Source organism: Oncorhynchus mykiss, chromosome 16 (assembly GCF_013265735.2).
Source record: "Oncorhynchus mykiss isolate Arlee chromosome 16, USDA_OmykA_1.1, whole genome shotgun sequence".
Lineage (NCBI taxonomy): Eukaryota > Metazoa > Chordata > Actinopteri > Salmoniformes > Salmonidae > Oncorhynchus > Oncorhynchus mykiss.
In genome coordinates, this window is record NC_048580.1 from 66,303,865 (window position 1) to 66,364,812 (window position 60,948).

The 60,948-nt window shown below is 44.1% G+C and overlaps 2 protein-coding genes across 3 annotated transcripts in view; both read right to left on the bottom strand.

The window, feature by feature from the left end:
• The window catches only part of b4galt3 (UDP-Gal:betaGlcNAc beta 1,4- galactosyltransferase, polypeptide 3), a 4,479-nt gene extending 276 nt beyond the window's left edge, over positions 1–4,203 (bottom strand). Inside the window, exons 1-8 of the mRNA XM_021566970.2 lie at positions 3,624–4,203; positions 2,919–3,016; positions 2,143–2,697; positions 1,777–2,012; positions 1,503–1,693; positions 1,293–1,415; positions 687–791; positions 1–594 (exon numbers count right to left, since the gene is read on the bottom strand). The exon at positions 1–594 is cut by the window's left edge and continues 276 nt beyond it. Of these exons, the coding sequence (XP_021422645.1) occupies positions 189–594; positions 687–791; positions 1,293–1,415; positions 1,503–1,693; positions 1,777–2,012; positions 2,143–2,419 (1,338 nt within the window). The 5' untranslated portion in view covers positions 2,420–2,697; positions 2,919–3,016; positions 3,624–4,203 and the 3' untranslated portion in view covers positions 1–188. The remainder of the gene's footprint in view (positions 595–686; positions 792–1,292; positions 1,416–1,502; positions 1,694–1,776; positions 2,013–2,142; positions 2,698–2,918; positions 3,017–3,623) is intronic.
• A 12,354-nt stretch (positions 4,204–16,557) lies between these two features.
• Positions 16,558–41,779, bottom strand: bgnb (biglycan b). Of its 2 annotated transcripts, none has more exons than XM_036947570.1 (8): positions 41,476–41,779; positions 28,076–28,343; positions 21,838–21,950; positions 20,612–20,825; positions 20,374–20,484; positions 19,369–19,462; positions 18,885–19,023; positions 16,558–18,641 (listed from the first exon to the last, which is right to left on the bottom strand). In XM_036947570.1, exons 2-8 carry the CDS (start codon positions 28,320–28,322, stop codon positions 18,444–18,446), a joined length of 1,116 nt encoding a protein of 371 aa, XP_036803465.1. In that variant the 5' UTR covers positions 28,323–28,343; positions 41,476–41,779; the 3' UTR covers positions 16,558–18,443. The 2 variants fall into 2 exon arrangements, with proteins under 2 accessions (XP_036803465.1, XP_036803464.1); XM_036947569.1 differs by lacking the exon at positions 41,476–41,779 and adding an exon at positions 28,879–28,899.
• Between the last annotated feature and the right edge of the window lie 19,169 nt (positions 41,780–60,948).

The following is a 60,948-nucleotide window of genomic DNA, read 5'->3' on the forward strand; positions in this document are numbered from 1 at the left end:
CTCAGTGCATCTCTGGCTTCCTCTCATCATGTCCTTTCCTTCATCTGCATTGATGTGGTAGAACTGGACAGGACAGTAACATCCTCCACATTGCTAACACCCATCCTGTGTTTTCAGATGCAGGAGAGAAGAGGAGAGGGGGCAGCTTTAGACCAATGAGATGCACCCCATATCTCCAGCCCTTCTTCCTACTTTACCACACTCGCCCTCTCATCTACAGTCTGATGCACTGTCTTTGACTGGGCGTGGTCTACCTTGTCAGCTTTAGGTTTAGCCGTAGTCACAGCTGTAACCACACCCACTTTAACGGCTTGCCCCTCCCCCTTTATGTCATGTTTGGCTGCAAGGGGTGTGTCTCCCCTCCTCTTTGATCCATGTTTGCTCCATGGTACAAGGGGAGGTAATTCATCCCCCTTCACCTCACGTTTGGGCATAGGAGGCGTGGCCTTTCTCTGGGGCAGACGAGGGTCGTCCCCGATGTCGACCGTCAGGTTGGTGTAGAGAGGCTGCAGCTCTTTGGATAACAGTTCGTAGGTCAGAGAGTTCAGACCATCAGAATGCCAGTTGAGCCTGGTCCGTTTCAGAAGGTCAAACCTGTGGAGGGACAGGGGGAGGAGAGAGATGAGTCAATAAGGTGTGTGTGTGTGTGTGTGTGTGTGTGCGTGTGCGTGCGTGCGTGCGTGTACCTGCGTGGATTCTGCTCATTGCCCCTGTCTCCTTTATGCTTGATCATCTTGTAATGTCCGATGGCCACTGGAGGGCGCACTATCTTCATCCCAGACAGACGCACTCTGAGACAGACCGCAACACAGGAAGAATTCATATGTTGATTTGAGTGAAATAACTGAAAGACAGCACAGGACTAGATCAGGTACCGTCTCAAGTTTTTCCTGACCAATTGACCACAGTAGGAAAAACTCTGGGGCCTACTAATGAGGTGTGTAATCAACTATCATACTGGTCCATTGGCCCTCTATGGGACAGAGTATGGGTTTTCACACATCCACCTGAACTAAACAAACCAACTAATGTGGAGGAAATCTACCAAGCAAACTGCCCAACAAGCTGACATGGATACTTACTGAGCTCCAAACATGAACTGTGGGGAGAGACACAGCACAGCAATGGCAGTGAGAATGGAGATGAACAGGATATTATGACAGAGGTAGAAATTAAACACGTGAAGACAAATAGCTAATGAAGAGAGAGAGAGATACAGGCGAGACATCTTTCAAGGAATTCACTGGTATAGTCACATGTGGTTGTCCCTCCCAGCCCCTCGTCTTACTCACCTGGCAGCGATGTCATCGTCCTCCCCACCCCAGCCCCAATAGCTGTTGGGGAATCCGTTCATCTTCATGTACTGCTCAGGTGTGACCGCAGATACCCCTCCAAAATACTGGGGGTACGGCAACCTGGGTGGGACAAATACCAGAAGATGCCAGAACCTCAGATGACACTTGACATACAGACACTGATACTCTTCATAAACACACACATACCTGTATCTGAACTTGTCCATGGCAACAGAGAGGTGTGTGGGGAACTGATTGTGACAGGTGTAGGTGTTATGGTCATTTTCAGGCAGCAGATCTACATCGTGTAGGAAGATACACCCCCAGTCCTCGTCTCTCAGCGCCTCACGGACCCCAACATTCAACAGCTTAGCCCGGTTAAATGTAGAGTTACCCCACTGCAAAGGAAAATACAGCGATCAGAGAGAGAGAAAGAAAGTAAGCGAGAGAGAAAGAGAGAGCGCGCGAGAGAGAGAGAGACCTGTTGGACTATGTAGATACTGTAGTGAATCTGTTGTCTCTGTAGGAAGGGGTGGAGGTGGTAGAGTAGGGCTCGGAGGTGAGTCTGGCGGTTACGGTACGGCACCACGATGGCCGTGTGGTGGCGCGGCTGGCAGTCTGGGGGGCTGTACCGGCCTCCCGGTAACACCAACGGGTTCCTCTCCCTGATCTCCTCCAGAGAGAGAGGCGAGGACAGACGCACAGACACAGGACCGACTAGCGAAGACATAGAGAGGTAGAGGAGGGGAGATGTATCGTATTATGTAGGAAACCTTGATTATTCATACAGTACATAATGCCTTACAGCATGGTGGAGTGGTTCTCCCCCTCACACATGTATATTTACCCAGTAGTGGTGAGGGCATCTTGCAGTCCTTCAGCTGAGCCCCTGTCCCTGGTGGCCCCGTGCCTATGTGGGGGGCTGGTGGCACCCCCAGGTGGCTGAGGTTGGTGTACACGTCGTGGGGGCGGGAGTAGTCAAACTCAGGCTGCTCAGAGTGGACCAGTACGGACACCAGCCCCCTGAAGCCCCCCAGGGAGAAGTAGACCACAAAGGCAAACTGGAAGCCCACCAATAGGGCCAGGGTACAGGGGGAGTCAAGAGAGCGACCACAACACGCCATGATGGAGGGAGGGAGAGAGAGAGGGGGGGTGATGGAGAGAAAAAGAGAGATGCAGAGAAAAGGAGAGAAGAAGACAGTGAGAGACAATTAGATCTGAAAGAGGCTGGGATCAGAGGGGGTAGAGGGATGACAGAGGAAGGAGAGATGGAGGAGAGACAGAGGGAGGGTGGGGAGGCTGTAGGGGTCTCGGGGGGTTAGGAGGGGGGCATCTATGTGTATGAATGTTGCAGCGCTATAGCTCAGTCCACACGGCCATCGCTTCAACATCTGATGAGTCACTGTAAAAGACAGGGAACAACACTCAACATTGTATACAGTTACGCAAAAACAATGACATAGCTACTACAGTGTGTGTGTGTGTGTAATGATCATAATAATTTTGTGGGTGCTTACATTTGTCCCATTTCCCATGTGTACTAATGTGTGAATTAGAAATGTGTTTTTTAAATATCCCATCTCTCCCTGAGAAACCATCAACGAGTGGTGTGTGTGAGTGTACCTGTGTTCTGCTGTGGTCCCAACTGGATGATATCAGAACCTGGCCTCCAGCAGAGAGTCTGTTCTCCCTCTCTCCTTCTCCTCCTCCCCTCATAGTTCCTTATGAAGAAGAGAAAGCACCAGGTAGTAGCCTACCATGACTGCAGTACTGACTGACTGACTGATTTCATATCTGAATAGGAAGCCTGTAGACTCAAGTGTTCTTCTTAAATTAGGCTACAGTATGACTCCAACGGTTCAGTTGCATTCCTAGCAACAGTAGGCTACAACAAGTCGCAACTAGTTTGTAGGCTATGACGTTCTGGTCCTCTGCCTATTTCAGTTAGATTTTCTATATGAGACAAATATAAGATCCAATGATACCATAAACAATGACTTTCAAAACAGATTGAAATGTGTAAATTGATGCGTCCATATTAGGTGAAACATAATGTCCGTATCAAATCCATGTCCATTTTATCTCCAGAATAATAATAACAAGCTGTCAACATGACTAATAATAATTGTTGTATTAATAATAATAATAATTATTATTGAAGTCTAGGCCTAATATTTTTCGTGATAATCTGTTCGCCTAGCTAAACATCATTCTATATCTCTAGATCATTGCATTCCTTCTTAATTCTAGGCCATTCTCGCGTTAGATCGGTATGTCTGCAACATTAATTTCTAGGGCAGAACTCCCTTGTCACACCCATCGTCTCACCTCCATGTTCCTGCGACGTTCCAAATCTAGCCCCCGGCTTCGATTTAGGACAACTGGGCCGCCCTGTGATCAACACATTCGATGGTATGGGTGGATGGAGCTGTTTCTGGGTGAGTCCGCTTCCTAATCTATTTTATCCAGGTCGAAATCCTCTATTAGCCGTTTAGAAAGCACTCTTCCGCATGGACTAAACACGGAAGGCCGTCGCTGCAGCAGCATCCAACAGATATCAACATATAAACTGCGGTTCATCTATCATCCCCGTTCTCAGTAGGCTACAGCGCTGCCGCTACGACAGGCAGGCATGTTGAGGGGCAAAGCGAACATGACGTATTTTGCCGGGCAAATTGAACATGTTCGAGTGCAGAAACCCTCTCCGTGTTATCTCTCACACACGCACGCACAAAACACACACACTTGTTGAGATTGTATTGTGAAACACACAAGTGATTATATAGCAGTGGAGGAAGGGAAGGACTTAATTAAAATAGTCAAACATGATAAAGTTTGATTTTTTTGATAATATATTAAATATTTTCACATCACGAAATAACTGAAACACTGTTTTGCAATGGTCTTCAGAAGCCTCAACAGCACCCTCTAGGGTATCACTATGGTGTAGCCAGAGCACAGCTATTTTCAGTCCTTTAATAAAATAAAAAACTGTCATAGGCTGACTACACCGCTCGTGTCGCGTGTTGCAAAATAAATTTAGAAATCTATGTTATTCAATTATTGTGCCAACGAGCGTCTGCATTGCCAAGAGCTAAAATAGAATCAGTTCTATTTCTGACGCAGCTTGCGCTTCAAGTCCTGCCTCTCCCATCTCCTCATTGGTTTATAGAAGCAGGTACCCATGTGCCATCTCCTCATTGGTTATACCCACGTGAGTGACTGAAAGACGAACGAGGTCAGTGGCGGTAATGCACCTAATTTATGAAAGTTGCCAATCACAATATAAAGTCAAGAGAAGAAAAAGCCTGGAAGGAAGAGAGATGACTAGAAACGATTCGGTTGACTGTTTTATGTGTGGATTAATTGGCGGAGTAGAGGACCTTGTGCATTTCAGGTAAAATAACAACTCAATGTTTATATCACAGGACAAATTAGCTAGCGACAGCAAGCTAGCTAAATAGGACAAATTAGCTAACTAACTAGCTACAGTGCCTTGCGAAAATATTCGGCCCCCTTGAACTTTGCGACCTTTTGCCACATTTCAGGCTTCAAACATAAAGATATAAAACTGTATTTTTTGTGAAGAATCAACAACAAGTGGGACACAATCATGAAGTGGAACGACATTTATAGGATATTTCAAACTTTTTTAACAAATAAAAAACTGAAAAATTGGGCGTGCAAAATTATTCAGCCCCTTTACTTTCAGTGCAGCAAACTCTCTCCAGAAGTTCAGTGAGGATCTCTGAATGATCCAATGTTGACCTAAATGACTAATGATGATAAATACAATCCACCTGTGTGTAATCAAGTCTCCGTATAAATGCACCTGCACTGTGATAGTCTCAGAGGTCCGTTAAAAGCGCAGAGAGCATCATGAAGAACAAGGAACACACCAGGCAGGTCCGGGATACTATTGTGAAGAAGTTTAAAGCCGGATTTGGATACAAAAAGATTTCCCAAGCTTTAAACATCCCAAGGAGCACTGTGCAAGCGATAATATTGAAATGGAAGGAGTATCAGACCACTGCAAATCTACCAAGACCTGGCCGTCCCTCTAAACTTTCAGCTCATACAAGGAGAAGACTGATCAGAGATGCAGCCAAGAGGCCCAAGATCACTCTGGATGAACTGCAGAGATCTACAGCTGAGGTGGGAGACTCTGTCCATAGGACAACAATCAGTCGTATATTGCACAAATCTGGCCTTTATGGAAGAGTGGCAAGAAGAAAGCCATTTCTTAAAGATATCCATAAAAAGTGTTGTTTAAAGTTTGCCACAAGCCACCTGGGAGACACACCAAACATGTGGAAGAAGGTGCTCTGGTCAGATGAAACCAAATTTGAACTTTTTGGCAACAATGCAAAACGTTATGTTTGGCGTAAAAGCAACACAGCTGAACACACCATCCCCACTGTCAAACATGGTGGTGGCAGCATCATGGTTTGGGCCTGCTTTTCTTCAGCAGGGACAGGGAAGATGGTTAAAATTAATGGGAAGATGGATGGAGCCAAATACAGGACCATTCTGGAAGAAAACCTGATGGAGTCTGCAAAAGACCTGAGACTGGGACGGAGATTTGTCTTCCAACAAGACAACGATCCAAAACATAAAGCAAAATCTACAATTGAATGGTTCAAAAATAAACAGGTGTTAGAATGGCCAAGTCAAAGTCCAGACCTGAATCCAATCGAGAATCTGTGGAAAGAACTGAAAACTGCTGTTCACAAATGCTCTCCATCCAACCTCACTGAGCTCGAGCTGTTTTGCAAGGAGGAATGGGAAAAAATTTCAGTTTCTCGATGTGCAAAACTGATAGAGACATACCCCAAGCGACTTACAGCTGTAATCGCAGCAAAAGGTGGCGCTACAAAGTATTAACTTAAGGGGGCTGAATAATTTTGCACGCCCAATTTTTCAGTTTTTGATTTGTTAAAAAAGTTTGAAATTTCCTATAAATGTCGTTCCACTTCATGATTGTGTCCCACTTGTTGTTGATTCTTCACAAAAAAATAGTTTTATATCTTTATGTTTGAAGCCTGAAATGTGGCAAAAGGTCGCAAAGTTCAAGGGGGCCGAATACTTTCGCAAGGCACTGTATACATACAGTTGAAGTCGGAAGTTTACATAGACCTTAGCCAAATACATTTAAACTCTGTTTTTCACAATTCCTGACATTTAATCCAAGTAAAAATTCCCTGTCTTTGGTCAATTAGGATCACCACTTTATTTTAAGAATGTGAAATGTCAGAATAATAGTAGAAATAATGATTTATTTCAGTTTTTATTTCTTTCATCACATTTCCAGTGGGTCAGAAGTTTACATACACTCAATTAGTATTTGTTAGCATTGCCTTTACATTGTTTCACTTGGGTCAAATGTTTCGGGTAGCCTTCCACAAGCTTCCCACAATAACTTGGGTGAATTTTGGCCATAATTTGCAAATAAATTAATTAAAAATCCTACAATGTTATTTTCTGGATTTTTTTTTCTCATTTTGTCTGTCATAGTTGAAGTGTACCTATGAGGAAAATTACAGGCCTCTCTCATCTTTTTAAGTGGGAGAACTTGCACAATTGGTGGCTGACTAAATACTTTTTTTGCCCCACTGTATATATAAGCGAAATAATCTGTCTGTAAACAATTGTTGGAAAAATGACTTGTGTCATGCACAAAGTAGATGTCCTAACCGACTATAATTTGTTAACAAGAAATTTGTGGAGTGGTTGAAAAACAAGTTTTTATGACTCCAACCTAAGTGTATGTAAACTTCCGACTTCAAATGTATATTAGGGATGCACAATATATCGGTGAACATATCGGAATCGGCAGATGTCTAGTTTAACACAGATGTCAAAGCTGACGTGCATACCTATATAACGTACATGGTACATGACGTAATGACGCCAGGTAAAATGTTGTGCTACACGTGCAACACAGCATTCCTAACTTAGCCCACAATGTCTGGTGTGTGGATCAAGCAGTCGTTTTGACAGAGTAAGAACATTTCAGCGAGACAACTCAAAGGCGAAATCCATTAAAGCCAAGATAATGGAATTCATTGCCTTGACTATCAACCGTTCTCTGTCGTGGGTGGTTTGCTTTCGCCGACTGGTCGAGCACCGGTACACACTACCAAGTGCTCTATTGTCAGATGTTGCCCTATACAGTAAATAAATAGGTAGCCAGCTACTTAACCCTGTTGCCCAAAGCTAACGTTACAAGCAGCCAGCTAGCTACATCTGGCTAGTGACGCTCGACCGGACCGGCAGTGTTGCCAACTAATTTTCAGGGTAAGTTGCTAGAGGCAGGTTGATTTGTTGCTAAATTACATTGTGATGTCATTGCGTGATAACGTCAAACTGCGTCATTACGTTGAATACACAATAACGTTACTCAAATTGACTGGCCAGCTCGGCATAAAATATGATTTGACATTTGTTCAGGTACAGACTCCCACTCTTCTGTACTTCTGGCTGTACAATTTTGATTGAGACATGTTGATTGATGTTGTAAGTTCTGTTCAAGATCAAACATTCTTGAGCAACTATGTTCATTGGGTTTGGTGCGTCGAACCTGTACTACTGCTGCTGGAGTCAGCCAACAATGATTTGCAATTTGCTGAAATTGCTGCTGCCTGTGCACGAGCTGAACGCCTGCTGCTGACGTCACTCACAAAGCACTTTTGCAGCCAGGCACGTGTGTTGTGACTGTGTGTGTGACAGAGAACATCGTTTTTGTGTCATTTAGAGGGAAATTGCATGCATTTTAGCGTTTGAGCCACTTTTCAAAAGTTGCTAAAAGTTCCAAATACATTTTTTAAAGTAGCTAAATGTGTTGCTATGTGCTGTTTGCTGAAAAAAGTTGACAGGGTAGTCTGTTAAAGTTTCTAAATCTAGCAACAAAATTGCTGCGGACCGGGTTATATGTTGTGACGCTCGCCACTATAAGCATTATGCACAACAGTGGAATTTGCAGTTTGCCTTAAAAATAAAAGTATTGTAGCGACCCGCACAGACATCTGTGTGTTATGTGTTAGGCTATTAGTTGGTTGTGTTGTACTTACCAGTACCCAGTGTTCGCGGGGTCCGACATTCCAAACAACCTGCTATCTGCGAATCACTGGAATGCCTGGAATGTTCTGATGCTGGGCATCCCTGGTGGTTGGCTGGGGGATGTAGCATTGGAAGTTAAAACCAGGTTTAGCCATTGTTCTTTCTCTTACGTCTGGGCTTCACAAGAGAAGGTCACGGTTGGTTTGTAGGGTATCTTTCATTTATTTGGCGTGGGCTACGGCCAAACGGTAGCCTGTGTAAAGTTGGGGTAATAAACCATCAATCTGTTAACTCAATCCTCTGTCTGGACAATTGTTCCTTTATGATCTAGTACAGTCATTACAGTATGTTATTGACAGTGATGCAAATGAATACAAAGAGTAGAATTATGCCATACTTTTATTTTGAAGGCTTAACGCAAAGTCCACTGTTGTGGCTAATCCTTATTGTGGCTAGCTTCACATAGATGGTCCGACCACCATTAATCAAATAAGAACTGTCTTATGAGGGTTATTTTAGAAGATGACACCTGGCTATATAGTTAGCTAGGTAACTATAACCATTGAAACAGATTATGTCGTTTTGCTATGTTTTTGGGGAAGAACATTGTTTGAATCCATGAGCTAACTAGCTTTTTGTAAAGTTGGTAAAGTTTTTGAGACAACTTTACCAACATCATAGCATACGTATCGATGAATCGTTGTGACATATGAAATATGAATTATAGTGTAATCAATGTGTAATAACTACTTAAAAAATGTATGAACGCGTTAAATTATGTGACGTGGAGTCATATTCAGGTCCTGATTGGTCAACAAGCTTAATTGACATGTCAAAGTGTTAAATCGTATATTTTTTAACACGCAAAGACCCAAACGGCGTTCCCATAACAAAGACCCAAACGGCGTTCCCATAACAAAGACCCAAACGGCGTTCCCATAACAAAGACCCAAACGGCGTTCCCATAACAAAGACCCAAACGGCGTTCCCATAACAAAGACCCAAATGGCATTCCCATAACAAAGACCAAACGGCGTTCCCATAACAAAGACCCAAACAGCGTTCCCATAACAAAGACCAAACGGCGTTCCATAGAAATCCTAGTTGAGAATGAAACGACTGAACAAATGAACAACGAAACAGCACAGCAAGTGAAAGAAATAGGTTTAGATTATGTTTTACTGGGAATGGGGACATACGTAAATGCCAACAAAATAACTTTTTGGTCAGTGTGATGTGTGTGTATGTGTGTGTAACCTTTATTTAACTAGGCAAGTCAGTTAAGAACACATTCTTATTTACTGTGACGGCCTAACCCGGCCAAACCCGGATGACGCTGGGCCATTTGTGTGTCGCCCTATGGGACTCCCAATCACGGACGGATATGATACAGCCTGGATTCGAACCAGGGACTATAGTGACGCCTCTTACACTGAGATGCAGTACCTTAGACCGCTGTGTCCATATGTGTGTGTGTTAACTATTTAACTGTACTAGAATGTTTAAGGCCTACAAAAGCCTATTCCTGCTCTTTTCCTGCAATCCATCAAACACATTTTGTGTGTCATCATAGTGGTCTCTGACATCAAAGTGGTCTCTGACATCATAGTGGTCTCTGACATCATAGTGGTCTCTGACATCATAATGGTCTCTGACTCTTGGTCAGACTCACTCAGGAGGAACAAATTTAAACTTGCACCTTTTTTCAATGCTGATTTGAATGTCATTGGGAAAACAGAGGTGTCAATGCTTTTTTTCCACAAACATCCTTTCTGAATTTTAAAGTAATCCTCGAAGTAATCATCTAGTTTTTCAAAAGTATGTGTAATCTGATTACAATATTTTTGATGGTAACAGATTACAGTTACTGTTTTTTGTAATCCCTTACATGTAATCTGTTACTCCCCAACCCTGTCTAGCGGTTAGCGGTTATGTTATTAAAGTTTGCCTGAGAGAGGTTTTTTGGCTTGGACAGCTGTTGTGTTGTGCACTGAAGTCCACAACTGAAGGGAAAAGGTGAGAGGAGAGCGCATAGAGGCAAGAATGAATGTGTTCATGGGGTGTATTCATTCCGCCGATTCTGTTGTAAAACCTTTCTTAAAACGGAAGCAAACGGAATGAAACGGGGATGAATTTGTCCAAAATAAACTCTTGTTTTAGTTGCAAAAATGGTAACGTTAGGCTCATAAAAAAAATCGTCCTCTCTAATCTTATATGGCACTGACCTCCACTGGTGTATCCGTGCCATAATGTGAACTATGGTTTCTTGCTTAGTGAATCATTTAAACCTAAACTGGAACATGCTTAACACCCCAGCCATCCTACAATCTAAGCTTTATGCCCTCAATCTCACACAAATGATCAATGAACCTACCAGGTACCACCCCAAAGCCGTAAACACGGGCACCCTCATAGATATCATCCTAAACAACTTGCCCTCTAAATACACCTCTGCTGTTTTCAACCAAAATCTCAGCAATCACTGCCTCATTGCCTGCATCCGTAATGGGTCAGCGGTCAAACAACCTCCACTCATCACTGTCAAACGCTCCCTGAAATACAGTGCCTTGCGAAAGTATTCGGCCCCCTTGAACTTTGCGACCTTTTGCCACATTTCAGGCTTCAAACATAAAGATATAAAACTGTATTTTTTTGTGAAGAATCAACAACAAGTGGGACACAATCATGAAGTGGAACGACATTTATTGGATATTTCAAACAAATTAACAAATTAACAAATCAAAAACTGAAAAATTGGGCGTGCAAAATTATTCAGCCCCCTTAAGTTAATACTTTGTAGCGCCACCTTTTGCTGCGATTACAGCTGTAAGTCACTTGGGGTATGTCTCTATCAGTTTTGCACATCGAGAGACTGAATTTTTTTCCCATTCCTCCTTGCAAAACAGCTCGAGCTTAGTGAGGTTGGATGGAGAGCATTTGTGAACAGCAGTTTTCAGTTCTTTCCACAGATTCTCGATTGGATTCAGGTCTGGACTTTGACTTGGCCATTCTAACACTTGGATATGTTTATTTTTGAACCATTCCATTGTAGATTTTGCTTTATGTTTTGGATCATTGTCTTGTTGGAAGACAAATCTCCGTCCCAGTCTCAGGTCTTTTGCAGACTCCATCAGATTTTCTTCCAGAATGGTCCTGTATTTGACTCCATCCATCTTCCCATCAATTTTAACCATCTTCCCTGTCCCTGCTGAAGAAAAGCAGGCCCAAACCATGATGCTGCCACCACCATGTTTGACAGTGGGGATGGTGTGTTCAGGGTGATGAGCTGTGTTGCTTTTACGCCAAACATAACGTTTTGCATTGTTGCCAAAAAGTTCAATTTTGGTTTCATCTGACCAGAGCACCTTCTTCCACATGTTTGGTGTGTCTCCCAGGTGGCTTGTGGCAAACTTTAAACGACACTTTTTATGGATATCTTTAAGAAATGGCTTTCTTCTTGCCACTCTTCCATAAAGGCCAGATTTGTGCAATATACGACTGATTGTTGTCCTATGGACAGAGTCTCCCACCTCAGCTGTAGATCTCTGCAGTTCATCCAGAGTGATCATGGGCCTCTTGGCTGCATCTCTGATCAGTCTTCTCCTTGTATGAGCTGAAAGTTTAGAGGGACGGCCAGGTCTTGGTAGATTTGCAGTGGTCTGATACTCCTTCCATTTCAATATTATCGCTTGCACAGTGCTCCTTGGGATGTTTAAAGCTTGGGAAATCTTTTTGTATCCAAATCCGGCTTTAAACTTCTTCACAACAGTATCTCGGACCTGCCTGGTGTGTTCCTTGTTCTTCATGATGCTCTCTGCGCTTTTGACGGACCTCTGAGACTATCACAGTGCAGGTGCATTTATACGGAGACTTGATTACACACAGGTGGATTGTATTTATCATCATTAGTCATTTAGGTCAACATTGGATCATTCAGAGATCCTCATTGAACTTCTGGAGAGAGTTTGCTGCACTGAAAGTAAAGGGGCTGAATAATTTTGCACGCCCAATTTTTCAGTTTTTGATTTGTTAAAAAAGTTTGAAATGTCCAATAAATGTTGTTCCACTTCATGATTGTGTCCCACTTGTTGTTGATTCTTCACAAAAAAATACAGTTTTATATCTTTATGTTTGAAGCCTGAAATGTGGCAAAAGGTCGCAAAGTTCAAGGGTGCCGAATACTTTCGCAAGGCACTGTACTTCAGCGAGCAGGCCTTTCTAATCGACCTGGCCCGGGTATCCTGGAAGGATATTGACCTCATCCCGTCTGTAGAGGATGCCTGGTTATTTAAAAAAAATGATTTCCTCATCATCTTAAATAAGCATTTCCCATTTAAGAAATTTAGAACCAGGAACAGATATAGCCCTTGGTTCTCTCCAGACCTGACTGCCCTTTTAACCAACACAAAAACATCCAATGGTGTTCTGCATTAGCATCGAACAACTCCCGTGATATGCAACTTTTCAGGGAAGCTAGGAACCAATATACACAGGCAGTTAGAAAAGCCCAGGCTAGCTTTTTCAAGGAGAAATTTCATTCCTGCAACACAAACTCAAAAAAGTTCTGGGACACTGTAAAGTCCATGGAGAATAAGAACAGCTGCCCACTGCACTGAGGATAGGAAACACTGTCACCACCAATAAATCCACTATAATTGAGAATTTCAATAAGCATTTTTCTACGCCTGGCCATGCTTTCCACCTGGCTACCCCTACCCGGTCAACAGCACTGCACCCCCCAAATCCAGTCAGCTGATTTTCTGAAAGAGCTGCAAAATCTGGACCCCTACAAATCAGCCGGGCTAGACAATCTGGACCCTTTCTTTCAAAAATTATCTGCCGAAATTGTTGCAACCCCTATTACTAGCCTGTTCAACCTCTCTTTCGTGTCGTCTGAGATTCCCAAGGATTGGAAAGCAGCTGCGGTCATCCCCCTCTCCAAAGGGGGGGGGGCACTCTTGACCCAAACTGCTACAGACCTATATCTATCCTACCCTGCCTTTCTAAGGTCTTCGAAAGCCAAGTCAACAAACAGATTACCGACCATTTCGAATCCTACCATACCTTCTCCGCTATGCAATCTGGTTTCAGGGTGCACCTCAGCCATGCTCAAGGTCCTAAACGATATCTTAACCACCATCGATTAAAAACAATACTGTGCAGCCGTATTCATTGACCTGGCCAAGGCATTCGACTCTGTCAATCACCACATTCTTATTGGCAGACTCGACAGCCTTGGTTTCTTAACCAGTTAGAGCTCTAGGGGCGCTATTTCATTTTTGGATAAAAAACGTTCCCGTTTTAAGCGCGATATTTTGTCACGAAAAGATGCTCGACTATGCATATTCTTGACAGTTTTGGAAAGAAAACACTCTGAAGTTTCAGAATCTGCAAAGATTTTGTCTGTAAGTGCCCCAGAACTCATTCTACAGGCGAAACCAAGATGATGCATCACCCAGGAATTAGCAGAATTTCTGAAGCTCTGTTTTCCATTCTCTCCTTATATGGCTGTGATTGCGCAACGAATGAGCCTACACTTTCTGTCGTTCGCCCAAGGTCTTAGCAGCATTGTGACGTATTTGTAGGCATATCATTGGAAGATTGACCATAAGAGACTATATTTTCCAAGTGTCCGCCTGGTGTCCTGCGTCGAATTCGGTGCGCAATTGCCAGCTGCTTCTACTTTACCATTTGATTCAGGGGAGAAAGCATGTGTCCAAGAACGATGTATCAATGAAGAGATATGTGAAAAACACCTTGATGATTGATTCTAAACAACGTTTGCCATGTTTTCAGTCGATATTATGGAGTTAATTTGGAAAAAAGTTTGCGTTTTGAGGACTGAATTTATGGATTTTTTTTGGTAGCCAAATGTGATGTATAAAACGGAGCTATTTCTAATACACAAGGAATCGTTTTGGAAAAACTGAGCATCTGCTATCTAACTGAGAGTATCCTCATTGAAAACATCAGAAGTTCTTCAAAGGTAAATGATTTTATTTGAAGGCTTTTATGTTTTTGTTAATGTTGCGTGCTGGATGCTAATGCTAATGCTAACGCTAAATGCTAACGCGAAATGCTAACTCTAGCTAGCTACTTTTACACAAATTATTGTTTTCCTATGGTTGAGAAGCATATTTTGAAAATCTGAGATGACAGTGTTGTTTACAAAAGGCTAAGCTTGAGAGATGGCATATTTATTTCATTTCATTTGCGATTTTCATAAATAGTTAACGTTGTGTTATGCTAATGAGCTTGCTGATAGATTTACACAATCCTGGATACAGGGTTTTTTTCATAGCTAAACGTGACGCAGAAAACGGAGCGATTTGTCCTAAACAAATAATCTTTCAGGAAAAACTGAACATTTGCTATCTGAGAGTCTCCTCATTGAAAACATCTGAAGTTCTTCAAAGGTAAATGATTTTTTTGAATGCTTTTGTTTTTTTGTGTAAATGTTGCCAGCTGAATGCTAATGCTAAATGCTACGTTAGCCATCAATACTGTTACACAAATGCTTGTTTTGCAATGGTTGAGAAGCATATTTTGAAAATCTGAGATGACAGTGTTGTTAACAAAAGGCTAAGCTTGAGAGCTAGCATATTTATTTCATTTCATTTGCGATTTTCATGAATAGTTAACGTTGCGTTATGGTAATGAGCTTGAGTCTGTATTCACGAACCCGGATCCGGGATGGGGAGATCAGAAAGGTTAAATGATTGCCTTGCCTGGTTCACCAACTACTTCTCTGATAGAGTTCACTGTGTCAAATCGGAGGGCCGGTTGTCTGGGCCTCTGGCAGTCTCTATGGGGGTGCTGTTGTCCGGGCCTCTGGTAGTCTCTATGGGGGTGCCACAGGGTTAAATTCTTGGACCAACTCTCTCCTCTGTATACATCAATGATGTCGCTCTTGCTGTTGGTGAGTCTCTGATACACCTCTACGCAGACGACACCATTCTGTATGCTTCTGGCCCTTCTTTGGACACTGTGTTAACAACCCTCCAGGCGAGCTTCAATGCCATACAACTCTCCTTCTGTGGTCTCCAATTGCTCTTAAATACAAGTAAAACTAAATGCATGCTCTTCAACCGATCGCTGCTTGCACCTGCCTGCCCATCCAACATCACTACACTGACTTAGAATATGTGGACAACTACAAATACCTAGGTGTCTGGTTAGACTGTAAACTCTCCTTCCAGACTCACATCAAACATCTCCAATCCAAAGTTAAATCTAGAATTAGCTTCCTATTTCGCAACAAAGCTTCCTTCACTCATGCTGCCAAACATACCCTCGTAAAACTGACCATCCTACCGATCCTCGACTTTGGCGATGTCATTTACAAAATAGCCTCCAATACCCTACTCAATAAATTAGATGCAGTTTATCACAGTGCCATCCGTTTTGTCACCAAAGCCCCATATACTACCCACCACTGCGACCTGTACGCTTTCGTTGGCTGGCCCTCGCTTCATACTCGTCGCCAAACCCACTGGCTCCAGGTCATCTACAAGACCCTGCTAGGTAAAGTCCGCCCTTATCTCAGCTCGCTGGTCACCATAGCAGCACCCGCTCCAGCAGGTATATCTCTCTGGTCACCCCCAAAACCAATTCTTCCTTTGGCCGCCTCTCCTTCCAGTTCTCTGCTGCCAATGACTGGAACGAACCACAAAAATCTCTGAAACTGGAAACACTTATCTCCCTCACTAGCTTTAAGCAACAGCTGTCAGAGCAGCTCACAGATTATTACACCTGTACATAGCCCATCTATAATTTAGCCCAAACAACTACCCCTTCCCCTACTGTATTTATTTATTTATTTAGCTCCTTTGCACCCCATTATTTTTATTTCTACTTTGCACATTCTTCCAGTGCAAATCTACCATTCCAGTGTTTTACTTGCTATATTGTATTTACTTTGCCACCATGGCCTTTTTTTTGCCTTTACCTCCCTTATCTCACCTCATTTGCTCACATTGTATATAGACTTATTTGTCTACTGTATTATTGACTGTATGTTTGTTTTACTCCATGTGTAACTCTGTGTTGTTGTATGTGTCGAACTGCTTTATCTTGGCCAGGTCGCAATTGTAAACGAGAACTTGTTCTCAACTTGCCTACCTGGTTCAATAAAGGTGAAATAATGAATGAATTAAATGGAAACTGATTTTGCTTCCCTTCATGTCCACTCATCAAGCCTGGCCAATGTTGTAGTTGTCTTTTATTTCTCACACAGCTTCTTTCCACCACCATACCATCACACGTTCTCTCTGCTATAGTCAGGCTGAAAAAAATCTTTATTCTTACATGCAGCGGTAGCTTGGCAGAGTATAGAAAAGGCATTAAGAACTAAGGCAACTACATCTATCATTTACACAGACTAAATACCCAGAGGAAACCCAGCAGAGAAAGCATTACAGAGACACTGTGCAAAACAATCCATCAAACACTGCTGTTATAACCTCCCTGACTGCAGCCTCTGCCAAGAGGTCTGGACCTGCAGGGTTGCTGGTTCAAGTCCCACTCTGGCGGTTCACCCCTTATTGTACTGTCACTGTATACACTCAGGAGACCTATTGCTTAAGTGGGGATGGACACAAAATGGCACCCAGGAAGAATCGGATCCAGGGCAGTTTCCCCTGGGGAGTAGCCTACCTAATTGAGACTGACATCTCCAGGTTGAGGTCAGTTCCACTTGTGATTCAGAGGTATCAAATCAAAGGAATAAGAAATCTATGTTTTTGTTTGGATTTGTGATGTATTGGAACTGACAACTTCCGTTTTGGAATCTGATTTGAAATAGTGGAATTGACTCCAACCTTAAACTTTTTCTTTCCATAGGTTGGGTTTGCTTATGACATACAGTACAAATTGATTATGGCATCCAAGTTAGCACCTGATAAGTCTGATGTTAGCAATAGAAGGAAGGTTCAAATGTGACTCCCAAATAGATACACAACAAACATATGTAAAAAGAGCACCTCTTATATGATCATCTATAAACAGGCATTGCTTTTCTATATTTTACCTGTAATGTATCTTCACCAAAATTATAATAACACAAAAAGTGTAATAATAACAAATAAAGCTATCTTGTAATAAAAACAATATTGAAGGAAATGCTTCAAAATATTTCTTATCATATATCTCATCTTTGCAATTTGGTTGGGGAAAAAAACATCCTCAAAAAAATATATTTCTGAGTACTGATTAATTTGACACAAACACAATAGTATTTATTTATTTATATTGACCCTGTTTTCAGGCTTTAATACCTGATTATTAAAAGCATGGTTTAAAAAAAGACATATATTGAAATGTGGATAGGGCAAGCACATCCTTCCCTTTCTATTCCCCTCACACTGTATGTTTCTCTCCTACAATCAGGAATTAGAATACAGGATCTATATGGTTAGAATCAGGAATTAGAATATACGATCTCTATGGTTAGAATCTGGAATTAGAATACAGGATCTCTATGGTTAGAATCTGGAATTAGAATACAGGATCTCTATGGTTAGAATCAGGAATTAGAATACAGGATCTCTATGGTTAGAGTCAGGAATTAGAATACAGGATCTCTATGGTTAGAATCAGGAATTAGAATACAGGATCTCTATGGTTAGAGTCAGGAATTAGAATACAGGATCTCTACGGTTAGAACTGTAATTAGAATACAGGATCTATATGGTTAGAATCAGGAATTAGAATACAGGATCTCTATGGTTAGAGTCAGGAATTAGAATACAGGATCTCTACGGTTAGAACTGTAATTAGAATACAGGATCTATATGGTTAGAATCAGGAATTAGAATACAGGATCTCTATGGTTGGAACCGGAATTAGAATACAGGATCTCTATAGTTGGAATTAGAATGCAAACACATCTCTATTGTTTATTTTCTCTCATCTGTCCTCACCATCTCTCGTTCTCTCTATCGAATACAGATTTAAATTTGGTCAGGGCAATTTTACTCATCTCCTTTCCCCAATTCTGGTCTCTGCCTCCTTCTCTCCTCAACCTCCTCCTCTCCCCAGTCCTCTTCTCTCACTCCTCCTTCCATCCTCTCTATCACTTTCTCCCTGTGCTTATTTCTTGTAGTTGCCAAACTGGATGGCCAGACGGTCACTGACACAGCGGAAGGCAGCGGGTTGGACCTCCCAGTAGTTGACAGGGTTGGAGTAGAGGCTGATGCCATTATAGAACGACCTCTTCATCCCAAAGCCTCTTGGGCAGAAGTCATCCACTCCCACCTTGCTGATGCTGTTGGAATGGAGGTAAACCACCTACATGGTGGGAGGGGGACCACATGGTGTTGTAATAGAGGTGCTTCAAGGCCCTTAACCTGTCTGATGAATACAACTCTACCAGTACCACAGACACACACAGACAACGACACCCGTACAGACACACACACACACACACACACACACACACACACACACACACACACACACACACACACAGGTATAGACACCCGTATATACACACACGCAGACACAGACACACGTGCACACACAGTCACTCACCTGTAGGTACTTCATGTCAGGCAGACCCTTGGGGATTGCTGTGAGTCTGTTGTTCTCCAGGTGTAACTCTCTCAGGCGGGGGACGAAAGCTAGACTGCCATTCTCTATCATACGAATGTGGTTAAAGCCCAGACCCAACCTGGCAACCAGAGAGACAGAGAGAGACAGAGCGTCATCATCCTTATCTGTCTAACGCCTACCAGTATTTCTTGAAGTCACCACTGGGTGGCATGGTTGCCTAAGAAAGATCCGGAATGGAGGGGAGACAACGTGTCCATACAGAAATCTTTTATCACTGCTTGCCTCTTTTTCAATCAAGCAGACTTTATTTCAGTCTCAAAGAGCTATTACATACATTGCAGTGGGGTACTTAACATTAACAACTGGAGGCTCTCAGTACTCAATTATGGCAGTTAACTCAGCCTACACAAACATAGCTGCACACTGCCATGTGAATCCCATTGTATTTCTCTCTTATCCGCACCTGTACAAGTGTTTGTAGCGGCTCAGGTCCTCCAGCTCGATGGCCTGTATCTGGTTGTGGTCCAGATGGAGCTCATGGAGACTGTCTGGCAGGTCTGAAGGAGACAGAACACACTCCTCTTAACTAACCTTCTGGAGGAGACAGAATGCACACCTCTTAACTAACCTTCTGGAGGAGACAGAACACACTCCTCTTAACTAACCTTCTGGAGGAGACAGAACGCACACCTCTTAACTAACCTTCTGGAGGAGACAGAACACACTCCTCTTAACTAACCTTCTGGAGGAAACAGAACACACTCCTCTTAACTAACCTTCTGGAGGAGACAGAACGCACACCTCTTAACTAACCTTCTGGAGGAGACAGAACACACGCCTCTTAACTAACCTTCTGGAGGAGACAGAACACACTCCTCTTAACTAACCTTCTGGAGGAGACAGAACACACTCCTCTTAACTAACCTTCTGGAGGAGACAGAACACACGCCTCTTAACTAACCTTCTGGAGGAGACAGAACGCACACCTCTTAACTAACCTTCTGGAGGAGACAGAACACACTCCTCTTAACTAACCTTCTGGAGGAGACAGAACACACTCCTCTTAACTAACCTTCTGGAGGAGACAGAACACACACCTCTTAACTAACCTTCTGGAGGAGACAGAACACACGCCTCTTAACTAACCTTCTGGAGGAGACAGAACACACTCCTCTTAACTAACCTTCTGGAGGAGACAGAACACACTCCTCTTAACTAACCTTCTGGAGGAGACAGAACACACTCCTCTTAACTAACCTTCTGGAGGAGACAGAACACACGCCTCTTAACTAACCTACTGATACAACATCAAAACATCTCTACCAACTTCTGCTTACAATACGGTCCATCAGAATAATGTACACTGTACATAACTGGTCTCCAACTCTGGTCTTTAAGAGCTACAGGGTCTGCATCCAATAAGTTATGATCACTTCTGAGTGAACCACTTGCTCTGTGTACCGCGTACCTTTGGGTACTCCAGTGAGTTGGGCCTCAGAAATACGCAGGTAGTTCAGTTTCAGTCCCTTGAAGGCTCCTGGCTCAAACCCACTGTTCTGGATGGGGTTCCCTCCCATTTCTACAAGAACATACATAAGACACATTAGAACACGGCTGTGGCAAATTTGATTGAATTCCAGCATATTGAATATGCTGAGGTAATACTGAAGCATTGAATGGCTCTGTAGTCTTTAATGAACTCTGACCTATGCAGTTCATGCTGCCCAGTTCAGAGAAGGCCCCCTCATGGACCTTCTTGATGCGGTTCTCATGGATCCTGAGCTCCACCAGAGAGGAGGGCAGGTTCTTGGGGACTCCAGTCAGGAGGTTTCTGGAGAAGTAGAGCTTCTGCATGTGTTTCAGAGGAACAAAGGCCTTGGGGTGGACCTTGCTGATCTTATTATTCACCAGGGACAGGGCCTGAGAGATGGAAAGCGACAAAGAATGAGAGAGCGAGGGAGAGAGGGAAGTGAGTAAATAAGCAAGTAAGCTATCTTTGCCCCACCCCCCTTCTCTCTCCTAAGTGCCCTAGTTATGTCCAGTCAGTGTCTTCCTCTCTCCTAAGTGCCCTAGTTATGTCCAGTCAGTGTCTTCCTCTCTCCAACCACCCCTTTCTCTTTTCCTCTTCTCTTACTCCAGAGTGTGGCCAGCCTCTGCCTGGAGCTAAAGGGAATATTCTAGCTCACATCCTCTCCTCTCTGCTCCCGGAAAGCCTTCATTTATGCCTGTCGCCCACTCAGAACAGATGACCAAGCCCCATATTGAACATAGCCAGAAAGGAAACTCACAACATGAATTAAAACAGTTAACTCTCTGTGGATGAAGACATTTTCACCATGACTGCCTGCACGACTGACTGCCTGCACGACTGCCTGCCTGCACGACTGCCTGCAGGGCACGACTGCCTGCCTGCACGACTGCCTGCCTGCAGGGCACGACTGCCTGCAGGGCACGACTGCCTGCCTGCTGGGTTTTCCATCTGAAACGTATTTCTGTTCAGTTACCTAAGGTGACTGACTGGGAATGTTATCCTTCCCTAGTGGTTTGTTTAAGTGGTCAACAAAACTGTCTCAGACAAAGAACTTCTGTAGGAGATGAGGGACGGAACTCTGTTCTCTTGAATTGGGCCAATAAAGGCCAGTTCAAATTAAATGCTCTTTCCCTCTCCGTCTTCAATCTATACACCCCCTCTTTCTCTCTCCGTCTTCATACTATACACCCCCTCTTTCCCTCTCCGTCTTCAATCTATACACCCCCTCTTTCTCTCTCCGTCTTCAATCTATACACCCACTCTTTCCCTCTCCGTCTTCAATCTATACACCCCCTCTTTCTCTCTCCGTCTTCAATCTTTACACCCACTCTTTCCCTCTCCGTCTTCAATCTATACACCCCCTCTTTCTCTCTCTCCTCTCCATCTCTCCCTCTCTCTTACGTAGAGGTTGCCAAGGCCTTTGAAGTCGTTCTCCTTCAGCTCAGTGATGCGGTTGTTCTGCAGGTCCAAGAGTTTGGTGTCAGCGGGAATGCCCTTAGGCACTTCAGTCAAACCTGCAAACACACACACACACACACACACACAGTGTCAGTGGGGATTCATACACATACGGAACAAAAACATACATACACGCCTTCACACCCAGATGGGGACACCAGATGTCATCCAGCTGTTTTAGATTTCACTAAGTCCCAAAGGACGTGATTGCAACACCATCAGCAAGATCACATCAAGTAAATTAGGACGACACAGTAGGGCACAACCCTGACACACACACACACACACACAAAGAAACACACACCACACACACACACATATGATAAAGAGACAATCCTATGGCAATATGAGAGTACAGATAATTCACTGCAGAGAAACACCTGCTTACAACCAGAGCCCTGATTGGCTCCTCGTTAAGAAAACAGGTCTCTCTGTTCAACTCCAAACTTTAAACCAGAACATGATGTCATTGTCTATCATGCGCAAGAACTCCGGCAGTGACAATATCATTGTTATGGAAGAGTATCTCAGATTGTGGCTTGGACAAACTGGTGTGTTGCAGCCAGTGACTATGTTTGTATGATTGTATTACTTTGATCTTTCATCCTACTTGGTACATTCTGGTCCCCAAAAGGATTCTGATTAAACTTCTTATAAACATGATTCAACTCAGTGAACCATTTTAATGAGACACCATCATTGTTAAGTTGTTTCAGTTCTCAGATGGTCTGATTGGCCAGGTCAACAGAACCAAGCCGCTGCCATGGTTACATCTCATCATGACTAGGACTGTGGGGTCATGACATTTTGTCAGCTGGTTATTGTCATGCAAAAGACTGCTGGTCTCACGGTAATGTAACGTTAATTAACATAAACACATTTAGCATCTCCAAATACAAACTGCTAATATATGCCTTTGGAACATATCCATTTTAACAAGTCTAATAAAGTCTAATAAATCAGTTAAATCCATGATTCATTTTAGGCAGGTCCAAAGAAACATGATATGTTAACAGTTAACAGAATAGGAGTTGGCCTACAACTAACTGTATGTTATCTGGCTATGCTCCATGCTATAGGCTCGTTCATTTAGCCCACAAGATATGCTTATGAGCCCCATGTCATTTTATATTATTTTATAAGAAGAACATAATGTAATATAACTAAATAAAGGATATTTCTCCCATTCTGGAGCGAGTGCATATCAAGGCAATAGGTTGAGCGTACAAGTGACATAGGCTACGCTACGCTACATTTAGTTATTTGGCAACTTTAGTTGTTAATTATACAAACCTTACAATGTCTTAGAAATCAAAACATACATACAGTGCCTTGCGAAAGTATTCGACCCCCTTGAACTTTGCGACCTTTTGCCACATTTCAGGCTTCAAACAAAGATATAAAACTGTATTTTTTTGTGAAGAATCAACAACAAGTGGGACACAATCATGAAGTGGAACGACATTTATTGGATATTTCAAACTTTTTTAACAAATCAAAAACTGAAAAATTGGGCGTGCAAAATTATTCAGCCCCCTTAAGTTAATACTTTGTAGCGCCACCTTTTGCTGCGATTACAGCTGTAAGTCGCTTGGGGTATGTCTCTATCAGTTTTGCACATCGAGAGACTGACATTTTTTCCCATTCCTCCTTGCAAAACAGCTCGAGCTCAGTGAGGTTGGATGGAGAGCATTTGTGAACAGCAGTTTTCAGTTCTTTCCACAGATTCTCGATTGGATTCAGGTCTGGACTTTGACATTCTAACACCTGGATATGTTTATTTTTGAACCATTCCATTGTAGATTTTGCTTTATGTTTTGGATCATTGTCTTGTTGGAAGACAAATCTCCGTCCCAGTCTCAGGTCTTTTGCAGACTCCATCGGGTTTTCTTCCAGAATGGTCCTGTATTTGGCTCCATCCATCTTCCCTGTCCCTGCTGAAGAAAAGCAGGCCCAAACCATGATGCTGCCACCACCATGTTTGACAGTGGGGATGGTGTGTTCAGCTGTGTTGCTTTTACGCCAAACATAACGTTTTGCATTGTTGCCAAAAAGTTCAATTTTGGTTTCATCTGACCAGAGCACCTTCTTCCACATGTTTGGTGTGTCTCCCAGGTGGCTTGTGGCAAACTTTAAACGACACTTTTTATGGTTATCTTTAAGAAATGGCTTTCTTCTTGGTCACTCTTCCATAAAGGCCAGATTTGTGCAATATACGAGTGATTGTTGTCCTATGGACAGAGTCTCCCACCTCAGCTGTAGATCTCTGCAGTTCATCCAGAGTGATCATGGGCCTCTTGGCTGCATCTCTGATCAGTCTTCTCCTTGTATGAGCTGAAAGTTTAGAGGGACGGCCAGGTCTTGGTAGATTTTCAGTGGTCTGATACTCCTTCCATTTCAATATTATTGCTTGCACAGTGCTCCTTGGGATGTTTAAAGCTTGGGAAATATTTTTGTATCCAAATCCGGCTTTAAACTTCTTCACAACAGTATCTCGGACCTGCCTGGTGTGTTCCTTGTTCTTCATGATGCTCTCTGCGCTTTTAACAGACCTCTGAGACTATCACAGTGCAGGTGCATTTATACGGAGACTTGATTACACACAGGTGGATTGTATTTATCATCATTAGTCATTTAGGTCAACATTGGATCATTCAGAGATCCTCACTGAACTTCTGGAGAGAGTTTGCTGCACTGAAAGTAAAGGGGCTGAATAATTTTGCACGCCCAATTTTTCAGTTTTTGATTTGTTAAAAAAGTTTGAAATATCCAATAAATGTCATTCCACTTCATGATTGTGTCCCACTTGTTGATTCTTCACAAAAATACAGTTATATATCTTTATGTTTGAAGCCTGAAATGTGGCAAAAGGTCGCAAAGTTCAAGGGGGCCGAATACTTTCGCAAGGCACTGTACATGGGCTGCATGATGCTACAATAGGCTTTTGATGATTTGAGAAAGTCCTAGAAAAAAGCTATGTTCCTTGCCTCAGGCTGCACACGCTGTTCTCTCGTCAAGTGATCATCATATTGTCACCCATCAGACTATTCTCAGTGTAATAGTGTCTATACTATGTTAAATTAGTTTAGATTTAGAATGGCCCTTTATCAAATGGGCATGAACTGGGGCAGCGGAAAAAAATAAATGCCATTCGCCTATGCACTCGAATAGCGAATGGAAGCTTTCCCGCCTGTTCGTTTGGGTAGGCTACTCCGGTTATTTCACTCCACACATCAACCCCTGTTTGAGGAAAATGCAGCCTCTAGCTGCGCGACGGGTGCTATCCCGCCCAAACTCTGTATACCATGGGCCCCCCAACCCTGTTCCTGCAGCTACCTAGTTCCTAATGTGGGAAACCAAATGAAATCTCTTCGGGAACATGGAAAGTAACATGTTTGCACAACAAAACATATTTCAGCCAGCAGCATACCACCCTGCATCCCACTGCTGGCTTGCTTCTGAAGCTAAGCAGGGTTGGTCCTGGTTGGTCCCTAGATGGGAGACCAGATGCTGTTGGAAGTGGTGTTGGAGTGCCATTAGGAGGCACTCTTTCCTCAGGTCTAAAAAATATATATATATTCCCTGTGTAGTGTGCCGTCTATCAGATGGGACGTTGAAAGGGTGTCCTGACTCTCTGTAGTCGCTAAAGATCCCCTGGCATTTATCTTAAGAGTAGTGGTGTTAACCACAGTGTCCTGGCTAAATTCTCCAAGCTGTCCCTCATATGGTCACTTAATTATCCCCACTTCTTTCCTCAAATTGATCAATCACAGTGAGGTGAGTTTTAAAAGCACAATATGGTTCATGATAAGTGTTTGATGTGATTGTCTATTGCATTGATATCCGAGTGGTTGGAAGGACAATTGAGTACCAGACCATTAGCGAGTTGGATACTACCAACACATGGTCCTGAGTGCATAAAAGGAGATTACCTTGATTCAACAGTCATGTTGAATTTTACTGCGGTCATGACTCATGAATCACGTCCAGCAACCATCATACTGTTGCAACAACCCTCTTACTGCTGGGGACCTAGCAACACCTACTGTTCCCCTGTCACACCCTGACCACATCTGACACAGAGCACACTACTACACCCTCCTGACCACATCTGACACAGAGCACACTACTACACCCTCCTGACCACAACCAGGACACAACACAACACATTGAACACTACCAATGTCTCTACTCAACATAGAGGATGTTCTGTGTGTCTGAAGAAACCTATTCTGGTCAATATTGGTCATTTTAATACAACTCAAACACCTCCCTTGACAGAACATGTACCCCTGAAACGCACCGCCCCGAAACAAAGTCTTTACCACTGTACCACACAACTCTCCTGTATGTAGTCACAACCATTTTGCCCAAAACAAAAGCCCATAAAAGCCCATGCCAACACCCCACACCCACTCCCAATGTAAACCCCAAACCCCAGCAAAACTCCAATCTGTACCCCCAAATCCTTCCTCTCTAACCACTACACCTAAACCCCACTACTGTTTTCCGCAGAAGATTGGTACACACACAGAGACAGAGACAGACGCCATAGTCAAAATACATCTGTTCTAAATAAGCACTGACAACTCGCAAATTATACGCTTCCACATTTACTCACTTCAGTAGTCTGGGACAGGAAATATAGTGTTAGGTGGTGGGATGAAAATGACATGATGATTCAACAAAAGCGAATAAGAAAGTACAGACTATTATTTGCAATATAATAGTTAACTGGAAGATTACTACCGTAGGTACACACAAAAAAGCAACACATTTGCCCATACAGAAATATAAAGACATACTACACAAACATACACAAACATACACAACGCTTAGACCTACTGCACAGTGCGTGCACACACAAAAATACACACACAGTGCATACAGCTACAATGTTCATATTTTGAGATAATAAGCATTTATTTCCAGGCTTGTCATTGGCCTTTGTTGGGACATAGACTGTAAAGTCTTTGAGAGGGCTATAATTTAGGAGAATGGAGGATTATGGTCTGTGAATCTGTGTATTTATATACATTTATATGTGTATGTGCATGCTTGCGTGTGTTAAGATGTAGGATCTTAATTTGAGCCAGTCATGCAGCAACAGGAAATGTGTATCATGATGTGGATTAAATTAACAGACATTTTCGTAAGGGGAAATCAAGTCTAAAATGTCAAAGAAATGCCAAACTTCAGAAGCCTTTTTAAACCTCAAATACACTACAAGTTTTACATTTCCTGCATTGCATGAACGTTTTCCATGAACAGGATGATCAAATTAAAATCCTACATCTGTATGTGTTCCTTGTTCATTTGAAGGATTAAATCATTTGACACATAATCAATTGAAAATGACGCCTCTGGTCTACTATAGGATCATCGTTGTCATTTGTTTGAGCTCCTGTCTATTTCAGTGTTAATGAAATTGGACATACAACATTGATCTTTCCCAATCCTCTCCAACGAAGCTAAGGATAAACACAAACACATGGCTTCCATCCATTCTTTAGTAACACTCTTCGCTTCTATCTCTCTCATCCTTCCCTCGATTTCCGTTGAACATCCTGTTGTGTGTGTCAAGAAGACCATGAAACAGCTCATTAAAGACCTCAAGGAAATTACACACTGAGCTTTCATCTCTCTCTCTCTCTCTCTCTCTCTCTCTCTCTCTCTCTCTCTCTCTCTCTCTCTCTCTCTCTCTCTCTCTCTCTCTCTCTCTCTCTCTCTCTCTCTCTCTCTCTCTCTCTCTCTCTCTCTCTCTCTCTCTCTCTCTCTCTCTCTCTCTCTCTCTCTCTCTCTCTCTCTCTCTCTCTCTCTCTCCCTCCCTCCCTCATGTCGGGAACAGAAAATCCCTCTAAGACATGCCTTTCGTTATCAAAATACACCCGTTATCCGTGAGATAAATTCCTCTCTATGATAATACACCATCAGATCCCATTCTATCTCCTCTCTTTCTCTCTCTCTCTCTCTCTGGAGTCACGCAATGCACAAAGTCATTCACAGAATAACCTCAACCAGCTGAACCCTCTCTGCCTCCCATTCATATTCTACTGGGCTCTCTTGCCTCCAAAACAAATGACTGCACAAATGACTGCACCATGCTTCAGGTAACCAGATAAACTTGCACAATGGCACACACACACAAGTGCTTCAGGCTTACTGTGAGACACACACTCACCCAGATCGGAGCATTGCACCACTCTGCGTTGGCACTGGCACCCGAAGGGGCATGAGGGCAGATCAGGGGGGGGCAGCTCCTCTATTGCCGAGCCTTCCTCTTCATCTCTCATCATTGACATCATCCCTCCCACATCGCTGTCCATCGCAAAGTCCCAGAATCCCCTCTGCTCAAAGGGCAGGGCCGACAAGGGGGTGGGCAGCCGCGCGAGACACAGCAGCAACAGGAGAGAAGAGTGGGCCAACATCACGGGACTATACACATACACCTGTGGAAAGAAAGAGAGAGAGAATTAAAAACACACCTAGAGAGAGAGAGTTAAAAACACACCCAGAGAGAGAGAGTTAAAAACACCCAGAGAGAGAGAGAGTTAAAAACACACCTATAAAGAGAGAGTTAAAAACACACCTCTAAAGAGAGAGAAATATTGTGATGCTGGCTACTTTGAAGAATCTAAAATATGAAATATATTTTGATATGTTTAACACTTTTTTGGTTACTACATGATTCCATGTGTGTTATTTCATAGTTTTGATGTCTTCACTATTATTCTACAATGTAGGCAATAGAAGAAGAAAATGGACTGGTGCTGTACATATTACATACACTGTGGTACAGTAACAGACCAGTTTCTCATATGTCGTCAAGACATGACGACATTGTTATTACGGTGCCATCCAATATCTAAGTAAATTAATTAAATCCCGTTGCTGTCCTGTGAGTGTGGCGTCTCTCTTTATTGTCCTGGTAGTGAGGGCAGATGGCTACTTGGCTGTCAGAAAGCAACACACTGCTCCGCCTACCCTGCACCGTGATTCGGTCACACCTAAATACACTCCACTGGCAATACTGGCTCTGCAGCTTGCCCCGGCTGCTATGGGTGGCTGACCCAGACAGGGTGTGCTCCTAACAACCACACCTGCAGAGAAGAGAGGGAGGAGAGGAAAATAAAAATCAAGCCAGCATAAACCCATCAAAAAGTCTGGAAGGAAAGTAGGAGGAGGAGGAAGGGTGGAGAAAGCAGGAGGAGGAGGAAGGGTGGAGAAAGTAGGAGGAGGAGGAAGGGTAGAGAAAGTAGGAGGAGGAGGAAGGGTGGAGAAAGTAGGAGGAGGAGGAAGGGTAGAGAAAGTAGGAGGAGGAGGAAGGGTGGAGAAAGTAGGAGGAGGAGGAAGGGTGGAGAAAGTAGGAGGAGGAGGAGGAAGGGTGGAGAAAGTAGGAGGAGGAGGAGGAAGGGTGGAGAAAGTAGGAGGAGGAGGAAGGGTGGAGAAAGTAGGAGGAGGAAGGGTGGTGAAAGTAGGAGGAGGAGGAGGAAGGGTGGAGAAAGTAGAAGGAGGAGGAAGGGTGGAGAAAGTAGAAGGAGGAGGAAGGGTGAAGAAAGTAGGAGGAGGAGGAAGGGTGGAGGAAGTAGAAGGAGGAGGAAGGGTGGAAAAAGTAGGAGGAGGAAGAAGGGTGGAGGAAGTAGGAGGAGGAGGGGTGGAGAAAGTAGGAGGAGGAGGAAGGGTGGAGAAAGTAGGAGGAGGAGGAAGGGTGGAGAAAGTAGAAGGAGGAGGAAGGGTGGAGAAAGTAGGAGGAGGAGGAAGGGTGGAGAAAGTAGGAGGAGGAGGAAGGGTGGAAAAAGTAGGAGGAGGAGGAAGGGTGGAAAAAGCCTAAGCAGTCGGTTGCACCTGCCAGTAAATAAATCCATATTGAGAGGATGGACAGGATGACTTGTGAGAAAGATCATCCTTAGCCTTTGGGACAGAGTGTGTGTCAGTATGTTTCCCTCGGACCCCCCCCCCCCCCCAAATACAGAAGGGGTGTGTCTGACCAAATAAATGCTCTACAGCCCAAATGGAGGAAAATGTGAAACCATGAACTCCGGAGTCAAACACTTCGTCCATTCATCCAGTCAGGAAAACAGCAGTGTGTGTGTGTGTGTGTGTGTGTGTGTGTGTGTGTGTGTGTGTGTGTGTGTGTGTGTGTGTGTGTTACTGAATGTGTCTGTGGGTGCAGAGCCAGGCTCCATGATGTCATTGCTGAGCACACATACTCCTCCTGCTGCTAGTTGAGCTAACCGGGAATGTTACCCACCCACCCTGCCATTACCCCAGTCTACAGCAGTAGAAGCTACTTCCTGCCATCACCCCAGTCGACAGCAGTAGAAGCTACTTCCTGCCATCACCCCAGTCTACAGCAGTAGAAGCTACTTCCTGCCATCACCCCAGTCTACAGCAGTAGAAGCTCCTTCCTGCCATCACCCCAGTCTACAGCAGTAGAATCTACTTCCTGCCATCACCCCAGTCTACAGCAGTAGAAGCTCCTTCCTGCCATCACCCCAGTCTACAGCAGTAGAAGCTACTTCCTGCCATCACCCCAGTCTACAGCAGTAGAAGCTACTTCCTGCCATCACCCCAGTCTACAGCAGTAGAAGCTACTTCCTGCCATCACCCCAGTCTACAGCAGTAGAAGCTACTTCCTGCCATCACCCCAGTCTACAGCAGTAGAAGATCCTTTCTCACTCTAACCCCAAATCATAAGAAACAATTACCATAACCCTAGGCCCAAATACTACACAACAAAACTATTCCTAACCATAATGTTGTAATAAGTGTCTTGGGATCTTTTGTAAACCTGCACTGACCTTGCCTAACCACTAGGAGCTAGACATCAACTTAGAACAGCAGGGAGGGAGGGAGGGAGGGAGGGAGGGAGGAATTGTCAGAAAAGGATAAATGGAGAGAAAGCGATTCAGAATTGGAGCTGAAGAGAGGCAGAAAGTGAGAGATGGAGATAGGGATGGAGAAAGAGGGAAAACGAGAGAGCAGGAGAGTGTGCTAAAAAGAGTGGCACCAGATGTCCTGGTTACCCAGTCAGGTTCATATGTGTGTGTGTGTTTATATACACGCGAGTGCCTCCCCATCACCGAGCCCAACCCTCGGGACATGCCGTTCTTGGCTCTTCCAGTCTCTCTAACCTGTGCTGCCATTTCCAGCCACGGCGGAAATGCGCTTGCCTTTCAAGAAGAATTTAAAAGACATGATAAGGCTTAGAGTGAAGTCGAGGAACTCACAATGCCTCAAACTAAAGACTTCATCCTTGAATAACAGACTGACCACTAAGACACAACAGCTGGACAGGCCACGTACCTCATGTGGATGTTTTCTTTCAGTCATCATACACTTAAATGCCTGACTTTATGTTTCTTGTGATTCAGAGATATAGAGATTGAATACAAGGGATGTGATTATGTAGTGGCTGAGAGGAACAGCCGGATAGAGGCTTGAACCAGACCTCTTGGCAGAGGAAGCCCATAGTCTTAAATACAGAGAGGTTACGATTCATAAGCAAGTTTTAAACTAGCTCAATTTAGAAGTTTCCCCTATTCACAACCTTACCCTAAATTGTAACTTTTACCAACCTGAACCAGGGAAATGCATCTGACCTCACTGGCTATGTCCAACTTCTACCTTGGCCTACTCCCTCTCCGAGGTCTGTTGAATATCATTAACCAGATGGCTGTATACGACAGTCCTAGGGGACTGTGTACATACATCTGTGGTGTATGTATTTATACACACTCAAGTGGAAGTCAAAAACAAACACTGTATGCACACGCATCAACTCAACACTAACATCTGACCACATCTACATCTTAGGATCGTACACCAGAACACCATTACGCCCTGATTTCAAAAGGACAAACTGTAAACCAACACGTGAAAAAGTGGAGAGGATGCAGTGTCAGGAATACGTCATGCCAAATAGTTGCAGATGTCCGCAGAGAGATAATGATATTGTCTGACAGACACCCCACTAGGCAAACACTGGTTGAATCAACATTGTTTCCACGTCATTTCAATTAAATGAAGTTGATCTAACCTGGAATAGACGTTGTTTAAACAGTGTGAAAGTTGTTCCTGTTGTGTCTTAATGTTCATTGAGATAAGAGCTAGTCCTCTGAAGATGAAAGTTAATGGTTTGGTTTGAGTCAGGGACGTTTGTGAGCGCTGATAAAAAGCCTCCCCGTGTTATTCAGAAGATCACTCGTACAATTAGGGCTCCATCTCTCTCTCGTCTCTCTCTCCCTCTCTCGTCCTCTCTTTCTCACATACACCATCCCTCTCTCAACTCTCTCTTCCATACACCCTCCCTCTCTCAACTCTCTCTTCCATACACCCTCCCTCTCTCAACTCTCTCTTCCATACACCCTCCCTCTCTCGTCCTCTCTTTCTCACATACACCCTCCCTTTCTCAACTCTCTCTTCCATACACCCTCCCTCTCTCAACTCTCTCTTCCATACACCCTCCCTCTCTCAACTCTCTCTTCCATATACCCTCCCTCTCTCAACTCTCTCTTCCATACACCCTCCCTCTCTCAACTCTCTCTTCCATACACCCTCCCTCTCTCAACTCTCTCTTCCATACACCCTCCCTCTCTCAACTCTCTCTTCCATACACCCTCCCTCTCTCTCTCATCATCGTCATTCCTTCCTCTAGTCTTCCCTTTCTTTCCCTCGCACACCACAGCACCTCTAAGGCAAACATAGAGAGTGGAACAGGAACAGCTGTCCCGCTTTCATACATCTCCCCTTTACCCTGATCAAATAAACAAATAGAATCCAATCAAAGTTTATTGGTTGCGTGCACAGATTTGCAGATAGTTTCACAGATGCAGCAATATGCGTGTGTTTCTAACAGTAAGGTAATACCTATCAACAGTTGACAGTACATGTCAGAGCAAAAACCAAGCCATAAGGTCAAGGGAATTGTCCGTAGAGCTCCAGGCCAGGATTGTGTCGAGGCACAGATCTGGGGAAGGGGACCAAAAAAAATGGCTGCAGCATTGAAGGTCCCCAAGAACACAGTGGCCTCCATCATTCTTAAATGGAAAAAGTTTGGAACCACCAAGCCTCTTCCTAGAGCTGGCCGCACACCCAAACTGAGCAACCAGGAGAGACGTGCCTTGGTCAGGGAGGTACCCAAGAACTTGATGGTCACTCTGACAGAGCTACAGAGTTCCTCTGTAGAGATGGGAGAACCTTACAGAAGAACAACCATCTCTGCAGCACTCAACCAATCAGGCCCTTATGGTAGTGGCCAGACTGAAGTCACTCCTCACGAAAAGGCACGACAGCCCGCTTAGAGTTTTCCAAAAGGGACCTAAAGGACTCTCAGACCATGAGAAACAAGATTCTATGGTCTGATGAAACCTAGATTGAAATCTTTGGCCTAAATGCCAAGCGTCACGCCTGGAGGAAACCTGGCACCATCCCAATGATGAAGCATGGTGGTGGTAGCATCATGGTGTGGGGATGTTTTTCAGCAGCAGGAACTGGGAGACTAGTCAGGATCAAGGGAAAGATGAACGAAGCAAAGTACAGAGAGATCCTTGAATAAAACCTGCTCTAGAGCGCTCAGGACCTCAGACTGGGCGATGGTTCACCTTCCAACAGGACAATGACCATAAACAAGCACACAGCCAAGACAACGCAGGAGTGGCTTCGGAACAAGTCTCTGAATGTCTTTGAGTGTCCCAGCCAGCGCCCGATCTTGAACCCGATCAAACATCTCTGGAGAGACCTGGAAATAACTGCAGCGAAGCTCCACATCCAACCTGACAGAGCTTGAGAGGATATACAGAGAAGAATGGGAGAAACTCACCAAATACAGGTGTGCCAAGCTTGTAGCGTCTTACCCAAGAAGACTCGAGGCTGAGTAAAGGATCTGAATACTTATGTAAATGTGATATTTCAGCTATTCAATTTTTTAGAGTAAAAGAGTAAAAAAAAAAAAAAAAAATTGATTTGCTTTGTCAATAATAGGTATTGTGTGTAGATTGATGAGGGAAACAAATATTAGAATATATTTTAGAATAAGGCTGTAACGTAACAAAATGTGGAAAAACTCAAGGGGTCTGAATACTTTCCGAATGACGTCAACATTTTTTTGTATTACAGCCTGAATTTAAAATGGATTCAATGTATATGTTTGGTCACTGCCCTACAAACAATATCCCATAATGTATTATGTTGTCATGACTTCCGTCGAAGTCGACTCCTCTCCTTGTTCGGGCGGCGGTTGACGTCACCGGCTTTCTAGCCATCGCCGCTCCATTTCTCATGTATCCATGTGTCTTGTCTTGTTTTCATACACACCTGGTTTTCATATATCCATGTGTCTTGTCTGGTTTTCATACACACCTGGTTTTCATATATCCATGTGTCTTGTCTGGTTTTCATACACACCTGGTTTTCATATATCCATGTGTCTTGTCTGGTTTTCATACACACCTGGTTTCATATATCCATGTGTCTTGTCTGGTTTTCATACACACCTGGTTTTCATGTATCCAATTGTCTTGTCTGGTTTTCATACACACCTGGTTTTCATTTATCCATTTGTCTTGTCTGGTTTTCATACACACCTAGTTTTCATTTCCCCAACCAATCTACTTGTATTTATCCCTCTGTTTCCCATCATGCTTTGTGTGTATTGTTTTCATGTCATGCGATGTTCTTTAGCGCTTATACTTTATTGTTCCATGTTTTTGAGCGTGTTTGTTTTGTTGTGCTCCCGGTTTGGAACTTTAATAAAGTGTGCTTCATTTATCACACTCTGCTCTCCTGCACCTGACTTCGCCTTTAGACACACCTTGACATGTGTTTTTAGACATTTTTACTAATTAATAAAAAATGAAAAGCTGAAATGTCTTGTCAATAAGTATTCAATTCCTTAGTTATGGCCAGCCTACATGAGTTCAGGAGTAAAACTGTGCATAACAAGTCACATAATGCTTTGCATGAACTCAGGGAGGAAGGAAACTGCTTTACAGGCATAGTGGTGGCTGCATCATGTTATCGGTATACTTGTAATCGATAAGGACTAGGGAGTTTTCAGGATAAAAACAAAAATATTGAATGGGCTTTCTTATATCTCCTAGATGTAGGACAGACACTTCAAAACCTCATTCCTTATGATTTATTTTTTGACTGTCTTTTTTTTGTGCCATTTATGAATTTGTTATACAATGCATTTCTATTGGCTATAGTAGAAAAAGCCTAATTAAATATTCGATCAAATATTTTGTCAAATTTTTGGGGGGGGGATACCATAAAGGGGTCCTAAAATTCTAAATCAAATAGCTAAATTACCCATAGTACACAGACACACACATTTCAGTTGAATGCATTCAGTTGTGTGACTAGGTATCCCCTTTCCCTATCTTCTTTCAGTTCCCACTTTTCCTATAGTAAGATCCTCTTAATGGGAGCTGAATGATGCCTGCTGGGTATCTAAGTTTCTGTCAGTTTACCGTCCCTCTACATTCCATTGTCCAGGCCAAGCCAGCCATGTTTCATTCAGCAGTATGGTATAATTTGGCTGCTATTTTTACCAATTTGACCAGACTGCAGAGTTGGGTTTTTTGACATCCAGGATCCTGGCCAGTCTACATCATGGAAAAGCATTAGCTGTTTCCTGGGTGTTTATGTATCTGGATTGTCTGGGATCCTTTTTACTGGGATTCTCTAACCCAGTAACCCTTATATACACTTTTTTTCTCTCTCTCTCTCTCTCTCGTGCTCTCTCTCTCTTTCTGTCTGTCTGTCTCTCTCTCTCTGTCTCTCTCTCTCTCTCTGTCTGTCTCTCTCTCTCTTTGTCTGTCTGTCTCTCTCTCTGTCTGTCTGTCTCTCTCTCTCTCTGTCTGTCTCTCTCGCTCTCTCTGGAATTCCCCTCCTTGTCTAAGTGTCTATCATCATGGTTATGTCTACATTTTGTGTTCTGTGTCTGAGGTTGTTTGTTTGATTCTAACAGGTATAAACCCATATGCCCTAGACACTAGTGGGGGACTTCCCTCCACCTCACTCTATACTTCTACTCTCCATCTGTCTGTCTGTCTGTCTCTCCTTCTCTCATTTTATTTTTCTCTCCTCTCTGCTCTGCTCACCTATCATTTGTTTTATTACAACAATCATGGTGAGAAGACAGAAATGAGTGAAAATGGAGACAGAGACAGAGAGGGAAAGGAGGAGAGAGAGAGAGAGAGAGAGAGAGAGAGTTTATTTGTTTCCCTTTTTTACAACACTGTATATAGACATAATATGACATTTGAACTGTCTTGATTCTTTTGGAACTTTCACTTGCTTTAGCAATGTGAACATGTTTTCCATGCCAATAAAGCCCCTTGAATTGAATTGATAGAAAGGGAGAAGAGGATAGAGACAGAGAAACAGAGAGAGATAAGTGGGAAATAGGACAGAGACCGGGAGAGAGGGGGGCAGAGACAGAGAGATCGAGAGAGGGAAAGAGGACAGAGAGAGAGAAAGAGAGAGAGGGAAAGAGGACAGAGAGAGAGAGAAAGAGAGGGAAAAGAGGACAGAGAGAGAGAAAGAGAGAGAGAAGGAAAAGAGGACAGAGAGAGAGAGAAAGAGAGAGAGAGGGAAAAGAGGACAGAGAGAGAGAGAAAGAGAGGGAAAAGAGGACAGAGAGAGAGAGAAAGAGAGAGAGAAGGAAAAGAGGACAGAGAGAGAGAGAAAGAGAGGGAAAAGAGGACAGAGAGAGAGAGAAAGAGAGAGAGAAGGAAAAGAGGACAGAGAGAGAGAGAAAGAGAGAGAGAGGGAAAAGAGGACAGAGAGAGAGAAAGAGAGGGAAAAGAGGACAGAGAGAGAGAGAAAGAGAGAGAGAAGGAAAAGAGGACAGAGAGAGAGAGAAAGAGAGAGAGAGGGAAAAGAGGACAGAGAGAGAGAAAGAGAGGGAAAAGAGGACAGAGAGAGAGAAAGAGAGAGAGAAGGAAAAGAGGACAGAGAGAGAGAGAAAGAGAGAGAGAGGGAAAAGAGGACAGAGAGAGAGAGAAAGAGAGAGAGAGAGAGAGGGGGGCAATAGGACAGAGACAGGGAGAGAGGGGGGGGGGCAGAGACAGAGAGATCGAGAGAGGGAAAGAGGACAGAGAGAGAAAGAGAGAGAGACGGAAAAGAGGACAGAGAGAGAGAAAGAGAGAGAGAAGGAAAAGAGGACAGAGAGAGAGAGAAAGAGAGAGAGACAGAAAAGAGGACAGAGAGCGAGAGAAAGAGAGAGAGAGGGAAAAGAGGACAGAGAGAGAGAGAAAGAGAGAGAGAGAGAGAGGGGGGCAATAGGACAGAGACAGGGAGAGAGGGGGGGGGGCAGAGACAGAGAGATCGAGAGAGGGAAAGAGGACAGAGAGAGAAAGAAAGAGAGAGAGAAGGAAAAGAGGACAGAGAGAGAGAAAGAGAGAGAGGGAAAGAGGACAGAGAGAGAGAAAGAGAGAGAGGGAAAGAGGACAGAGAGAGAGAGAAAGAGAGAGAGAGGGAAAGAGGGCAGAGAGAGAGAGAAAGAGAGAGAGAGGGAAAAGAGGACAGAGAGAGAGAGAAAGAAAGAGAGCGGGGGGGGGGGGAATCGAACAGAGACAGATAGAGATTTTTATTATTATCTACCTCACTTGCTTTGGCAATGTTAACACATGTTTCCCATGCCAAAAAAGCCCTTGAATTGAATTGAATTGAGAGAAAGGGGAAATAGGACAGAGACAGAGAGAGGGGGGGAGAGAGAGAAATCAAGAGAGGGAAAAGAGGACAGAGACAGAGAGAGAGGGGGGGGGGGAGAAGAGGACCGGAGCGATAGAGAGGGAAAAGGGCAAGGACTAACATCTGAGACAAAAAGGAAGCCAGTGATAGCTTTGAGTATAGCATGTCTCCAGCATGGTCATTGGATGTTTAAGTTTCCCACACACCAAACACAACCCAGTCTACACGTATCTTTACATTTCCTATATGAACAATCCATCAAGCAAGTGTTGCATGTCAACGCTCCCATCCACCACAATGGCTTCCCAGTCAGTGAGATTCCCACATGACAACCACTCTGACAACCACTCTCGACATAAAACCAACACGCACCCCCACTACAGAGAGGCTAGAAAGAGGGAGTTCCACACATCATCTGCTGACTGAAGCTAAAGAGAGACCTCGTTAAATTCCCTCCAGAATCAAAGCTTGTCAGACATTCCCCCAAAAAGATACAGTGCCTTGCTAATTCATTTGAGATTAGGGCATAGAGTATAGCTGGATGTCCACAACAAATGGCATGCATAGAAAAACACACAAATGAGATTTAACTAACATCTTAACTGATTGAATCAGGTGTGTAAGTGCTCGGCTGTAACAACAACCTGCACACCCTGTAGGTCTCCAATACCAGGATTTTTAATTTTTTTTACCTTTATTTAACTAGGCAAGTCAGTTAAGAACAAATTCTTATTTTCAATGACAGCCTAGGAACAGTGGGTTAACTGCCTGTTCAGGGGAAGAACGACAGATTTGTACCTTGTCAGCGCAGAGATTTGAACTTGCAACCTTTCGGTTATTAGTCCAACACTCTAACAACTAGGCTACCCTGCAGATAACTGTGTCAGATAACTGTGTCAGGAAGTTCAACGTGCACATTATGAACCAATCAACCTCTCCTCCATTCATCGTACTGGCAGTCCTGCAAGGCAAGGTGGGGCAGGAGGGGTTGCCAACAGCTGACTGCTGGAAGTGGAATAATGGTGTATTGGCTCTGGCCACGTCAACACTCACAGCCTATTAATATCATATGGAGGAGGCAGGGCGTGAGACAGAGCATGCTGAGTTGGCATGAAAAGCTTAATTAGGGTTAACTTTGGGCTGTTTGGCAGCACTTTTAAATTGCCCTCTGTTCTCTTTCTCAACATTTATTTTTTCCTCTTTCCGGTCCCCACTCCTCTCATTTCCTCACGCTGTGTCCCCCTTCCATGCCACCACCTCTGTGTTCCCATGCACCCTTAAAAGACCTTCGCTTGAAAAACGAGAAAAAAGTGTCAATAGTACTGTTTGTCCATCTTGAGATGCTATAGCCATTATACGCTTCCTCAAAATAGTCTGAATTCATCTAATATAACTCAAGAAATCTGTCATTAGTTTTGACATTTTTGCTGAGAAAATATTAGCCACGCAATTTTACATCTAACTAGGATGTTTGGTGGAGTATTTCTCAAGTGAAAAAATGTCCATGAAAATGAGTCGTCTATCGTTGAATGACAACAAACACATAATTGAAGAATCCCTACTAGAATCCCTTGACCAATCACCGATGAAGCGGCACAGACTTCGGCTTCCGAACTTCGGCTTGCCTCAAGAAAAAATGTAGTGTTCACGAACAGACGAAAAAACCCTTGCCGAAGGCCGCAACAAAAACGTCAGAAAATGTTGTCATGATATATGCACAAACTGTTCTGAAATGTTTCAGATGGGAAGCCTTTAACACACACAGACACACACAACCAGCCCTGACTGCTAGCACCTACTAGGCGGGTCTGGGACAGGGAGCTCGGGTGGAGTTAACTAGGCCTGCAGCTGTAATTTGGTGACTGGTGTCCCTAAAAAAGGATTTCTCTGGCAGCTTTTCTGCTGCCGCCAGGCTTGGATGTGGCAACTAGCTAAACACAGCCGAGACCAGGCCTAACTACACAATACGAACACAGAGCTATGTAGAGAAGATCACAGGCCTAACTAGCTGAAATCAGAACGAAACAGAACATAGGCCCCAGGGTCCTGGTAAACATTTCTCTTGGCTGAACTGTAGGACTACCCTGTGAAAACCCTGAATACACATTTATATCAGAGTGGCACATGAAAAACAGGCTTGATTGACAGACTTCAAAACCATGGTTGTAACCAAGGCAAGGGTATAGTTATCCTACTGAAAACCCTATAGGCTAAGCATCCTTTTCAATAAAACCCTATAGGCTAAGCTTCCTTTTCAATAAAACCCTATAGGCTAAGCTTCCTTTTCAATAAAACCCTATAGGCTAAGCTTCCTTTTCAATAAAACCCAATAGGCTAAGCTTCCTTTTCAATAAAACCCAATAGGCAAGGCTTCCTTTTCAATAAAACCCAATAGGCAAGGCTTCCTTTTCAATAAAACCCAATAGGCTAAGCTTCCTTTTCAATAAAACCCTATAGGCTAAGCTTCCTTTTCAATAAAACCCAATAGGCTAAGCTTCCTTTTCAATAAAACCCTATAGGCTAAGCTTCCTTTTCAATAAAACCCAATAGGCTAAGCTTCCTTTTCAATAAAACCCAATAGGCAAGGCTTCCTTTTCAATAAAACCCAATAGGCTAGGCTTCCTCTCAATAAAACCCCAGACACCACAAGTCCAATTATGGCTTAGATTAAACAGCATTCACTACCTCTCTTCATATACCACCAACGTATAACCATGTGGCCCACGGGTGAAGGTGAAAGAGGGCACAGACAGACAGACCAGACCAGACAGACTGGCTGACGGCAGATACAGAGAGGCAGTCAATTAATTTGACATGACATAGTGTCAAACCATTGGTATTAGTGTAGACCTACTCCTCCTTTGAGATGTGTCCCTGTATCCACAGTGACTCAGAGTTAAATGGGTTGGTATAAATGGGGCCCTTATATGTGGTAGGCCATGTGGCATTAAACCATACAGCTGGACATGATGTCATCAACGTGAGACAGAATGAGGTCAGACAAGAAATCACCACCTGTTGCTAATGCCACATACACAGACTGGTACATGGGCACGCACATGTAGGCCAGACACCAGCACACAGAGATAATTCAATGAAACAACAACAACAGTTATAATGCCATCCCACAAAATCATCCAAAATCCATCAGAAGACCATCTAAAAAACATCAAAAAACATTTCCAACAGTGGGTTAAAGACAGAGGGCAGTCTTTTAAAGGTCGACGGAGTTACAGGGTAGCACCATAGCGGGCTGACTTGATTGGCACGTTTGACTGCAATTATTCTCTCAAAATGATGATGCCGGTAGGGCATAAAAATCCCAGCTATAAATACTTATAAATACCACAATCAGAGTGCGCCGAAAGGAGAGATTTAAAAAAAAAAAAAGAACGCTCTGGGGAATGGGGAAAAAATAAACTTCGATCTGAGTCCAATGAACTTGAGGGTGAACGGGGTGAGCGCCCAAGGTCCTTATAATTATCTATAATACTAAAGACACAACGTTCATAAATTCTACACCGCTCCGTGGCGCCATCTATTGAACATAACTGACAGAGCATTCTAGATCATAATACATCATATTCGTTTGAGTGTGTGATGCAGGAGGCACGCCACGGAACGAACGGCGCAGCAGGTTGTATGTAGTGTAAACTAAAACGTTACACCACAGGAAAATGAACAAAATTGTATGTATCCGGAGCATTAGGAATTATCTACCCAATTCAATGTTGAAAATAGATTACTCAACTCAACTTAACTTTACATAATAGTGTTCTAGCATCAACAAAAAATACCCACATTTCTTTGCACCCAAGTGAAATAGCCTATTTTCATAAACAAATGAAAAGTATTGGTTTTACAAGAATCGTGTCATCTTACCTTCAGTTCAAAAATGAATCTATAATCTCCAACTCAATTGGATGGTCTGAGATTTTCTCCTTATTTAGGATGTCAGTGCGTCGGTTTTTCTTGAGAGAAAAGTCAAACTGATAATTGTCATGACATTTATGAATGTATGTAGCCTATTGTCCTTGCCCCTATCAGACAGCGATTATAGTGACCCAGCCCGTGAGTGCCAACGGTGTCGGAACAGTCAACTCGCTCCAGAAGCAAGGAATTGACTAAAAGATGGGGGGGTAGAGCTCAAAAGTAACTGAGTGTGTGTGCGAGAGAGATGGAGAGAGAGAGAGAGGGAGGGAGGGAGAGGAAGAGGGAGTTTGCTATTTGACCAAATGGAAAGGTGAGCAGCAAATATATTTTAGAACATGTGCGCATTCCTTTGAATCGCGCGCAAATGTAATGATGGAGTCCCACACCTTGATCCCGAGGCAGGCGAGGGAATAAACTACCTGCCGTCAGATTCCTCAAAACCACTGGCTTCCATGGATCGGGATGTATTCATGTCAAATGATCACTCTGGGGGAAAAAAAAGTTAGATAATTTCACGTTCTATTTTAAAATAATGTAGCCTAAGCTAAATGGGGTGTGCAATGGTTCCCAACCTTTTCCTTTCTGGACCACCAAATAATGTCAAAGTCAATTGAGGACCACCATTCACTTTTTTTTACATAATATCTTGGCGGTCAATTTTTTCTTAATTTTAGCAGTGAATGTAACAAAGACCTATTGTTATAATAAACGATTTGCATTGTGAAAAATAATATAATATTGCATATAATACCATGAATACTCCCAAAATCATGTTAAAGAAAAATAAGATTTTTTTTGTATCAATCAGCAACAACAAAAAACACCTGCAGAGTCCCACAGGAGGCTGCTGAGGGAATAACAGGCTCATAATAATGGCTGTAATGGAGCCAATGGAATGGCATCAAACACATGGAAACAATGTGTTGGATGTATTTGATACCATCCCACCTATTCATCTCCAGTCATTACCATGAGCCCAGCCTCCCCAATTAAGGTTCCACCAACCTCCTGTGCTGCAGACCACCTGCAGTACCCCGGACCACAGGTTGGTAACCACTGAGATAGTTTACAACTTTTGTTTAGTGAATGGTAACCTCTTGCGCAAAGTGGCTAGTAATGAGATTAATTAAATGTTGATCTATTCAATCTGATTTGATTTAATGGGAATAATCAGAAGTCATTGCAGGTTTTCGCCTATCTAGATTGAGTAATGTGTTAAGGTTACTACAAGCCTGCCATATATTAAAGATATAAATTGGCTGAAAGGAATTGGCATTAATAGAAAAATATTCCAGTTTCATTTGAGGACAAACATTTTGACAGCTGCGCCATACAGGTTGAAAAATAAATTGGAAGAGATTTTTATTGTACCGATTCCATGACAAATGGTTTATGAACTGGTTCAAAAATCAGCACTTGATTCAACACTTTGAGGTTTTCAATATAAATTATTCAGCAAAATTCTTGCCACCAACAGAATGCTATACAGTGGGGCAAAAAAGTATTTAGTCAGCCACCAATTGTGCAAGTTCTCCCACTTAAAAAGATGAGAGAGGCCTGTAATTTTCATCATAGGTACACGTCAACTATGACAGACAAAATGAGAAAAAAAATCCAGAAAATCACATTGTAGGATTTTTAATGAATTTATTTGCAAATTATGGTGGAAAATAAGTATTTGGTCAATAACAAAATTTTATCTCAATACTTTGTTATATACCCTTTGTTGGCAATGACAGAGGTCAAACGTTTTCTGTAAGTCTTCACAAGGTTTTCACACACTGTTGCTGGTATTTTGGCCCATTCCTCCATGCAGATCTCCTCTAGAGCAATGATGTTTTGGGGCTGTTGCTGGGCAACACAGACTTTCAACCCTCCAAAGATTTTCTATGGGGTTGAGATCTGGAGACTGGCTAGGCCACTCCAGGACCTTGAAATGCTTCTTACGAAGCCACTCCTTTGTTGCCCGAGCGGTGTGTTTGGGATCATTGTCATGCTGAAAGACCCAGCTTCAGTCCACTGATCTAGGTGCGTTCACGTGGGTGGAGTGGGATCTTTGGAGTAGTGGACACCTTTAGGTAACATGCTATACTCACCAGTCCCACTCCCATTCACAAGGGGGCAATAGCATTTTGTCTTTTAATTTTGTGAAAGAAAGGAAGCATTGCCTTTTCTTGCTAGTAGTAGCTAGCTGGTTTTAGCCTGGCTAGCTGGTTTTAGCCTGGCTAGCTGGTTTTAGCCTGGCTAGCTGGTTTTAGCCTGGCTAGCTGGTTTCAGCCTGGCTAGCTGGTTTCAGCCTAGCTAGCTGGTTTTAGCCTGGCTAGCTGGTTTTAGCCTGGCTAGCTGGTTTTAGCCTTTTTAGTTTCCCACTGGCAAATATTCTTATACTTTCCATTAGTTAGTGGAAACCCGAGGCTTTCTGAAGTATGTGGCTTTCACAAAATGGTGCCGAAAAATGGTTAAATACTCAGAGCTTTTAACACAATGCACATTAGTGAGATCTACTGGTCAGCGTTTGATTTTCATATGGAAGTTTATTCCACAATATATCAAATCTATGTGGCGCAGTGGTTAGTTGCGAGTCTTAGCCTGTTATTAGTTACTGTTACAGGTTCTCACCTTCCATCATGCGTCCCTTTTTTGCTGTGAATCTATTGGCATTACTTAGGATAGAAGCTTATACTTTACTAAGAATGTGTGGTGTCACAACTATTTTCCAAATAATATGCCTTTGCTGGGATTTGACCATATTCCCTGCTGTCTCTGAGTGTTCTAGTCCCAGACACCCCAACTCTATGTGCTGAGCTACCATTACCATTAAGTTGCTGCTGGATGAAAAATCCTAATTATATTCTAAGTACGGTGTCAAGTAGAGGCCGGCTTTTGAAAGCAACTTTGAATCGAAGAAAGCATCGGAACCACGGCAAAATTTGTGAAATCTCGCATTTTGTAACACATGGTTTGAAAAACACACGTGATCAAACGAAGCTTCGGACATCATTGATCACGTGATAATGTTACTTTGAAACGAGCATTGATACATTGTGCCGAATCAGTAATGCTTTGAAAACTGCATCGGAGCATTTGAGCTCCGGTATCAATCGTCCCATCACTACTTTGCCGGTGTAACCTAAAACAAGATCCCAGTAAGATAAACCGCTTGTGTATTCATCCCCATATCAACAAAAGAAATAGAACATCATCATGTTTTGGTCACAGAGAAAAAAGCACATGGCTAGCTAGTTGGCTAGTTGGCCATTTCACAATAGCCTGTAATCACTAGTTATTACTTTTAAACAAAATACCTTCTTTGGGTGGATTCTTGTTGTTTGGTTTACTGTTTGAACAGTCACTGAGATTATATTTGGTTATCAATGCAAAATAGGCTACTTTGATGAATAGCCTATTACCCTATAGATCAGATCAAGGAACCAAGTGACGACACTCCCCCCCACGGCTGCAGAAAGAATGATACACGTGTCTCAATTTTCAGGTAGTAAAAAAGTATGTAGAACGCAGAACGTTATTACAAGGAGCCACCTCTCTTGTGAGGAAAAACAACATTGCAATACTCGGAATCTTGCGTCTGCGTAGAGTTTGTAGTAAGCTTTAGATGTGGTGTTGATTCCTAACCTTAACCCTAACTCTAACCTGAACCAATTTTGTTGGGTCTATTTTAAGCTGAACTTTAAAGAAACTTCAAATGCAGGGTTGTTCATACTTGTGGTGTCCATAGCCAAACCAGAGCCTCCCAGAGACACAGAGATGCTAGGATCGCTCTCCTCTCTTTTTCTCTCTGTCCCGCTCCCTTTATTTCTGTCTGTTTCTCTCTCTCTTTGTTCCTTTCTGTCTCTCTCTTTCTCTCTCTCTCTCTTTCTCGCTCACTCTCTCTCTCTCTCTCTTTCAATTCAATTTGAGGGCTTTATTGGCATGGGAAACATTTAATTTTCATTCAAAGCAGTTGTTCTGATATCTCATTTTAGGAAGCTGTGGTGGTATGGATCATAGATAGCCCCTCTAGTAATTTAATAGGGTATGTCATTTTCAACTTCATTTTTATGCTGATGATACTGTCATTTGCTGTTGTGCCTCATCTCTTACAAAAGCTTTCCAGAACATGCAAACTGCTTTTTATACTGTTCAACATACCTTGTGTCAATTGAAGCTTATCCTCAATACAGACAAAACTAACCTAATGGTGTTTTCTAATGCAAGAAATAGACCTCTGAACCTTTCACCTATTACTTACTACCTGTCAGGGCAAGGCGATTGAGGTTGTGACCTCATAAAAATATCTTGGAATTTTAATTGATGACGGCCTCTCTTTTAAATTGCATATTCAACAACTTACAAAAAAAATTGAAGCTGAAATTGGGATTTTATTTTAGGAATAAGGCCTGTTTTTCTTTTGAAGCCAGAAGGAGGCTAGTATCAGCTACATGTATGCCTTTACTAGACTATGGGGATATTTTATATATGAATGCTTCCGCTCAGTGTTTGAGATCAATTGACACTCTTTACCATGGCACTTTGAGATTTATTTTAAACTGCAAAACCCCACTGCACTTTGTATACCAGGGTTGGCTGGCCTTCTCTAGTCACTCGTTGGCTCAGTCACTGGTATACTTTTATTTACAAAGCCATTTTGGGTTTACTACCTTTTTTATTTGTGCATTTTTATTGTTCAGAAATGTGGTGGGTACTCTCTTCGTTCGCTGGACTTTATCCTGCTAACTGTTCCAAATGTCCAAACTGAATTTGTTAAAAGGGCTTTTATGTACTCTGCACCATCGTCTTGGAACACCTTACAAAATACTTTTAAACTGGAAGAACTTGTCCCGAATGGTGTTTTTAAATCACTGATGAAGGATTTTGAGGCAGATTCCCTGACCTCTCAATGTTTTTAATTTGCTGTTTTATACTCTTGTGAATTCAATGATTTTTGCTAGATTACTTCTAGTTTTTCATGTTGTCTGTCTGTAATTCTTTTGGAATGACTTGGTGCTGCCTATCTTGGCCAGCGCGCTCTTGAAAAAATATATTTAATCTCAATGAGCCCTTCCTGGTTAAATAAAGGTTAAATCAAATAAAAATGTCATTACCCATAAAAGTTCCAGAATGGGTGGATAATGGCAGCCATTTTGGTCAGGGAGAAATCCAAACCAGTCTCGTTGTAATAAATGGCAGTAGAGGGATAGGTCATTCATTTCCTGCCTTTACTAATGCAGAAGACTAAAGGTAAGGCATGTGATAAATCAGAAATATTGGTTGACAATAACTTTAGAGTTTATACAGTTTTCATACCAATTGTATGTATAAATTGCCTATATATATATATATATATATTGTGTGTGTGTAAACAGACCATAAATGTCTAAACCTATGTTTTCTTGGACAGCTGTGAGTGTTATTATATAATACAATAGCAGTACTTGCTGCATTTACAATTTATCTAAGTCCAATCATCAACTGATTTCAGCCAGTGTATGGCTGTGGATTGACTGCAATTGTTCATATGGAATTTTGGCATATTTAAGTGATAATGCTCGAGAAGCTATGTGTTTGGAAGGTTATATTGGCACGGGTGTTGCCAAACCATGCCAATATATCCCCCAAACACTGGCTTCGAGGGCATTATCACTTTTATACAGGGGGTTACCAGCATGTTCAAATAATGATTGACATTTTCATTAAAAACGTTATTTTGATTCATATTTTCATACTATTTCAGCCTTCCACAAGATATAGCCCCGAAACAAATCTAGGGTTGCTACCCAAGCCGGCTGGACGTTCGTTCTATTGGTTCGGTTGCCAGAGCCGCGACCCAGTCGTTCAGTCTTTATGTTCTGTATCTATGGGACGCGACCCAGTCGTTCAGTCTTTATGTTCTGTATCTATGGACGCGACCCAGTCTGTCAGTCTTTATGTTCTGTATCTATGGGACGCGACCCAGTCGTTCAGTCTTTTTGTTCTGTATCTATGGATGCGACCCAGTCTGTCAGTCTTTATGTTCTGTATCTATGGACGCGACCCAGTCTGTCAGTCTTTATGTTCTGTATCTATGGGACGCGACCCAGTCGTTCAGTCTTTATGTTCTGTATCTATGGGACGCGACCCAGTCGTTCAGTCTTTATGTTCTGTATCTATGGGACGCGACCCAGTCGTTCAGTCTTTATGTTCTGTATCTATGGACGCGACCCAGTCGTTCAGTCTTTATGTTCTGTATCTATGGGACGCGACCCAGTCGTTCTGTCTTTATGTTCTGTATCTATGGGACGCGACCCAGTCGTTCAGTCTTTATGTTCTGTATCTATGGACGCGACCCAGTCGTTCTGTCTTTATGTTCTGTATCTATGGGACGCGACCCAGTCGTTCTGTCTTTATGTTCTGTATCTATGGGACGCGACCCAGTCGTTCTGTCGTTATGTTCTGTATCTATGGACGCGACCCAGTCGTTCGTTCTAAATGTTCCATTGCCATACTGGCTGGCAACGTTCTTATCCCTTGCTAGCCAACTACGGCCAATTTACAGTCACGTCAAACAGTGGTGACAGAATAACAACAGTAGCTGCATTTGTTAAAGCTGTTTTCTAGTGACATTTATTTGGATACATCCATAACAATGAGCTAATGAGGAGCGATTTCGCCTGGCATAGAAAATGTGCTCTCTCGTTAGGACACTGTTGTTCATAGGAGCTAGCCAACAACACAGCTACCACAATAACTTCAAACTGAAGCTGGGAAGACTGCAAACTAGCTTTGTTTGACCTTTTTTTTCAATTGACATTTCTTTGTATATATTCATAAAAATGATGCCAAGCTGATTCTTGATTTTGACTGGCTGAGAAACGCTGCCTTCCTCTTTCTGTCTCTCTCTCGTCCCGACTCCCGAGCCCTACACGTTCATTACTATTGGACAGTTGGAGATCGACTTTGAATATTGAAACAGTATTGCAAATGTCGGAGAGACAGACAGCAAGGTTTATACATATATCCGCTGTTGAAAACTAAATGTCAGTCTAAAAGAAATGTGAGATCATGTCTAGATGCTTTTCACAGTGGAGATCAAGTTTATCATTTACCTTCCTGGGCTGATGAGACAGTGGATTGCGCAGTCAGATGAAACAGAGTAAATAGGCATTTTAACATCATAGATTTAGCTGGTGGTAACTTGTGGAATAGACACCGGCTGGAATGCGCTTTTAACCAAAACGCATTCCAGCATTCAGCATTAGACCCACCCGTTGTATAATGGCAGATCATTTGAAAATGAATGTAATCATTACACTAAAACTGTCTGGCTAGTTAGCTAATAAACATATAGTGCAGATAAATTCTTCAATTGCATTGTTTTACACTATTTTAGACCACAGCATCAACTCCCTTACCAAAATGGCTGAACTTTTAATCCATCAATAGAAGGTTCATGTCCATTTTAGTATTCTAATTCCTAATTATTGCTATGGATATATCTCTGTTTTACATTAACTGTCATGTCTGTGGGGCTCATCTACCTGTCCCAGTTCCTCTCCTTCTTCCTCCCTCCCTCCCTCCCTCCCTCCCTCCCTCCCTCCCTCCCTCCCTCCCTCCCTGTCCCTCTCATTTTCTCTCTCCCTGTCCCTCTCCATCTCCCTCCCTCCCTCTCTCTCTGCCTCTCACTGTCCCCCTCCATCTCCATCCCTCCCTCTCTCTCTCACTCTCTCCCTCTCTCCCTCTGCCTCCCTCTCCATCTCATTCCCTCCCTCTCTCACTCTCTCCCTCTCTCCCTCTGCCTCCCTCTCCATCTCATTCCCTCCCTCTCTCACTCTCTCCCTCTCTCCCTGTCCCTCTCCTTCTCGCTCTCCCCCTACCTCTCTCAGTCTGTTTTGTATTTGTCTTTGGCAAGCTGTAGTGTTATTCTATGACTGTTCTTTTGATTTCCCCCTTCTCCACAATGCCAGCAACACCCAGATCCCAAGATAAGAGTTAGTTCACAGCACTCTCCTCCGTGTTGGCACCAATCATCCCATACAAATGAGTTAGTTCACAGCATTCTCCTCCATGTTGGCACCAATCATCCCATACAAATGAGTTAGTTCACAGCACTCTCTCCCATGTTGGCACCAATCATCCCAAACAAATGAGTTAGTTCACAGCACTCTCCTCCATGTTGGCACCAATCATCCCATACAAATTAGTTAGTTCACAGCACTCTTCTCCATGTTGGCACCAAGCATCCCATACAATGAGTTAGTTCACAGCACTATCCTCCATGTTGGCACCAAGCATCCCATACAATGAGTTAGTTCACAGCACTCTTCTCCATGTTGGCACCAAGCATCCCATACATTTATTTCACCTTTATTTAACCAGGTAGGCTAGTTGAGAACAAGTTCTCATTTGCAACTGCGACCTGGCCAAGATAAAGCATAGCAGTGTGAACAGACAACACAGAGTTACACATGGAGTAAACAATTAACAAGTCAATAACACAGTAGAAAAAAAGAGAGTCTATATACATTGTGTGCAAAAGGCATGAGAAGGTAGGCAAATAGTTACAATTTTGCAGATTAACTCTGGAGTGATAAATGATCAGATGGTCATGTACAGGTATAGATATTGGTGTGCAAAAGAGCAGACAAGTAAATAAATAAAAACAGTATGGGGATGAGGATGAGGTAGGTAAAATTGGGTGGGCTATTTACCGATAGACTTTGTACAGCTGCAGCGATCGGTTAGCTGCTCAGATAGCAGATGTTTGAAGTTGGTGAGGGAGATAAAAGTCTCCAACTTCAGCAATTTTTGCAATTCGTTCCAGTCACAGGCAGCAGAGAACTGGAACGAAAGGCGGCCAAATGAGGTGTTGGCTTTAGGGATGATCAGTGAGATACACCTGCTGGAGCGCGTGCTACGGATGGGTGTTGCCATCGTAACCAGTGAACTGAGATAAGGCGGAGCTTTACCTAGCATGGACTTGTAGATGACCTGGAGCCAGTGGGTCTGGCGACGAATATGTAGCGAGGGCCAGCCGACTAGAGCATACAGGTCGCAGTGGTGGGTGGTATAAGGTGCTTTAGTAACAAAACAGATGGCACTGTGATAAACTGCATCCAGTTTGCTGAGTAGAGTGTTGGAAGCTATTTTGTAGATGACATCGCCGAAGTCGAGGATCGGTAGAATAGTCAGTTTTACTAGGGTAAGTTTGGCGGCGTGAGTGAAGGAGGCTTTGTTGCGGAATAGAAAGCCGACTCTAGATTTGATTTTAGATTGGAGATGTTTGATATGAGTCTGGAAGGAGAGTTTACAGTCTAGCCAGACACCTAGGTACTTATAGATGTACACATATTCTAGGTCGGAACCATCCAGGGTGGTGATGCTAGTCGGGCGTGCGGGTGCAGGCAGCGAACGGTTGAAAAGCATGCATTTGGTTTTACTAGCGTTTAAGAGCAGTTGGAGGCCACAGAAGGAGTGTTGTATGGCATTGAAGCTCGTTTGGATGTTAAATAGCACAGTGTCCAAGGACGGGCCGGAAGTATACAGAATGGTGTCGTCTGCGTAGAGGTGGATCAGGGAATCGACCGCAGCAAGAGCAACATCATTGATATATACAGAGAAAAGAGTCGGCCCAAGAATTGAACCCTGTGGCATCCCCATAGAGACTGCCAGAGGACCGGACAGCATGCCCTCCGATTTGACACACTGAACTCTGTCTGCAAAGTAGTTGGTGAACCAGGCAAGGCAGTCATCAGAAAAACCGAGGCTACTGAGTCTGCCGATAAGAATATGGTGATTGACAGAGTCAAAATCCTTGGCAAGGTCGATGAAGACGGCTGCACAGTACTGTCTTTTATCGATGGCGGTTATGATATCGTTTAGTACCTTGAGCGTGGCTGAGGTGCACCCGTGACCGGCTCAGAAACCAGATTGCACAGCGGAGAAGGTACGTGGGATTCGAGATGGTCAGTGACCTGTTTGTTGACTTGGCTTTCGAAGACCTTAGATAGGCAGGGCAGGATGGATATAGGTCTGTAACAGTTTGGGTCCAGGGTGTCTCCCCCTTTGAAGAGGGGGATGACTGCGGCAGCTTTCCAATCCTTGGGAATCTCAGACGATATGAAAGAGAGGTTGAACAGGCTGGTAATAGGGGTTGCAACAATGGCGGCGGATAGTTTCAGAAATAGAGGGTCCAGATTGTCAAGCCCAGCTGATTTGTACGGGTCCAGGTTTTGCAGCTCTTTCAGAACATCTGCTATCTGGATTTGGGTAAAAGAGAACCTGGAGTTTGGGCGAGTAGCTGCGGGGGGGGGGGGGGGGGGGGGGGGGGGAGCTGTTGGCCGAGGTTGGAGTAGCCAGGAGGAAGGCATGGCCAGCCGTTGAGAAATGCTTGTTGAAGTTTTCGATAATCATGGGTTTATCGGTGGTGACCGTGTTACCTAGCCTCAGTGCAGTGGGCAGCTGGGAGGAGGTGCTCTTGTTCTCCATGGACTTCACAGTGTCCCAGAACTTTTTGTAGTTAGAGCTACAGGATGCAAATTTTTGCCTGAAGAAGCTGGCCTTTGCTTTCCTGACTGACTGCGTGTATTGGTTCCTGACTTCCCTGAACAGTTGCATATCGCGGGGACTATTCGATGCTATTGCAGTCCGCCACAGGATGTTTTTGTGCTGGTCGAGGGCAGTCAGGTCTGGAGTGAACCAGGGGCTATATCTGTTCTTAGTTCTGCATTTTTTTGAACGGAGCATGCTTATCTAAAATGGTGAGGAAGTTACTTTTAAAGAATGACCAGGCATCCTCAACTGACGGGATGAGGTCAATGTCCTTCCAGGATACCCGGGCCAGGTCGATTAGAAAGGCCTGTTCACAGAAGTGTTTTAGGGACGTTTGACAGTGATGAGGGGTGGTCTTTTGACTGCGGATCCGTAGCGGATACAGGCAATGAGGCAGTGATCGCTGAGATCCTGATTGAAGACAGCGGAGGTGTATTTGGAGGGCCAGTTGGTCAGGATGACGTCTATGAGGGTGCCCTTGTTTACAGATTTAGGGTTGTACCTGGTGGGTTCCTTGATGATTTGTGTGAGATTGAGGGCATCTAGCTTAGATTGTAGGACTGCCGGGGTGTTAAGCATATCCCAGTTTAGGTCACCTAACAGAACAAACTCTGAAGCTAGATGGGGGGCAATCAATTCACAAATGGTGTCCAGGGCACAGCTGGGAGCTGAGGGGGGTCGGTACCCAATGTTATAGTTGGGTATGGAAATCTCAGAATTTTTGGTGGCCTTCCTGAGCCAGGATTCAGACACGGCAAGGACATCAGGGTTAGCAGAGTGTGCTAAAGCAGTGAGTAAAACAAACTTAGGGAGGAGGCTTCTGATGTTGATGTGCATGAAACCAAGGCTTTTTCGATCACAGAAGTCAACAAATGAGGGTGCCTGGGGACATGCAATGAGTTAGTTCACAGCACTCTTCTACATGTTTGCACCAAGCATCCCATACAATGAGTTAGTTCACAGCACTATCCTCTATGTTGGCACCAAGCATCCCATACAATGAGTTAATTCACAGCACTATCCTCCATGTTTGCACCAAGCATCCCATACAATGAGTTAATTCACAGCACTATCCTCCATGTTGGCACCAAGCATCCCATACAATGAGTTAGTTCACAGCACTATTCTCTATGTTGGCACCAATCATCCCATACAATGAGTTAGTTCTCTCTATACCAACCAGACCTACTTAAAAGTATTTGAGGTGCGCTTGATTTGATGATGGAGGAACTTGAATGCACACTCACAGTAATCTCAACTGCTGTATACTGTACTGTTCTCCCTTGTTATTGCTCCACCTCTCTCTCTCTCTCTCTCTCTCTCTCTCTCTCTCTCTCTCTCTCTCTCTCTCTCTCTCTCTCTGTTGGTTGATTATGATACAGGTCTGCTCTTTTTGTCTTCTGTTCTGTCGAAAGTACATTTCTCTAGAGATCAGCATAACTGTGTGTGGTATTTGGACCCCTCTGTGTGACCTCTCACTTTCTCTGTCGGTTTCTTCTTTTAACCTCTCTCTCTACTTCTCTGTCCTCTATTTATTGTCCTCTGAGTCAAATTGAGGAATGCTTTGCCAGCCCCATTAGCTGCCCTTGTGTCTCTCTTTCTCGCTCTGTGTGTGTGTGGTGGATGTCTGAGAGAGAGGAATGCTTTGCCAGCCCCACTAGCTGTGTGTGTGTGTGTGTGTGTGTGTGTGTGTGTGTGTGTGTGTGTGTGTGTGTGTGTGTGTGTGTGTGTGTGTGTGTGTGTGAGAGAGAGAGGAATGCTTTGCCTGTCCTGCTAGCTTCCCTGCACTGTGTGTGTACTGACCATTTTTTATTTTATCAGTGAGGGCTCCCCTCCTCCTCCAATAACAAACACAGGAAGCGGCTGTCGCCGGGTAGAACAGACGTGGCGAGGGGGAAGAAAAGCATGTCGTTTCTCAGGTCAAACTCTGACTAAACTCTGAAACACTGTGGCTCTCTCTTTACGACAAAATTAAACATCTGTTCAGAGCTGGAGAATGTTGGTTCAACACTAATATGTTAATTGGATGTGTGGAATGAGTAAGGTTGAAGTAGCAGGTCTGTTAAATTAAAATTATTTCCATTCATATTCAGTTCAAGTTACTGTTTTGGCCAATTACTGACATTTGTTTGTGAGTAGAAACGAGAGGTATGTGTGTGTAGTGTCTGTGTGTGTAGTGTCTGTGTGTGTAGTGTCTGTGTGTGTAGTGTCTGAGATTGCGTGTAAATGTGCATGCATGCGTGTACTTGTATGTGTGTGTAGTGTGTGTGGAGTGTCTGTGTCCAAGTTTGCGTGTGCGTGGGCATGTGTGTGTGTGTGTATGCGTATGTAGTGTGTGTGGAGTGTCTGTGTCCAAGTTTGCGTGGGCATGTGTGTGTGTGTGTGTGTGTGTGTATGCGTATGTAGTGTGTGTGTATTGTCTGTGCGTGTTATGTCGGGTGTGTAAATGTGGATGCGTCGCGTGGTGGTTTCTTAGACAGTAGTGTACTCTGCCTCAAAATGACTATAATTATGGAGACTTCACCACATGCACAAGACTAAGAGGTCAAATACAACAACGTGTGTGTGTGAGCGTGTGTAGAACGGAGAATAGAACTAGACAATGAGACTCTCTCACTTTACTCACCTCTCTCCCTTTCACATACTGTACTCACCTCTCTCCCTCTCTCCCTTTCACATAGTGTACTCACCTCTCTCCCTCCCTCCCTTTCACATACTGTACTCACCTCTCTCCCTCCCTTTCACATACTGTACTCACCTCTCTCCCTCCCTTTCACATACTGTACTCACCTCTCTCCCTCCCTTTCACATACTGTACTCACCTCTCTCCCTCCCTTTCACATACTGTACTCACCTCTCTCCCTCCCTTTCACACACTGTACTCACCTCTCTCTCCCTCCCTTTCACATACTGTACTCACCTCTCTCCCTCTCTTTCACATACTGTACTCACCTCTCTCCCTCCCTTTCACATACTGTACTCACCTCTCTCCCTCCCTTTCACATACTGTACTCACCTCTCTCCCTCTCTCCCTCCCTTTCACATACTGTACTCACCTCTCTCCCTCTCTCCCTCCCTTTCACATACTGTACTCACCTCTCTCCCTCTCTCCCTCCCTTTCACATAGTGTACTCACCTCTCTCCCTCCCTCCCTTTCACATACTGTACTCACCTCTCTCCCTCCCTTTCACATAGTGTACTCACCTCTCTCCCTCCCTTTCACATACTGTACTCACCTCTCTCCCTCTCTCCCTCCCTTTCACATACTGTACTCACCTCTCTCCCTCTCTCCCTCCCTTTCACATAGTGTACTCACCTCTCTCCCTCCCTCCCTTTCACATACTGTACTCACCTCTCTCCCTCCCTTTCACATACTGTACTCACCTCTCTCCCTCTCTTTCACATACTGTACTCACCTCTCTCCCTCCCTTTCACATACTGTACTCACCTCTCTCCCTCCCTCCCTTTCACATAGTGTACTCACCTCTCTCCCTCCCTCCCTTTCACATACTGTACTCACCTCTCTCCCTCCCTTTCACATACTGTACTCACCTCTCTCCCTCTCTTTCACATACTGTACTCACCTCTCTCCCTCCCTTTCACATACTGTACTCACCTCTCTCCCTCCCTTTCACATACTGTACTCACCTCTCTCCCTCCCTTTCACATACTGTACTCACCTCTCTCCCTCCCTTTCACATACTGTACTCACCTCTCTCTCTCTCCCTTTCACATACTGTACTCACCTCTCTCCCTCTCTTTCACATAGTGTACTCACCTCTCTCCCTCCCTTTCACACACTGTACTCACCTCTCTCCCTCTCTCCCTCCCTTTCTCATACTGTACTCACCTCTCTCCCTCCCTTTCACATACTGTACTCACCTCTCTCCCTCCCTTTCACACACTGTACTCACCTCTCTCCCTCTCTTTCACATACTGTACTCACCTCTCTCCCTCCCTTTCACATACTGTACTCACCTCTCTCTCTCTCTCCCTTTCACATACTGTACTCACCTCTCTCCCTCTCTCCCTCCCTTTCACATACTGTACTCACCTCTCTCCCTCCCTTTCACATACTGTACTCACCTCCTTCCCTCCCTTTCACACACTGTACTCACCTCTCTCCCTCCCTTTCACATACTGTACTCACCTCTCTCCCTCCCTTTCACATAGTGTACTCACCTCTCTCCCTCCCTTTCACATACTGTACTCACCTCTCTCCCTCTCCCTTTCACATAGTGTACTCACCTCTCTCCCTTTCACATACTGTACTCACCTCTCTCCCTCTCTTTCACATACTGTACTCACCTCTCTCCCTCTCTTTCACATACTGTACTCACCTCTCTCCCTCCCTCCCTTTCTCATACTGTACTCACCTCTCTCCCTCCCTTTCACATAGTGTACTCACCTCTCTCCCTCTCTCCCTTTCACATACTGTACTCACCTCTCTCCCTCCATTTCACATACTGTACTCACCTCTCTCCCTCTCTTTCACATACTGTACTCACCTCTCTCCCTCCCTTTCACATACTGTACTCACCTCTCTCCCTCCCTCCCTTTCACATACTGTACTCACCTCTCTCCCTCCCTTTCACATACTGTACTCACCTCTCTCTCCCTCCCTTTCACATACTGTACTCACCTCTCTCCCTCCCTTTCACATACTGTACTCACCTCTCCCTCCCTCCCTTTCACATACTGTACTCACCTCTCTCCCTCCCTTTCACATACTGTACTCACCTCTCTCCCTCCCTTTCACATAGTGTACTCACCTCTCTCCCTCCCTTTCACATACTGTACTCACCTCTCTCCCTCTCCCTTTCACATAGTGTACTCACCTCTCTCCCTTTCACATACTGTACTCACCTCTCTCCCTCTCTTTCACATACTGTACTCACCTCTCTCCCTCTCTTTCACATACTGTACTCACCTCTCTCCCTCCCTCCCTTTCTCATACTGTACTCACCTCTCTCCCTCCCTTTCACATAGTGTACTCACCTCTCTCCCTCTCTTTCACATACTGTACTCACCTCTCTCCCTCCCTTTCACATACTGTACTCACCTCTCTCCCTCCCTCCCTTTCACATAGTGTACTCACCTCTCTCCCTCCCTTTCACATACTGTACTCACCTCTCTCTCCCTCCCTTTCACATACTGTACTCACCTCTCTCCCTCCCTTTCACATACTGTACTCACCTCTCCCTCCCTCCCTTTCACATACTGTACTCACCTCTCTCCCTCCCTTTCACATACTGTACTCACCTCTCTCCCTCTCTCCCTTTCTCATACTGTACTCACCTCTCTCCCTCTCTCCCTTTCTCATACTGTACTCACCTCTCTCCCTCTCTCCCTTTCTCATACTGTACTCACCTCTCTCCCTCTCTCCCTTTCTCATACTGTACTCACCTCTCTCCCTCTCTCCCTTTCTCATACTGTACTCACCTCTCTCCCTCTCTCCCTTTCACATACTGTACTCACCTCTCTCCCTCCCTTTCACATACTGTACTCACCTCTCTCCCTCTCTCCCTTTCTCATACTGTACTCACCTCTCTCCCTCTCTCCCTTTCTCATACTGTACTCACCTCTCTCCCTCTCTCCCTTTCTCATACTGTACTCACCTCTCTCCCTCTCTCCCTTTCTCATACTGTACTCACCTCTCTCCCTCTCTCCCTTTCTCATACTGTACTCACCTCTCTCCCTCCCTTTCACATACTGTACTCACCTCTCTCCCTCCCTTTCACATACTGTACTCACCTCTCTCCCTCTCTTTCACATACTGTACTCACCTCTCTCCCTCTCTTTCACATACTGTACTCACCTCTCTCCCTCCCTTTCACATACTGTACTCACCTCTCTCCCTCTCTCCCTCCCTTTCACATACTGTACTCACCTCTCTCCCTCTCTCCCTCCCTTTCTCATACTGTACTCACCTCTCTCCCTCCCTTTCACATACTGTACTCACCTCTCTCCCTCCCTCCCTTTCACATAGTGTACTCACCTCTCTCCCTCCCTTTCACATACTGTACTCACCTCTCTCCCTCCCTTTCACATACTGTACTCACCTCTCTCTCCCTCCCTTTCACATACTGTACTCACCTCTCTCCCTCCCTTTCACATACTGTACTCACCTCTCCCTCCCTCCCTTTCACATACTGTACTCACCTCTCTCCCTCCCTTTCACATACTGTACTCACCTCTCTCCCTCCCTTTCACATAGTGTACTCACCTCTCTCCCTCCCTTTCACATACTGTACTCACCTCTCTCCCTCTCCCTTTCACATAGTGTACTCACCTCTCTCCCTTTCACATACTGTACTCACCTCTCTCCCTCTCTTTCACATACTGTACTCACCTCTCTCCCTCTCTTTCACATACTGTACTCACCTCTCTCCCTCCCTCCCTTTCTCATACTGTACTCACCTCTCTCCCTCCCTTTCACATAGTGTACTCACCTCTCTCCCTCTCTTTCACATACTGTACTCACCTCTCTCCCTCCCTTTCACATACTGTACTCACCTCTCTCCCTCCCTCCCTTTCACATAGTGTACTCACCTCTCTCCCTCCCTTTCACATACTGTACTCACCTCTCTCTCCCTCCCTTTCACATACTGTACTCACCTCTCTCCCTCCCTTTCACATACTGTACTCACCTCTCCCTCCCTCCCTTTCACATACTGTACTCACCTCTCTCCCTCCCTTTCACATACTGTACTCACCTCTCTCCCTCTCTCCCTTTCTCATACTGTACTCACCTCTCTCCCTCTCTCCCTTTCTCATACTGTACTCACCTCTCTCCCTCTCTCCCTTTCTCATACTGTACTCACCTCTCTCCCTCTCTCCCTTTCTCATACTGTACTCACCTCTCTCCCTCTCTCCCTTTCTCATACTGTACTCACCTCTCTCCCTCTCTCCCTTTCACATACTGTACTCACCTCTCTCCCTCCCTTTCACATACTGTACTCACCTCTCTCCCTCTCTCCCTTTCTCATACTGTACTCACCTCTCTCCCTCTCTCCCTTTCTCATACTGTACTCACCTCTCTCCCTCTCTCCCTTTCTCATACTGTACTCACCTCTCTCCCTCTCTCCCTTTCTCATACTGTACTCACCTCTCTCCCTCTCTCCCTTTCTCATACTGTACTCACCTCTCTCCCTCCCTTTCACATACTGTACTCACCTCTCTCCCTCCCTTTCACATACTGTACTCACCTCTCTCCCTCTCTTTCACATACTGTACTCACCTCTCTCCCTCTCTTTCACATACTGTACTCACCTCTCTCCCTCCCTTTCACATACTGTACTCACCTCTCTCCCTCTCTCCCTCCCTTTCACATACTGTACTCACCTCTCTCCCTCTCTCCCTCCCTTTCTCATACTGTACTCACCTCTCTCCCTCCCTTTCACATACTGTACTCACCTCTCTCCCTCCCTCCCTTTCACATAGTGTACTCACCTCTCTCCCTCCCTTTCTCATACTGTACTCACCTCTCTCCCTCCCTTTCACATACTGTACTCACCTCTCTCCCTCTCTTTCACATACTGTACTCAACTCTCTCCCTCCCTTTCACACACTGTACTCACCTCTCTCTCCCTCCCTTTCACATACTGTACTCACCTCTCTCCCTCCCTTTCACACACTGTACTCACCTCTCTCCCTCCCTTTCACATACTGTACTCACCTCTCTCCCTCTCCCTTTCACATACTGTACTCAACTCTCTCCCTCCCTTTCACACACTGTACTCACCTCTCTCTCCCTCCCTTTCACATAGTGTACTCACCTCTCTCCCTCTCCCTTTCACATACTGTACTCACCTCTCTCCCTCCCTTTCACATAGTGTACTCACCTCTCTCCCTTTCACATACTGTACTCACCTCTCTCCCTCTCTCCCTTTCACATAGTGTACTCACCTCTCCCACCTCTCCCTTTCACATAGTGTACTCACCTCTCTCCCTTTCACATACTGTACTCAACTCTCTCCCTCCCTTTCACATAGTGTACTCACCTCTCCCTCTCTCCCTTTCACATACTGTACTCACCTCTCTCCCTCCCTTTCACATAGTGTACTCACCTCTCTCCCTCCCTTTCACATAGTGTACTCACCTCTCTCCCTCCCTTTCACATAGTGTACTCACCTCTCTCCCTCCCTTTCACATACTGTACTCACCTCTCTCCCTCCCTTTCACATAGTGTACTCACCTCTCTCCCTCCCTTTCACATACTGTACTCACCTCTCTCCCTCTCTCCCTTTCACATACTGTACTCACCTCTCTCCCTCCCTTTCACATAGTGTACTCAACTCTCTCCCTCCCTTTCACATACTGTACTCACCTCTCTCCCTCTCTCCCTTTCACATAGTGTACTCACCTCTCTCCCTCTCCCTTTCACATACTGTACTCACCTCTCTCCCTCCATTTCACATAGTGTACTTACCTCTCTCCCTCCCTTTCACACACTGTACTCACCTCTCTCTCCCTCCCTTTCACATAGTGTACTCACCTCTCTCCCTCTCTCCCTTTCACATAGTGTACTCACCTCTCTCCCTCTCCCTTTCACATACTGTACTCACCTCTCTCCCTCCATTTCACATAGTGTACTTACCTCTCTCCCTCCCTTTCACATACTGTACTCACCTCTCCCTCCCTCCCTTTCACATACTGTACTCACCTCTCTCCCTCCCTTTCACATACTGTACTCACCTCTCTCCCTCTCTTTCACATACTGTACTCACCTCTCTCCCTCCCTTTCACATACTGTACTCACCTCTCTCTCCCTCCCTTTCACATAGTGTACTCACCTCTCTCCCTCCCTTTCACATACTGTACTCACCTCTCTCTCTCCCTCCCTTTCACATACTGTACTCACCTCTCTCCCTCTCTCCCTTTCACATAGTGTACTCA

Excerpts from the sequence above, each read along its gene's own strand:
- bgnb (XM_036947570.1), bottom strand. The coding sequence starts at position 28,322 with ATGTTGGCCCACTCTTCTCTCCTGTTGCTGCTGTGTCTCGCGCGGCTG. Across the intron at positions 20,485-20,611 it reads GGGCAGCATGAACTGCATAG|AAATGGGAGGGAACCCCATC; the intron begins GTCAGAGTTCAT and ends ATGTTCTTGTAG. Across the intron at positions 19,024-19,368 it reads CGCTACAAACACTTGTACAG|GTTGGGTCTGGGCTTTAACC; the intron begins GTGCGGATAAGA and ends TCTGGTTGCCAG.